The sequence below is a fragment of the Dermacentor variabilis genome, unplaced genomic scaffold, assembly GCF_050947875.1.
Source record: "Dermacentor variabilis isolate Ectoservices unplaced genomic scaffold, ASM5094787v1 scaffold_14, whole genome shotgun sequence".
Lineage (NCBI taxonomy): Eukaryota > Metazoa > Arthropoda > Arachnida > Ixodida > Ixodidae > Dermacentor > Dermacentor variabilis.
In genome coordinates, this window is record NW_027460302.1 from 6,719,210 (window position 1) to 6,791,298 (window position 72,089).

Here is a 72,089-nt window from a genome sequence, read left to right on the forward strand (position 1 = left end):
TGTGTGTTTGTGTGTGTGTGTGTGTGTGTGTGTGTGTGTGTGTGTGCGTGTGCGTGTGTGTGTGTGTGTGTGTGTGTGTGTGTGTGTGTGTGTGTGTGTGTGTGTGTGTGTGTGTGTGTGTGTGTGTGTGTGTGTGTGTGTGTGTGTGTGTGTGTGTGTGTGGACGTTTTATTTGAAGGACGATGTGCACGCTTCTATTTGCATGTAAGAAGATCGGTGCGCTTGACGATTATTTTCATGGTTGCAATGCGGCGAAAGGACAGCATCTGCTTAGCCATGTAATTGTCCAAACCGTCCATTGGAAACGACATCGTATGTGCCGCTGGAAAAATTGTCGGCACATACGATGCGTGTTAAAGTCATTTGCAGTTTCCCACAATATGTTTGCTACAAATCCGTGTTGCCTCTGTTGGCAACAACGGACTTCCATCGACACTGTGCGGAAATATAGCACAAACATGACATGCGCACATAACTTTAACTAGTACGTCCCCTACAATATAGAATAGAGGCAACAGCGTAAATAGCTTGGCCATTTTTCAACAGTGGTCAAGAGACGGAAGTATTAGTAATCATATCTGCTTGAGCAATGCCGTCGCGACGAAGACGCGGGCGTGTATCGTCCAGTAACTCGATCGATCGGTGCAGTGGTGATGCAGGAATGGACTCCGGTCATTTCAATGCATCGCGCACACATTCGATTTCTCCGCACGCGTGAACTCCGGCCACTGCTAGCTCCAGCAACAGAAGCGGTTTTCATTCTTGGGCAGCGCACACACAAACGAAACATGAGAAAGAAGACAGGACAAGCGCCGGTCTAACAACTGAAAGTTTTTATTTGAATAAAAGGATTACATGCCCAGTAATCATGAAATCCATGTGGATTGCGTGTAAAAACCATCATACACTTGCAAGTGATCAATGAACAAGATCGCTTCGTTTGCTGGTTGCTTACTTTGATCGGCGCACCGCAGTAATCCATGTCTGTCGTGTGCATTTTTCGTAGCATTTTCTTGTAAATCGGCAGTATTTCACTGGTGACATCAACCCTTTTGTGTTTACATTGCTGTTGTGACAGTTAACAACACAATAATACATTCCAGTCATCCAAAGAGGCGCCGTCGCAAACAAGACGTTTCGCGCGCAGCGCGAGCTATGCGCGGGCGCGACCTTGAAAGGACGCGGCGGAACCGTGCACCTGTGGTAGGTGAAATCGTTCGCTGCAAGTCTCACTCGACTAGGCTATGAGCTTGAAGCTGTGGTCGGCAGATTCCTCGTTGGCGTTCCGTAATTTTCCTCCCACGGGCGGGGTATGTTGCAGAAGCCGCGGGGCGCTTTTTTCGTTGCGAGCTGCTCTTCTCTCATCGCGACGATAGCTTTTTTAATATTTTTTATACAAGTACTGATCCAGCAGGAGGGCACATGTAACCGACAAGCGGAGCTCTCAGGAGAGCACCTGAGATTTAATAAAGCAGGCAGCGCACAATCTCCGGGGCACCCAAGGGGCAGTGGGGCGGTGGGGGGATCAAAGCTCAAATCAAGGCAATCCGTAGGTTGGGGCCACCGAGGCAGGTGTGTGCCAGGGAGTGTTCACATGGACAGCTTCCCTGGCACGCGCAGCGGTGCCTCGCAAAGCAGAGATACCTTAAAAGGCACCTGTGCCCATGGTTTTTCTTTTGCGCCGGTGCAGTGAGCACGATTAACCAGGATAATATGGAGGGCATCCGGTGCAGACGCGAATGCGCGTCATGGCATGTGTAGCTCGAATCGCCGGGCGTATGTAGTAATATCAGAGTTACTTGTATGAACCTTATGCATAATATTTGTTTAATTTGTTACGGTACCTTAAAGGAATGGGTCTAAAGGACGGTGTTGGTACGTTTTCTCCTACCGCCCTAATCTTATGCCCCCCCTACAAACACACACACATACCCCCTTTTTTATATACATACAATTCCTTCCCATGACAGACTGCACAGTTCAAGTCGTCAACTTGTCAAGAACTGTCATGGGAGTTACTGTAATAAACACCATTCCACGTTGGGATTGTTTACTTTTATTTTTTATTGTAACACTGAGAACCGCACAGAATATTATTTCGTATATGTGAGAGAAGTATAGGCATTTTGAACACGTAGTTATCACAAGCTTAATCCAGTGTGCAATACACAGACAAAGCAGCTGCCACAACATGAACTGCAGCATTGAGGGCCAAGCGTGCACTAATATCCCCACCTGTTCTTTGTCATTTTGATGACAAGGCGCCCACATTAGTGCATACTGACGCTAGTGGTCAAGGAATTGGGGCCGTACTGCTGTAGCGTGACCATGACTTTTGCGAAAAGGTTGCTGCATATGCAAGCCACGTTCTGACTTTCGCGGAAAATAAGTACTTGATAACCGAACAAGAGTGTTTGGCATTTGTCTGGTTCATTCAGCAATGTGTTCGTACCTCCACGGTCGACATGGTTGTGACCAACCACCATGGTTTATGTTGGTTGTCGACAATCAAAAACTTGTCTGGACGCCTTGACCGCTGGATACTCTCATTACAAGCATATGATTTCGATGTAATATACAAGTCCGGAAGAAAGCACCAAGATGCCAGTGCTCTTTCCCGATGCCTATTACGACCATCATCGGAGCACACCACATCACTTGTCAAATTGGCCGCACGGAGGACGCATCGTCTATTACACCGAATTCCTCCTTGACTCCATCAAACAGACTTCAGTGCTTTCCACTCACCAGTGCGCCAATTCTTATTACCATGGTATCATCAATTGCCTTAGCAGTGTTTCATTTCCACCCAATTCCAGGCTACGGAGACAGCTCAAACTGTTCAAGTTCGAAGATGACGGGCTCTACCATAACATTTTTCACCCAGAAGGCCATCAACGATTTCCCGTTCTACTGCGCTCTCTTTGCGTTGCAGTGCTGCAAACCTCACACGATGACCCAAGGTCAGGCCACTTGGGTTACCACAAAACACACGAGCGCATACACAGCCAATTCTTTTGGCCAGTTCTTTCCACGAGCATAGCTAGATATGTTGCCTAGTGCACGCTTTGCCAACACCGTAAGTGACCTACTACTGCTACGGATGGGACGCTACAACCACTTCCTTTTCGAGCAGAACTCTTCTCTGTCGTTGCCACTGACCTTTTCGGGCCACTGCCACTTACTCCAGAGGCAACAGATGGATCGTTAGTGCTGTTGACCAATTGACCCGGTACGCTGAAACCGCCTCAGTACGTTTAGGAGCTGCCTCAGAAGTAACGGCCTTCTTCTTGCAGGCTATCTACTAACGTCACGGGGCGCCTCACATTCTTTTGAGCGACCGAGTCAAGGCATTTCTTTCAAGCACTCTTAATCAAGTTCTGCAAGCGTCCAACACCATGCACAAGACAACGTCTAGCTACCACCCTCAAACCAATAGCCTAACACAGCGTTTTCACCACACGCTGTGTGACATGCTATCTATGTATATTCAACCTGACCATCGTAACTGGGATGCGATTCTCTCATTTGTAACACTTGCATACTGTTCAATGGACCACCGGATACTCTCCGTTTTTCTTAGTATACGGCCGCCACCCAACATCATCACTCGACGTTTCTTTCTTCTCTGGCCCCGTCAATGCTTCACCATTTATTTGCAACCAGTTTGTGTCTCGTCTTGCCCAATGTCATCGTCGCACCCGTACGAACACTGAAGCAAGCCAAGACGATCGCAAACATCGGTACGATGCCTCTCACCACGTTGTTTCCTACCGCCCTGGTGATGATGTGCTATGGGCACCTGCACGAACACCCGGTTTATATGAGAAACTTGAGTATCGATATAGTGGCCCTTACAAAGTCATAAAGCAGACTTCGCCGGTGAACTATTATGTTACGCCTGCTGATGCCCCAACTGACCGATGGTGCCGTGGAACAGGGATTGTGCACATTTCCTGCCTGAAGCCCTTTCATATCCGTTCCACTGTCTAATGTGCAGCCAGGCTGGCCGCTTCCATCCATGGGGGAAATTAGTGTAAGCATTTATGCGGACTTCACCTTCATCTGTATAAAGTCATCAATCATCGGCTTGTGTTCGTTTTTGCGTCAGCGCCATTTTTCCTTCTTGGAATAAAGCGTCATAAATTTCAACAGCAACCTTGAAGGTGGTAGGGTCTTTGACTGCAGAGACGGAGGCGGGAAAGTTGTTCCAGTCACTGCTTGTTTGCAGCAAGAAATGTTAGTGCAGCATAACGAAATTTCAACCTTGAGTTTAAGAACCATCCGTGAGGACACGTAATCTGGGGGGAAGACAAGATAGTTTTTAAGTCTTGAGTTAGTGTAAAAAAATGTTGTGATAGGAGGTTAAGCGGAAGCACTTGTGGCATGACACAAGTGTCGGTAGACTTAAATTAGCCTTCACTGAAGAAATGCTGGCGTAGCAAGAGTAATTAGAGAGCACATATCGGGCAGTGCGGTTCTGAATAGATTCAAGGGTGGTGATAGCTAGATAGATCCTAAATAAGCAAGCATACTCTAATTTTGATCTAACTAGAGTTGTGTACAATTTAATGTTTAAATAGCAGGGAACGGATGAAAAATTTCGGCGTAGAAATCCAAGCATGCATTTAGCATTGTTAATTTTTCCTTTGTTAATTACATGTGCAACATGTATATTCCATGAGAACTTGCGAGTTACATGTAAGCCAAGATAGTGGTAACTAGTAACAGGGGTTAAAGGGCCCCTGAAACGGTTCGGACAAATTTTGTAGACGCGTAGGGTACAGCTTAAGTAGAACATTCGCACCACAATTTGAGTGAAGCGTTACGTATTAATGGAGCTACAAGCGATTAGAAGGTACCCTCCTCCCCATCCACGCTTTTCCTCCTCAACTCGTTCGCCGAGCGAGCGGGGCTACGCTCCGCCTTCACTGGTCCTGCGTCACGATGCGACGTTACATCGTCCACTTCCGGTTGTTTTGGAGCCCGCCCCCGCCCGCGCGAGACCTCTCCGCTAGCCGCTTGGCTGTCGACCCCAAGCGAGAGCTATCGAAGCAGCGTGCGTTGCGGGCATTCTGTCGTAGCGCCGAACGTGTCTGGTATTCCGTTAACCACAGGCAAGCTGGTCATTTCGGCAAATCACTGGAGGCATAAACTCAAGCTGATGAAGGAACTTTGGCGTAGACGTACGTGAGCGGCCTTAACCAGCCAAACAAAGCGCTAATATTGCTCTAACCAAGTGTAAAACATTTTAAACATTTATAAAAACAACGTGTCGATGATTACACTCCTGCGAAAAATACGCACCAGCAGCAAAGAAGAATACGCTTCGTTGCTGCTACTGTGTATGGTTGCGCTCTATGCCACCAGGTGGCTGCACCATGCAGACCATTCACATTTGCCCTTCTGCTCATCTCGGCTCATCCCGTTACGGCACAGTCAAGCGGCCAGACCCTGTCCCCTTGCGCTTACGTATGCCCTAATACGGGACTCGCGAAACGCTGTTGCGTTAGTAATCTTCCGGTGTAAAGTGACGGCCACAAACGTGCAAATCCTGGCGCCGATCGGATAGCGGTAGTCCGATGCGCAGCAGCCAGTTCGCTCGTACGCTGCCTTGCAGAGGGACACGATGTCGCAGCTTGACATATTGCCAGTCGCTACGTTTGCAGTCCACAAGGCAACAAAGTCGAATCATAGTGCTCGCGAAAAGACTGAGACCAACTGTGACCGCGGAGCTCTCGTCAAAATGGAGTACGTTGTAACACAAGCAGACGATACTTGCTGTGTGCCGGAAGTGCTTAATGTACTGAAAAATTGTTCTTGTGCATTCTCTTTATGTTACTTTCTTTTCATAAAAACAAATTAACTAACATTCCAACTATTACGAAGATCATTTGTTTACCATAAAGTTGGAAAAATTATCGATCACGCGCCCTGGTCAGCCAATCGGATAGCTCGCCCCACTGACGTCATATGGGTGATTTTGGTCATATGTATAGTGAACTAGAATATATTCTAGTGGCGCGAACGGCGACGCCCAGGCACGCCGTTTCGCACTGACGCCGCGAGGTGGCGCCACTGCAACCTTTTCTAGCAAAGGTTTCAATGCATTCCGGCTATTATCTGGCATATACCGATGTTTCTGTGCGCTTATTTAGTACGAAACGGCGATTCCTTCCTTATGGAGATTTATTTGGAGCTGCACCTACGTTAGAACGCGTTAAATTCGAAATTGAGCTTGCCTTCACGGCTGCACTAGCTGCGGAAGTGCTCACCCCTTGTAATTTACTGGCGTTAGCTGCGGCTGATATCGGACGAGTGATCGCACACTACAAAGCATCCTGGCCACGGCAGGTGCTACAGGCAGTGCATTCTGTCCAGCCGTGCAGGACCCGCTTTCTTAGAGGGCAAACTCAAGTATCAGCGAGAAACTGGCGGCGCGCGGTTCCTTAGAGTGGCCGGCTGACAGGCGCGCGGGTTTTCGCTTTTCTCGTTAGCCGCGCGCGTCGGTTCAAGTACCACTTTTTTCTCCTTTCTTGGAAATAAAGCCTATTATTGTAGTATGAAATTCGGCATTTTCAGACCAGCATCCGCGAATTCTTCATTAAGCAGGATACCTGCATATTGTTAGACAGCTTCGCAATTGCAAAGCTGCTCTTGAGAGCAGCTTTGAGATGTTACGTTTTTTTTTAGACAGGTAGTGATCACAAACAAAACGTACGTTTTCGGACCTAGCCACCCGGGGATTTTTAGTGGTGTCATATCAGTGCTCTCTTTTCAAGGAACATCTGTTATAGACCATTTCTACAAGCTACGCACCAACATTATTTTCATTTGTGATGATCATGCACAACATGCAAAAAATACGAGGAGGGCAATAAAGTTGTGTTTAAGCACACGGCAAGGTTTCACGCCGGCAAATTTTATTAGCATCGCACAAAAGGCAAGAACAACAAGGCAAGACCCAACGTTATCAGTTAACAATGCTTCAATTTCTTTTTCTAGAGTGAAACTAAAGATCGCATCATCTAAGAGCATCTACTCAACTTCAGGTGCTTTGAAGCCTGACGCCTCTTGTCATTGCTTTGATTAATACTCTTTGTGAAAAAGTGCATGCGAGTGGTTACGTAGAAAGCAGTCATTTCTGCTGCAACATTTTGACAGTGGTCCGCGCACCCAAGGCTGTAATTTCGCTTAGCTGTTAATGTACTCAGCACATCCAAAATGCTGTCTGAATGCAGCTCATTTAAGCTGAAACATGCTGTAAAGGCATTCTCAAGGTCAGCCACAAACTGATACAGCACACTTGCAGGGTACAAAAGGCCCCCGTTGTCCTTAAGGAGAGTGAATTGAGCTAAATTTAATACCTCCGACTTTTCTTTGCTAATCAATAGGAGATTGAGGCATTCCTCACATTTAGTCCTGAGGATACATTTTCTGGCTACATAGCCAGCCATATAAAATATAAGTCTGCTGTCGCTTGATGCCACAGCACACGATGTATGTCGGACTCTGCACTGAGCATTAAAGTATCTGCAGCATCAATATTGCCCACATCGTACATAAATCGGCACCAGTACTCAGCGGAAACTTCTAAACTACGAAGTGCACCAGTCGTGAACGCTTCAGTTCCCGATGAGTCCACAATTTCATTGTCGTCGTTCGCTGCGCTACTGACAGAATCCTGGCGCTTCTTCTTATTTGTTGACACGCTTGCTGGAGCTGGTCTTTTCCGCTGAGTCCTTGCTCTCACGGGCTTCACGGAAAGATAGGCCGGGCAACCAGGCAAGAGCGTAGGCACCGTGTCAGGTGCCAGCGATGGCTTACCGCGTGGAATCCGCACTTGGCTGCCGTTGATCACATGAACGTAGTCGCGCAAAATGAAATGCGGCTCAAAGTGGTGCTCACATACCGCAGCGGTTTCTGTGAGAGGCTTGTCCTGTCTTCGCAAACTCCGCTCCCACTTTTTTCGATGCTCCTCGTCCCTCGGAGCAGCAAACAAAGATGCTTTGGGAGCACCCGGATAGCCGCTTCGGCATCCCGGAGCAAAACAGTGAGAGTCCGTCTTTCTCTTTGCCATTGCGTACTTCAACATGGTGCTTTCGAAGAGATATAAGACGTCTTCGTTGGTGCTACGCGAAACACACGTGAAATTTCAAGGCCACAAGCAGAAAAACGTGCGCAACGTACCGAACGCAAAGCCGCAAAGACTTCGACCGACGCGCGCGCGGTCCTAGGATGGATGGATGGATGGATGATTGTGGCTCAACCCTTTGAATCGGGCGGCGGCGGCGCGCGCCACCTAGCCTTTAATGGTTCTATATGCATGCATACCTATGTATTTACTCCTTTACTTTTGCGTTGGTATTTCCACCAATCAGATAGCCTCCGTTTAGTTATTTCTACCTGTTCAAAGTCTATTCTACTTTCACTGTCTTTAAAACCCAAGGCTTTGAATAGTTCCCCGTTAGATTCAACTGCAGGGTGAAGTTGTTTACAAGCAAGTATCAGGTGTTCCGCCGTTTCCTCCTCCTCTCTACACGCCTCGCACACCAAATCTATCTCCTGGTATCTGGCTCGGTACGTTTTAGTCCTCAGTACACCTGTCCTGGCTTCGAACAACAATGAGCTTCCCTTAGAGTTATCGTAAATATTTTCTTTGGCTATTTCTTGCTTAAACGTCCTGTATGTCTCCAATGCCGATTTGCTTTGCATCTCTGTACTCCACATACCCCTCTCTGCCTCCTTAACCTTTTTCTTGACAGATGATTTCTTACTTGTTCCCCCGCTACTGCCCAAGTATTTGCTTGTCAATTTTCTAGTTCGCTTCCTCCACCTCGTGTCAACATTCCTCGTGTATAAGTAACTGAAAACCTTCCTAGCCCACCGAATTTCCCCTATTTTTCTTAATCACTCCTCAAATGCTATCTTGCTACTAGCCTCTCTGCCCTCGAAAGAAGACCATCCCAGATCCCCCTGCACTCCAAGATTTGGTGTCTTGCCATGTGCTCCCAGAGCGAGCCTACCCACACCACGTTGCCTAGTTTCCAACTGTTGCCGGGTCTCTGTTCTAATACATAGAACTGCATTGGCAAAAGTCAGGCCTGGTACCATTACCCCCTTCCATATCCCTCGTACTACCTCGTACCTATTGTAGTTCCACAGTGCCCTACTCTTCATAATCGCTGCATTTTTGTTACCTTTAGTCGTTAGATATTTTTCGTACTCTGTCAGATACTCAATGCCATTATTTATCCACACCCCAAGGTACTTGTATTTATCGACTATCTCCAGCGTGGCCTCCTGTATCTTATGCTCGCCGCAACTGTTATCATTAAAAATCATGACTGCTGATTTTTCTTTGCTAAACTTCAAGCCTAACCTGTCTCCTTCTGTACCACATATGTCCATTAATTCCTGCAGATCTTCTGCATTGTCGGCCATTAATACAATATCATCCGCGTACATCAGTCCTGGTAATGACTGTTCAATCAATTTTCCTTGCTTGAGAAATGATAGGTTGAAGCCGAGTCCGCTTTGCTGTATTTTGGCCTCTAGACCTTGTAGGTACAGCATAAACATCAGAGGTGACAATGGGCACCCCTGCCTAAGCCCCCGCCGAATCATCACAGGCTCCGAAACCTGCTTTTCCCATTGTATAATCACCCGGTTACCTTTATAGATATCTTTTAAGAAATTGGTTACTCCATCTAGCACTCCTAAAGTTTCCAGAATGCCCCACAAGCCCTCTTGAAGTACACTGTCATAGGCTCCCTTGATGTCCAAAAAAGCCAGCCATAGGGGTCTGTGTTCCTTTTCAGCTATTTCAATGCACTGTGTTAGCGAGAACAGATTGTCTTCTAGCCTCCTATGCTTCCGGAACCCATTTTGTAGCTCTCCAAGTACCCCCTCGTTCTCTACCCATGCCTGCAGTCTGTCCTTTATAATCTGCATAACCACCCTGTAAACCACTGACGTCACTGTTATAGGCCGGTAGTTATTTATGTCAGCTTTGTCCCCCTTTCCCTTATATATCATTCTCATCCTACTTAGCCTCCATTCGTCAGGTACTTTACCATCCACTAGCATTTTGCTCACCACCTCCCTCAATGCTTTCTTAGATTTCGGGCCCAATTTCTTTATTAACATAATTGGAATACCATCGGGGCCTGCCGATGTGCTACTTGGTACCCTCTTCTCCGCCCTTTCCCACTCTTTTTGTCCAAGCGAAAGCAGTGGGTTGACCGGGCTATCCCTCTCCGAGGTACTGCATGTACCATTTGTCTGTTTTGTAAATTTTTCCCTCATCATGGTTCCTATATGCTCCATTGCCGCCTCTCCTTCTAACCGAGTACCTTGAGCTGTTACTATATACATCTGCTCTAGGCTTGTCCTATCACCCAAGGAGTTCAGATGTTGCCAGAATTTTCTAGCTGCCTGTTTATCTTTTTTATTGCTTATTTTTGACAGCCATTGGGACCCTTTTGTCTTGATTTTCTCGTTGACCAAATAAGATGCTTCCCATTTGCATTTTATGTAGTTTACCCATTTCCTCTCTACTTCTGCTTCAGGTTCTCCCTTACTTTTGGAATACCTGTGTTCCCTGGAGGCTTCCTGACGTAGAAAAGAGACCTGCAGCGCCACCAGCGGCCGTCAATGGCGTCCGGCGTGTCAAGAGCGCCCATTTCCCTTCCGTTCGCGCCACTAGAAAGTATTCTAGTTCACTATAGTCATATGGGTAGGGGCGGCTTAAAATTCCGCCGAGCAGTTCGCTGCGATCGGCAGCGATGTGCATTTTTAAAACCTTATAATAAATTACACGCTTTACGCAGAGCACTTAGATGTGCCAATTAATTCCAATGCCAATGTGCCAAGATGTGCCAGTTTCTACAAACGACTCAGTACGTTTGTAGAAAATCGTCAAAAGCGTTTCAGGGTCCCTTTAATTAGACAGTTTTAGTATAGCGTACGCTATACCATTGCGTACGCTAAAAAATAGCGGATCATCACTGCGCATGCGCTGAACGCTAAGCGAAATAGCGGGTATAGCGGGCGTACGCAACGCAAACGACTTAGCTTTAGCGTTTTTGCGGGGTTTGCGGAGCTTGCAGGAAACATGGCGGCGGTCCCGGCTGCCCGCTTCTAATTGAATTTGGCGTTGCTTTTGTAAAATGCACTTCGTTCGTAGCAAATGACTGTGTAAACGGCTTTCGCTTAGTCTCAGGCCGCTTCGACGACAGAGTATTATGGATAACCTCGTGGTGTTTTCGAGATCGCTTCTCGTTTCGAACAAATCGAAGCCTAACGAAACAGTTGAGATGTCAGCGCCACCTGTCGCTAAAGGCGCGAAATAGCCACAACGACGGTATATGGCCTCTGAGATCCGAAGATATTGCCGGTCAACTAAAATTGTAGAAAACGTGCGCTGCTTAGCGTACGCTATAATTTTAATAGAGAGTTTTAGAATAGGGGCCCCAATAGTTTGGGGCCCCAAAGAGCTTTGCGGGTGTTAGCGATGGGGCACGAAGGAGTGAAGAGTTTTAGAATAGGGTTTTACGTTTGCGGATAGCGTCTTGCGCTGACAGCGCCACTACGGCGTCAAATAAAAGCTATTAGAAATGATTAAATAAAATATACAATTTTATGTTAGGAATAGTAATTTTGACTTGCGTGTATTCGCGTTTAATTACAATTTGGAGGTTATTCTGTAAGCAGCAAACAATTAGTTGCGCTTAGTTTTGAGCAAACCAATTTTACGTGCCTTCACCAGCTAAGCTTCGCCGGTTTAGGCCTACGAGCCATAAAATCCACAAGCGAATTCGGAATCAGCGGCGTTTAATGAATCAATCTTCATAACACACGCTAGTTGAGAGAAAGCGACAACCGCATTCACTTCTTTTAGCTTGCAAACTTCACGCGTTACCACGAATCGAACCCAGTTTAGTGCTAGGTTAGAGGCGTCGCTTCGATGGGTGCCGCCATGTTTGCTGACGCAAAGTTTTTGGGGCCGCTATTTGGGCTCCCGCTAAATCGGTGAAATAGCGTTCCCAACGCAAAACCCAAACGCAGTTTGCGTCTCGCGCATGCGCAGTGGCGTCGACGCTATTTCTTTGGGGCCCCAAAACGTTTGGGGCCCCTATTCTAAAACTCTCTAATAATATAGCGTATAGCGTACGCTATAGTTGCGGACGCTAAACTAAAACTGTCTATTAAGGGTATCAGCAAAGTTGTCATTAGCTTTATTGTGATGGACTACTCTCATAACCTTACATTATGAAGTACTTATTTGCATAAGCCACATGTCACTCCAGTTAGAAACAGCGTCAGTGTTTGATTGTGAAATAGAACGGTCCTGCGGATTACTAACTACACAATAAAGCACGCAATCATCTGCATAGGGTTTAATGCTATAGTTAATAGCAACAGGTAAGTCATTAATTTTGTTACAATGAGGCAAAGAAGTGAATGACAATGGTCCTTCGCTCGGCCGTTTCCACGAGCTTCACGATGAACCAGTTGTTGGCCATCTCGGTGTAACTCGCACCTACGACCGTGCCCGCCGTCACTTCTGCTGGGCCGGCCTCGCTTGCTCTGTATGGCAATATGTTGCGGCATGCGAGCCCAGTCAGCATCGAAAAAAACCCGAGATGCTTCCTGTCGGGTATCTTCACCAACTCGACAGCCCAACTGAGCCATTCTTTCAAGTGGACTTAGACCTTTTTGGTCCTTTTCCCAAGTCAAACTCTGGCAACAGTTGGATCGCTGTGGCTACAGGTTACACAATCCACTACGCTATAATTCGAGCACTTCCAACCAGCTGTGCAAGTGACGTCGCAGATTTCAACCCCCGCAACATCATTTTAGTGCATATTGCCCCACAACAGCTACTCATGGACCGCGGTCATACCTTCCTTTCCCAAGGCATTGCTAACATTTTGCAGTCTTGCTCAACGAAGCACAAGCTCACTATGTAGTACCATCCTCAGAGCGATGGCCTGACTGAGCGACTGAAGCCGACCATCATCGACATGCTAAGTACATTTCGCCCGACTGTGACTGGGACATTGCGGTACTCTATGTCACGTTCACTTACAATTCTTCAGGCCACAAAACTGCCAGTTAATCACCATTTTACCTATTGTTTAGTCGCGACCCTGCATTGCCCTTGGGCGCTTCGCTCTGCTAATGCCTCGAGAAGCGAGAATCGACCAACGAGGAATAGAGGCAGCTCTCAGAACATTGAATGCGTCTAAAGCAACTGGGCCTGATGCTTTGTCACCAGCACTGCTTTCTTTGTGCCCACGGGAGGTGTCCAAATATCTGTGTGTAATCTTTACTAAATCTTTATTAAAAATGTCTTTACCAGATGACTGGAAACTTGCCAATGTCGTCCCTGTGCATAAAGGTGGACCGCGAAGTAGTGTTTTGAATTACCGGCCTATCTCGGTTACTAGCGTTGCATGTAAGATACTTGAGCATGTGCTTAACAGTAATGTTATGAGCCACATGAACGTGCACGCTTTGCTCAGCTCCCAGCAGCATGGATTTCGCAGTGGATTTTCCTGTACAACACAGTTGCTTGAGCTGGCGCATGATTTAGCAGGAGCTTTGGATAAGGGTTTTTCTGTTGACCGTTTGTTTCTAGATTTTAAAAAGGCGTTCGACGTTGTCCCTCACTCTTTACTTATAGAAAAATTGGAAATATATAATATAAACAGTACGGTTGTTAGCTGGATAAAAGAATACTTAAATTTAAGAAAACAAAAAGTTGTGCTTAATGGCAAAACATCCCGTGAAGTTGATGTGTCCTCTGGAGTGCCCCAAGGATCAGTCATAGGACCACTTTTATTTCTTATCTATATAAATGATATTTGCTCCGGTATTTCATTGCAAATCAGGCTATTTGCCGATGATTGTGTTTTGTACAGGACTATTCATACTACCCATGACTGCAATGTTTTACAAAACGACCTGTACAAGGTAAATGAGTGGTGCAACAAGTGGCACATGAACATTAACATGAAAAAAACCGTTCATATTCTCGAGGAAAAGAACCCCTCATGACTTCTGTTACTCTTTAAATTCAACCATGATAATATCGGTTCATGAGCACAAACATCTCGGCGTTTATTTCACACCTGTTCTTTCTTGGAGCAGTCACATTGATCACATCACATCTAAAGCATGCCGCATTCTAGGTTTCCTGCGCAGAAGTGCAAAAAAGTTGCCACTGGAGACAAAGGTATCATTGTACAAATCAAATGTCCGATCTGTTCTGGATTATGCGTGTACAGTGTGGGATCCGTGGACGGCACGTGACGTGCACAGTTTAGAAAGAATTCAAAGCATAGCCGTTCGTTTTGTTTATTCAAATTACACTAGGAATTTCAGTGTTTCAAGAGCAAAAGAAAGCCTCAGTTGGGAGCCACTGCAGCAACACAGGAAATATCTCAGACTGAAACTCTTTCACAACATATTCCCCTCTCGAACAGGTATAAATCCCGGAAAATATTTTTCCAAGCCTGATTACGTTTCTCAACGGCTGGACCATGAAAATAAGATTAAAGAAATAGCCTGCAAACAGAAGCGTTTAAAATGTCATTATTCCCCAGAACCATAAGCCAATGGAACAAGCTACCATCCGATGTCGCAATGATTCTATCAAATGATGTCTTGAAACTCTATACGTCCACTGAAGTAAGATAGTGTTCTTGTGTTTTGGTGTGTATATGCGAGTATGAAAGCATTCCAAGTGTATGTTTTGTTTTGCCCGTTTTATTTATTGCTTCTTTGTTTCCTTCTCCCCCCCCCCCGCTGTAATGCCTACGGGCGCTGTGGGTATTGTGATAAATAAATAAATAAATAGGCCCGCGACGCCATTGCCCATGCTGACCACGTGAGGCAGCTTGCCTGTACACGTCAGTTGGCATCACAAGAAAACCAAAAGGGCATTTACAATCAGCAGCACCATGATGCACACTTTTCACCAGGTTCCCTTGTTGTGAAGAAGTACTCACAAAGTACCGAGCGCAAGAGCAGACGACATTGCAGCCGTCCTCAACAAGAGGAAAGGAAAGAGAAGGGAGGCTCGTGCAGCGCATGAGAAGGGGCTCGCGCAACGGAGATCGTTGGAACGCCGGCGCGACTAGGGCCGCCGGGCCTACGGAACCCACATCTACCGGTGAGGTTCACCTGACCGAGCGTCTGTCTTCGGGACAAGGAACACCTCGGGTCGTTGTACGGCACGAGACCTCGGAACGGCCTGCTGCAGCCTCGAACCCGCATCTACGCGCGAGGTTAGGGAGAGCAAACGTCCGTCATCGAGACGAGGAGCGCCTCGGGTCGTCGCCTTGCTCGAGGTCCCAGGTCGGCCTACTGACATCTTGGAACCCGCTTCTACGCGCGAGGTTCGGGTGACCGGGCGTCCGTCATCGAAACGAGCGCCTGGGGCCGTCTTCCTGCTCGAGACTTCAGAGTGGCCTGTTCGCGTCTACGGAGCTGTGGGCCGTCCACCTTTTCCTGCCCCGTGCTGCTGCGTCTGCTCTTCCACGCCGGTCATCACTCTACGAGCGAGTGTTCCACCTCAAGGACTCTGCGTCTCACCACACTCCGGACTTAACCGCAAGCTCGTGAGACTACATTTTTCCTATTTACGAACAACCTTGTATGTGTGGGGCTAGTTTAAGATATTATTCGTGTTTACGTGCCGTCCAATATAATTGTCGTGTGTTTGCTCACCATGCACCGTCTCCTCCATCTTCCTCGCGTCACACGCTTTGCAACGTGACGGTCCTAACAACATCACACTTGTGCTCCTTTGGTCCCCTTCCTGTCGAGTGGGGCTCCGGAAAAACTCCTTCCTTGCTACAAGGGCCCTTACCGCATCTTATATCAAGTGACCGGTGTCACCTACAAGATCATCCCCGTCAGCTCTACCATGTCGTCTGGCCTCAACTCACCTGATGTTGTTCATGTCGCACGACTAAAACCTTACCACTCTGACAGTCCTGTTTGATGCACCAGGATGGTGCATTTTCCGCCGGGGGCCATGTTACGATGAGGCGAAGAAGAGAATGATGGTGCTGAAGACGACAAAAAATAGACACAGCCTGGCTGGGCTCTCTTTTGTTTCCGCAAATGTTCCCTCTTTGTAAATATATTGTAAACAGTTTCATATGTGTAACACTATAAATAAGAAATCGTCCCTCCGCCCTCCCTCCCTGGGAAAAGTGACACTCGGTCACGTCAAAAAGTTCGTTAAGCAGAATTAACGGCACAAAATGGAGCTCCTGAGGTGTCGTCTGGATGTTCACGTACATGCATAGTACGGATTTATGCGGACTACAATTTGAGCACGAGGATGATGTTGGAGCAACCGGGGTCAGAACTATCGCGGACGACTTCGTACGTTTCGTTACTGAGGCGGCGCATAACCTTGTAGGGACCACAACACCAGTGCCACAACACAACTTTTCCAAGAGTCCGCAGTGACGGACAGGCGTCCAGACACACACGCAGCCTCCGAGATTGTAATGGACACATCGACCCTGGTTGTACCGAAGGTTGGTGGTATGCTGTGGCTCCAGAAACAATGCCGAACAAGTTGGTATGCTTCTTCCTAGAGTCAGAAAAGCAAAATATCCACAACTCAGTCATCGATTAACAGTAATTTTAAAGTGATAGCGTTAAGGGCCCTGTGTCGCAGAATATCCAGTGTCAGCGCCGGCATCTCCAGCGAAAAAAATCATCTCGAACCATGCATCCCGATCCATGCAGACCCTCTGCGTGGGGCATAAGCATTACTGAACTAATTGAATTTCTCAAAGTAAAATGCGACAGAAAATTCTTAAAGTACGGCTTACACACAACCAACACACATGGTAGCGTCGGACTGTAATTTTAATATATGAGAACTGTAATACATAATTCTGTTACGCGGAAACTCAAACACAAGCCCCTTTAAATGCTATAGTGCTTCCCAGCTGCTGTTTGAGGACTGTCTTAGTAGGAGCAGCGCAGCCCTCTCAGTTCCTTGCAACACCATCAAAAAGAGAACCACAAAGCTCACCTCCAAGCATAGCATTCACTGCCAGCGTTTTCCGGTAAACATTACGGTTACATGAGAAGCAGTCAGGGATCTTTGAGTGCTACTGCATTTCAGGCGAAGCTTAAGTGTCCTCTAAAATTTTTTCAAAGTACTCAACTTCTGAGAAAACTGACAATGACAAGACAGCCCATTTCCTTTATTTTATTGCAAAAAGAGAGCACATGGAAAAATGCATACAATCCTCTTTGCGCAATTGATCTTATAGTCAGGGTCAAGCAAATGCAAAACAAAATGCACAAATAGAGCCACAGAGTTATTTGCCAAAGCAAAGTCACTTCTCATTCAGGTGAGTAACCTATGTAGACTTCTAAATGTGAAGCTAAGGTACAACTGTTCACTAATTACATAGTTAAGATCCCCCTCGCATAACACGCATATCATTCCATACTAAGAATGACATAGCCAGAGACAGACCAGAATGCAGCAGTAAGTGTCCTTCAAAGGCAACTTGTGCACAAGAACCAGTGAAGCAGATTGTCTTAGCCTCATATTCTCAAATGATCAAGTCAAAGCTCTCCATTGAGTTGATACAGTGCCAGCCCATAAGTGAAGAAGGCGCTACAGTACACTTTTCGTAATGTGGAGCATGAAGCGCAGCGACCAGTTCTGTCGAGAGGCAGCATTCCCATCAACTTTCTTGAGTCAAGATGGTGTGATGAGTGAAGGGAGTCTAGAATACAAGGGTTAGCCTCTGTATCCAAGTCCACACCTTTGCATCGCTGAAGAGCTCCCTCAAAGTGAAACTTCTCAGCCTGCTGGGCCTCTTTCTCTTATCAAATGCAAGGAATTGATAAAACCACGCAGTCTTCCCTTTGATGGTGTATGTTCTATAGTAAACTTGCACAGTGGGGCGAGGGGGCAATGGCAAGGAATTACATTTTACTGGAAATCACTAAGGCAGATCTCTTAATTTTTTTTAATCATGCATTTGTGCTGTTAGCAGCCTTCTTTGTTCTCACACCTGTCAATTTAGGCTCTTCATGCATGTATTTTATGCTCATGAATCGTCTTCACACCAGTGGCATCTGTAAGTGCAGATAGACTATAGGCGGGTGCACCATAATGGGGGGGTGTAGGTAGGAACCTCTCATGTATCCTTAACTTCCCACAGTATGGCTACTCATCCAGAATGGAAATGATGGTAAATACGAATTTGCTTTAACGTCATTCTAAACTTCATTCTTATGTCAACCTTCCCAAAGCCAATTTACTGCTTCAAATTTGTTGCATGACAATAATTTGTCTCATCCAGCAGACAATATTTACTGCCATGTGGACTTTCATTCGTTACAAACAGAAATGTTGCTTAGAATATAGGACACCATCACCGATGACAAGTGCTCATTACAAAAAATTTAGGTCCAGCAATGTGCATACTTGAAGGCTTCCGAGATTTATTTTGCGAGGTTTAGTTCATATTTCTCTGAAGAAATATTGCATACTTAGTGTACACAAAAATCAAGCTACAAACTATAATGAAGCCACAATTCCCTATTAAATGAAACCATGTCGAATAAAGAAAATAGGTGGGTGCAATTATTAAAAATTTTGAATACGAACTGAATAGTCTGCTATGTATTTGATTTGTGTTCAATTCAAGAATTTTCTGTTAAAAATTGCTTAATATTCTTTTCTGTTTGGATAAGAAATAACACTCATTTGAGCACTTACTACAGGGAGAAAGACCAGTGCAAGTTGAGACTGTTCTGAATTATTCTGCTGCAGGAGAGGAGCAGTTTCCACACAGATGCACCATTTGCCAAGTGAATGCATGAAAGCAAACTTCTGCACAATAAATTTTGGTCAATCAATAAGGGTGCCTCCCCTTTTTTTTAGGCATCCCAAGAATTCATTGTGTTGATTTTGGCAAAATTTTATTTCGCTGATTTCAGCATGTTTTGCATTCTTTTAAACCGATGTGCAAGCCTGTCATCTCATATTGAGCTCTTCAATGAACACGATACTCTCCGTACACCTTGCAATGCACTATTCTTTTCTTTCATTACTGTCATTATCATGGTGCACCACATATGATCAACTTCCAGTTGTTTCTCATATTCAAGCTGCTCACTTGACCAAATGTCTAGTTGTGAATAGCATTATTCTAGTTCTCAAATAACTTGCTCAAGATTTATTTTTCTTCATCAAATAGACTCAACTTTTCCACTTCACTTTGTTCAGAAATGAGAAAATATTGGGAAATAGATTATAGTCTAAGGTTTTCCCTAATATATTCAATCTGGAAATTGAAAATTTGCTACTTGAACATCTATAAGAAAAATCCATGTATCCTAGCCATCATTCCTGTGATCAGCAGCAGAATGCCATGGTCACAGCGGCTGGTAGTAGTAGTTTCCTAAAGCGGACACTTATAAATAAATCTCATTAACATAACATGTTATACCTTATCGCACCATGCAGCCCTGAATTGAGTGCTGAAAGGCATCACTTGCAAGGGGAGATGAGGTTCCTGCTTTGGCACTTAACGCAACCACGAATATAACGATATGTGGGACTTTTGGCCTCTCGGAAAAAAAAAAGTATGTGTTACGATTATAATGCAAAGTGATGCTGAAAAAAAAAATTCACAATAGCGGACAACCGCACGGTGCTTTATTTATTGTTATTGTGAAGTGCTGTTGCAAAATGTAGTGAAAGAACGGATGCATGCACAATTTACTCGTCACCAATGGCGAGAATGACGTCGTCCTCCATGGACCCAAGGTTACTGGGCAGCCAGCACTTCAGAAGTGCTTACAGCACAATCGAACACAGCGAAGACATGTTCAATTATGCGTGTTCAAATATGGATCCATCATCACCAGGACGAAGGCCTCTCCCTGCTATCTCCAATTACCCCTGTCCTGTGCCAACAGATTTCAACTTGCACCTGCAAATTTCTTAATTTCATCACTCCACCTAGTCTTCTGCCATCCTTGATTGCGCTTCCCTTCTCTTGGCACCCATTCTGTAACCCTAACGGTCCACCAGTTATCTAACCTACTCATTACATGACGTCAGTGGTAGCAATCGCTGTGGTGCCTAGTGGTTAACTCACTACAGCTGGAAGCCCCAGAAAATTTAGTTTTGATTAAAAATAATTGTATTCATGTCACGAACCCAAATATAATGCAAAGCACATTCTAAATCTGTAAATTTCGAAAAAAGAACTTTGCATTATATTCATGCAATAACGGCATTCTAAGTGACAGCTTCCACAAGCTCAGCTGCTAGCTCCCACCGATGCAGCTTACTCGCAACGAACAGTGGCATGGTTTAAAAATTTTCACGAAGCACATCCCAAAAGCTATGGATTTATGTGAGAGTAGGCTTCCAGGCTTTGAACACAACTTTTGCACGACCAACGCAGACTTTTACTGCTAGAAAGCAGTCACCAGAACTAGAGCTCAAGCTGCTTGTGATCTTTCTGCATCTACCTGCTGCATTGTGCTGTGCTGGGGAGGTATTCTGTAAGAGTTCACCTAGTCATCATTATCATCATCATCAGCCTATTTTATGTCCACTGCAGGACGAAGGCCTCTTCCTGTGATCTCCAATTACCCCTGTCCTATGCCAACCAATTCTAGCTAGTGCTTGAAAATTTCTTAATTTTATCACCCCGTCTAGTCTTCTGCCATCCTTGACTGCACTTCCGTGCTCTTGGCACCCATTCGGTAACCCTAATGGTCCACTGGTTATCTATTTAACCTACGCATTACGTGACCTGCCCAGCTCCATTTCTTTCTCTTGATGTCAATTAGGATACTGGCTATCCCTGTGTGCTCTCTGATCCACACCGCTCTCTTCCCTTCTCTTAATGTTACGCCTAGCATTCTTCATTCCATTGCTCTTTGTGCGGTCCTTAACTTTTTTTCGAGCTTCTTTGTCAGTCTCCAAGTTTCTGCCCCATATACCAGCTGCCACCTAGTGGACATGTCCATTTCGTCTGCTGCTGAAGTGCTGACTGGCTGTGGCACCTGGCTGCTGCGGATGCGCAGCCAAGCCCAGCCAATCAGATGTTCAACAGCAGACGAAATGGTCATGTCCACCAAGTGGGCACCTACAGAATACCTCCCCAGGTTTGACATGTGCGCTCAGGCTTGTCATTCCGATGAATCTTCTTTGGCTGTTATCGAACTAAAGCGCAATTTCACTGGGATTCAGTGCTAGGTTTTTATGGATTTTTCATGAAGGTCCAATTAGTCTAGCGCATTTTTAAAGTTTGCCAGCAGTGCGGTAGTCATAGATACCCACTTCTTTCAGTAAAAGCTGCCCTCTAAGGATTATGCCGTCTATAACAGGTAGGCTCTTCACTCAATGGATCGGGCAAGAAATTATATACGCACGCTAAATGCACACAAACAGAAACAAGTACCTTTGCATGTTTGATGTGTGGGCAAGGGAACTTGTGCCCAGTCTACTGTGATACCAAAGCAGCAGCTGGTCAGAAAAGTTTTCCTACACTGGCTTTCACCTCACAGACATGAAAACCACTATCCACTGCATGAGCAGGTCATGCATGTTAAGATATCAATTCTGATCCTAGCCATACTTTTAAATGCCTACTTTGAAGTACAGAACACTTTCACAAGTGAAAAGCATTACAGGAACCCGGAGCTGGCTAGATGGTTCACAATTCTACTAGAGAAAAAAAGCCCTTTTGCAATTTGTGCAATTAGGAGAGAGAGCCTTCATGCAGGCAAGGCAGACAGCTAAGCTGGGCATTTCTTCAATATAAGAGGGCAGACCAGCGACGTGTAGGGAAACAAGTACTGACTCTTACCTACGAAGACAAGCAATGATTTTGATAAGTGCACATTCATGCACTTCGCTGGTCTGCAACTCTGTTTTTGACTGGCAGCCCTCTTCGCAGCAGCAACCTGTTTGTATCTCGCCGTCACTCCAATCGCTTTCAGTGCAGCGACATCATTCATGGTATGCTGGTACCAGTCTTCGTGGTTTCCTTTCTTTGCTGATCACATCCATGGTCAGCGTACATGAAGACAGCAGCTACAAAGAAAAGCACATGTTTACACGCTCTGCTGACATGTCAGCTAAAACATTTAGGTCACCTGGATCACAATAATGCAAAACTGTTGACCTCTCAGTTTATTCGAAATGTACCATTAGCACTCAGTGATTGGTAAAACATTTTTGAGCCGCACCCTGCCTGTTGTTCCTCGAGATTCTGTTGTACAGCGTGAGGCAGGGACAAGAGACACAAGAAAAACGAGGACAAGCGCCTTTGTCCCTTTCTGTTTCTTGCGCCCCTTGTCCCTGCTTCGCACTGTACCACACAATCTAAAATGGAAAACCAACTAGCCCAAACCGAGTCTAAGTTACTTATACGAGTCTAAGTTACTTGAGAGACAGGCAAACTGGCCGTGGCCTGAAAAATTTATACCAATCACAAAGGGCTAACAGTGGATTTCGAATAAACTCAGAGTGGAATAGATTTTAAAGTTATGGTGACTCTGGCCTGTACAATCAATTGATTCAGTTTATTGATCAGGCAGAGGCTGGATGATCAGCGGGCTAAAAGCTGCGATTGCAGCTTGAGTGAGCCCAAACAACCACTACGAACATTTAAGGCAACAGTAACGCATAGAACCACTGCCACAGAACATGGTTACATGTGACACTGGTAACCCATAGCAGTTAACAAACATGAGAGATTTAACAGTGATTAGACGGTGAAAAGCAGTCACTGAAGAAAGATAACCATTGTACATCTATCAATATTTATACAGGGTGTTCAAAGTTAGACTTTCCGGGGTTTTAAAAAAAGATGCGAAGAGGAGTACAGAGAAGCCATTTGTCTACCCAGGTTATGCGGCTAAGCAGTCGCAAACTGTACGGATAAGTGTCATCGTAATGTCAGTATTTAATTAAATTCGATAATTACCTTTTTATTTACAGCAGTTAGCATGTATGTTTACATTGAAAATTCAGAGGCGGTGCGATTTGGTGACGATTCCATTTTGTACAATTTTAGTAACGCACCTGTGTTCCGAGATATGCACGTCTGAAATTTCAGCCCAAGCTGCCTAATTAGGCACGCGAAGCCCCTCCCTAGTGTGACGCAGCTGTTGCGTACGGCGCTCCTTCCAACAAGAATGTGGGGTGATTGGCGACGGTGATTACTTTTTGCTCTGTCAGCATTTCCGTTCTTGGCCAGCGAAATCAAAAAATGACTGTGCGGGCGACGTTGGACGAGCCCTGTTTCTTTGACCAATTGCTAGTAGAGTGGGTGACAAGATGCCATGCCGCTTAAGACTTCTTATACACTGAGGTGCAGCAATACCGCTCTGCCCTTTTTTATAGTAATGGAAGCGTTGTTTGCAGAATGATTGAAATTAATGCCATCTCACAACATAAAGCGACAGCGTCAGCTACCATACAGTACATTATTAACCACTAAAGTATCCAGCGCACCTCGCACATGCGTAAAGAAAATTTACGACCCTGCGTTGTCAGTGCTTAGGAAATGCGGGTTAATTATTCTCTATGTCACCTTTTTAAAATTAGAACGCAATTACCAGTCCACATGACAGAGCATGAAATTGTGTCAACATAGTCAAATTCATATTTATTTATTTACGCACAGCTCTGATTCCGACATTACTTTGGAAGAAGTGGGAATAAAATAACAAAAAGAAAACAAGTACAGTGCAAATTCATGGCCTACATACAAACAAAACATGCAAACATTTTAGAAATGTGCTTCAAATATACCATTGCTTACACAATATTACATAACTGAGGTTTTTTAGCGCACGAAAAGGGACAAAAGACAGTGGCAGGACACGGACACAGCGCTAACTTCCAACAATTGTTTTATTCCACAAAGCGGTACACACATATATAGGTAACACACACCACCGTACGCATGCACATATGTACTGATTTCTAGTCAAATGAGACAGCAACGAGACACGTGTAATAGAAAGTTAAGATGATAGCAAAGATGAAAGAACGACCATGCATAGCCAAAAAAATTTTTTGTAATTGCAAGATTAAAATGTAATCTCCATCAGGCCACCCTCTGTGTCACGTTTAAAAAATAAAAAAAAAGTTTTATGGCGCAAGTGGATCGCCTGAAACAGGCCGGTTTCCCGCAGCATATCATCACAGCTGTGGCCGAAGGTCTCCTTAAGACCGCAAAACGCGGGCGACAGGATGAGCAGTCTACTTCACCGGAAAACACGAGAGTGAAGCAGAAACGCGTAATCATACCGTACATCCACGATATATTGCACAGACTGAAGAAGATTGGCAATAACGCAAATGTAAGCGTCATCTTTTCAGCGCCAATCAAGCTGTCCAACTTGTGCAAGGCCAGCTACTGTGGTTCTGAGAAGCCCAGTTGCCGGACAAATCACAAGGAACGCTACATTCATTGTGAGAACAATATCGTGTATGAACTGCCCCTGTCGTGCGGCAAAAAATACATCAACCAAACGGGAAGGTGCGTAAGTGACAGATTGCGTGAATACGCAAATAATGTGCGAACTGGAGGAGTGGCGCATCTGGCTTTTCACTGCAGAAAGCATGGGTGCAATCCCATTTATAAACAGTGCACGATGATAGGAAGAAGCCCAGCGCAAACAACACGTGAGATTATTGAAGCGGCAAAGATCGCTAGTTTAGGGAGCGCTTGTGTTAGCGCGCCTTCAATAGATCTTTCAAGAAAAGAATTCGATTTTTGAAACGTGACACAGAGGGTGGCCTGATGGAGATTACATTTTAATGTTGCAATTACAAACAAAAAATTTTTTTGGCTATGCATGGTCGTTCTTTCATCTTTGATATCGTCTTAACTTTCTATTACACATGTCTCGTTGCTGTCTCATTTGACTAGAAATCAGTACATATGCACATGCGTACGGTGGTGTGTGTTACCTATATATATGTGTACCGCTTCGTGGAATAAAACAATTGTTGGAAGTTAGCGCTGTGTCCGCGTCCTGCCATTGTCTTGCGTCCCTTTTCGTGCGCTAAAAAACCTCAGTTATGGAATACCAATACGCCCTAACCTACGCTCTTTCAAGTTACACAATATTAGTTTCAAGTGATATGAAATCTTACTCAACTTAGAATTATGACAATCGCCAAGACACCAACTGTTTAAAAATGTTCCGAAATGCTTGCCTTCCTCCGCAACACACCACATGAACCGCTCTGGCGTCGAGTCAACAACTCTTCGCAGCACTTCAGGGTCGATGCTTCTACAGGCGCTAACTATTCTCATCTTCTAGTCGTTGACATTCGTGGGCTCAACTACGTAAATGCGATCTTTCGTGTAGCCCCACAAAAAGAAGTCCAGTGCAGAGAGATCAGGGGATCTCAGCAGCCAAAACATCTCTCCTTCGCGTCCAATCTACTGCCGTGAAAAGTTAGTTTAACCAGTTCTTTGCAGTGGAGGAGAAATGCGATGGGGCCCCATCTTGCTGACACCAAACTCGCCGCAGTTCATTGAGAGGGAGACTCGAGGCAAATTTATTGATGACACCAGCAAGAATTTCCTGTGCATAATTCTTTCCATCAAGGTTCCCTTCGAAGAAGTGAGGGCCAATGAATCTGTCCCCAAGTATGCCACACCATAATACATGTAGACCCCAGTGAACTTGGTGGTTGTGTTGCCGCAGCCAGTGAGGATTTCCTTCCGACCAGTAGTCCGCATTGTGAATGTTCACTCTGCCATTCCTGCAGAAACGAGCCTGATCAGTTCAAATCACTCTTTGTACAAAATCCTTATCTTGGTCGATTTTTATTGGGGCCCAATTACAAAAGTCTGCCCATTCTCCAAAGTCGGCTTTACTTAGGTCCTGATAAAGACTCACATGGTATGGATGAAATTTGCGCGTTTTTAGAATGCTGTGCACTGTTCCCCTGCTTTTCCCACATTGTACAGAAATCTCTCTGATGCTTGCATTTGGCATTGCATGCACGCAGGCAAGGATGTCAATTTCAAAGTCCGCATCAATGATCCTTTTCTTGGGTTTTCTTTTTTGGTGAACTAAGCCTGTTGTGGGGGGGGGAGTGAAAACGTCTGAAAATGCTAACAAATGTTGCTTTGGTTGGAACTCACTGATACGGATGGCGAGACGCATAAAGATTCATTGCTAATGAGGCATTGCCATTCATCTCCACTATTGATAGCACTACATCAGTTTTTACTGCCACAGAATAGTACTGTTACGGGGATGTTGGGAGTATAAGACTGTATTCACAATATATATACAAGCAGAGTCAGTGGGGTTAAAATGGCTGACTAGTAACAACACGCAGCAGCCAGCTTCTTGCGATCTTCTTATTCCTCTCTCTCTTCTTTCAACCTACCGTAACAGGACCCCCAGGCGGTGAAGCACTGTCTCGGCACATGGTAGGCAAAGAACTGCGAGCGAAGTATGGCTTCAGCCGCGAAACGGGCACGACGTCAACAGGCAGCGGACTTGAGGATGGATGAAACTGTAACGGCGTGATCTCGTAACTGACGTCGTTAACTTGACGTAGGACTTCATAAGGCCCTGTACAGCGAGAGAGTAGCTTCTGGGAGAGGTCGACTCGACGACATGGTGACCAAAGCATCACCCAAGCACCTGGGGTGAACTGAACATCGCGATGGCACCGGTCGTAATGCTCTTTTTGCAGATACTGCGAGGCTAATAAGCGAGATCAGGCAACTTGAAGCGCCATGTGAGCGCGATCGATGACTTCACAAGCGTAATCAGTGGCACACTGAGGCACAGAAGGTAGGATGGCGTCAAAGGGCAAAGTGGGGTCGTGACCATACAAAAGATAAAAGGGTGAATATCCTGCGGTGTCAAGTCAGGACGAGTTATATGCGAATGTCACGTAGGCCAGCGTGGCGTCCCAGTCGCTGTGATCGTTGCAAACGTACGTCAACAGCATCTCTGTGAGTGTTCAGTTGAGACGTTCCGAAAGACCATTCGTTTGTAGGTGGTAAGCGGTGGACAGCGTGTGCTCAGTGGCACAAGAGTGGAGGAGGTTGTCCACAACTTGAAACAAGAATGAGCGGAGCTTGTCTAAATGGCGATAATCGACGCAAGAACGCCAGGTACCATCTTTTTTTTTCACAAGGACGACACGCAAAGCCCAAGGGCTGGCTGATGGTTTGATGACCCCTTTAAGGAGCATTTTGTCCACTTCTGATTGGATGACTCGGCGTTCAGCATGTGATACACGATAGGGACGCCGACAAATAGGATTCGTGTCTCCAGTGTTGATACGGTGGTGAACAACAGATGTTTGTTCTAAAGGTTTGTCGCCGAAATCAAAGATGTCAAGGTACAATTCGAGGAGGAGACGTATGTCGGTGGCCTGTGCAGAGGTGAGGTCAGGTGCAATCATCTTCGCCAAGTCATATGTTAGGGAACGAGAGCTGTGAGATGCAATTGGTGCTAAGAAACCGCTCTCGGCATTCAGACTTTCAACGTCAAATTTGGAAGTATTAGAAACATTGGCCAAGAACATGCCGGCTGGAAGCACTTCAGGGCACAGGCTGAAATTCAGAAGTGGAAGAACGACATTGGTACTAGTAATCGTCACATGCGTATGCAGAAGAGCAACGTTCCGGTTCAAAAGCACATTTATGATGGAACGAAGGACATATTCACCGTCGGGAATCTGTGGCTGTGCGGTCAAAGAAATGTAAGTGACTGCCTCAGGTGAGAGGCGCACATCTTGAAGCCAACACAAGTGCGGTGGAGTGGTGCCTGGAACATCGGCTACTTGAGGCAGTTCTAACTGAAGAACGCCGGTTGCTCAGTCGATGAGAGCGGAATGATGGGACAAAAAGTCCAATCCAAGGATAATGTCATGAGGGCAGTTGTCGATCACAGCAAAGAGAACAGAAGCAGGGCGGCCGGCTATACTTATACGCGCAGTACACATTGCAAGTACAACCAGCACGCCACCGTCGGCCACACGAAGCACTCGGGCAGCTGCTGGGGTGAGGACCTTCTTTAAACATCTACGTAGGCTAGCACTCATCACAGATATGTGGGCTCCAGTGTCGATGATTGCTTAGACAGGTAAGCCGTCTATTTTAATGTCAATTACACTTCTCTTTGTAGGCACAGACAGAGGATTTGCTGCAGTAGTGGGCAATGCAGCACCACCTCCGAGGGCTGCATTTCTTAGTATTCCGAAAGGGTGCGGCCAAAAGCCACAGGGGACGAAAGGTTGCGGCGAACGGGAAGATGAGCGACGTGTTTGGAGTGAACGAAACGGGTGGCTGCGCAGCGGCTGTCCGCGCAGTGATGGTGAGCGGCTGAACCACGTGTTCCGAGCAGAGCTGGCGGTGCTGTTAGACTCGGCAGTGGGCGAAACATTGCGGGCGTTTCCGTTAAAACGGCTCACGTTGGTCAGCGTGCAAGGTGTTGATGGCCACGAGCTGCGACAGTATCGGGCGACATGACAAATGCGGCTGGTCGTCCACAGTTCTCCACTCAGTCAGGTTGCGATAACGTGGAGAGAAGTGTCGGGGTGGAGCGAAAATAGTAGAAGGGCGTTCGTTGGCTCTGGGTTTGGTGACAGCACCGACAGAATGTAGGCCAAAGTTTTCAAGTTCCTGTCAAACGATGGCTTGCACGAGGGGAACTGAAAAAGCATCAGGGCTACACAAACAGAAAGCTGCGGGCGCCATCTCGTCCAGTTCATGTCGAACAATTCGCACCATGTCCTCTGATGGTGACGCATGCTGCTGTACGGGCTGATCTTCACACGTCGACGTTGCAGCAGTATTAGGAAGTCTGGTGGTATTAGGAAGCCTGGTGGTATTAGGACGCGTCAGCTTTAGGCCTGCGCGAATTGTCGGCACTCTTTGATGATAGCATCAACTGTAGAGCAGCTTTTGCACATGAGCAGATTAAAGGCGCCGTCAGCAATTCCCTTGAGCACATGCCCTACCTTCTCAGCTTCTGTCATGTCGTGATCAGCTTTACGACAAAGTGCCAGCACATCCTGGATAAACGAAACATAGGATTCTGTGGGGGATTGGGCACGAGAGGCCAGTTCCTGCTTTGCAGCAATTTTACGGCCAGCTGGTTTGCCAAACAACTCTGTTAACTTCTCTTTGCATTGGTCCCAGCTGGTCAGCTCTTCATGGTTTTAGAACCACACCTTTGCCTTGCCTCTCAGGTAGAACAGGTTAACTAGCATAAGCGTAAGGTCCCATCTGTTGATTCCACTCACGCGTTCGTACATAGCCACCCACTCTTCAACGTCAGCACCATCAGTCCCGCAGAAAATTCCGGGATCCTTGGGTTGCACAGCCACAACCGAAGGGGACAGCGACGTAGCGGGTGATGGTGATGTTGGAGGCAGCAACGACGTTGATCCCGAGTGCTCAATGTCATTCATGGTGAGTGAGGATGGTGATGCGGAGGTCCTTTTCCAGCCGTGGAACCCCGCACCTCCCACCAATATGTTACGGGATGTTGGGAGTATAAGATTGTTTTTACAATGTATATACAAGCAGTCAATGGGGTTAAAATGACGGACTAGTAAGAACACGCAGCAAGCAGCCATCTCGAGATCTTCTCCTTCCTCTCTTCCTTCTTTCATCCTTTTGTAACAGTACCTCGACCAAGACGAAGCAGCCATTTTTCAATGCAGAAGGTACAAATGCAGGGCTTGCTTCTTCCAACGGCCCAGGTTAGTAGAGGCAATCAGTGGCAAAGGCTAAGGCACATAACAGAAGCTCAGGGGTTCACTTGATACGCTTGCAAGGTGATGCTGGATCTGCTTGGCGCTTTTGCAAAACCACGAAGAATAAAAAAATATCAGGCATGCAGCAATGAAGTGCACTACTCACGCCAGTTCACAGTCGTCCTATTTCACAGCAGTTTTCCAGGCGTAGGCAATGCAGGGCCCTCAAATCACACACTTTGGACAGGTACAGCATCCCTGGAACACCACTGGCAACTAAGGTGCTGCTCCCAAAGCTGTCGCCTTAGCAGCATGCTTAGTGGCTCCGAAATGCAAAAAATAAATATAAAACCAAAGCCAGTATCGTAATCCAGCACTTGATTGCTTCGCCAGTACCTGTACGATGGCACTGCACTTTGTCACCAACTCTGCAAGTCATTGCTTCAAAAGATATCTTGGCCAAGCTGCCACGCAAAGTCATCCTTTGGTTTCGCTGGCCACGAACGAAAACGGTGGCCAAGAACAAAAAGTAATCACTGTCGCCTGTCAGCCTGCATTCTTGTCAGACGGAGCGTCATACACAACAGCTGCATCACACCAGGAAGGGGCCCCACGGCGGGTGCCGCCGTCTCGCATGCGTGATTAGATGGTGGGGCTGAAATTTCAGACGTGCATATCTCGGGACACAGGCGCGTTACTAAAATTGTACAAAATAAAATATTCACCAAAATAGCACCGCCTCTGAGTTTTCAATATAAACATGCATGCTAAGTGCAGTAAATAAAAAGTTCATTATCGAATTTAATTAAATACTGACATTCTGATGACAATTATCCTCACAGTTTGCAACCGCCTGGCCGCATAACCTAGGTAGAAAGATGGCTTCTGTGCACTCCTCTGCGCATTCTTTTTTAAACCCGGAAAGTCAAACTTTAAACACCCTGTATATATACAGCCGGCATTCATTACAACAGAACCTGATAATATGACAATAAATTTCCATTTTATACGAAGTCCGTAATATCCGGAACACCAAACTTTCGAAGCTTTCGTCGCAATGTCTAACAACTTTACTGCAAAGAGTGAGCGACGAAAATTTAAAGTAAAAACCAAACAGAAAAGCTGCAGTTTCGCCCGAAAGGAGAAGCATCAATTGCGATAGCAAATTAAGCAAAATAAGCATGGTCGCAGCAGTGAGCGAATTGACCTTCCTGCTGTCTCTCGCTTCAACGCGAACTAAACGTCAAGGCACAGCGCATATGAAGGTACCGGCACTGGGAGCACTTCGTCCACATCGCAGATCACTTTCGAGATATGGCAGCCGCGCCGTAAAGCAGCCGTCGGAGTATAACCTGCGCTCTGTCACCTCTGGCTGCGCTCTGGCTGACCCTTGCAAGTCAGTTGTCAGCCCATGTCGGCACAGCCAAAGTCCGTTTTATATGCCCGATTATGAAAAAAATTGCTGCTAATTTCGTCCACTGTAGCAGACAGTCCGTTGTAGCATGGTCCGTTAAAAGTGAACTTCATTGCATTAGTAAAAATAGAACAAACTAATGCTGAAATATGGTCTGTTATATCTGAAAGTCTGTTGTACGCGGGTCCGTTGTAGTGAGCATAGACTGTATATATATAGTCATACCTAGTTATAATGAAATGGGATATAATGAAGTAAGAGAAATTCCCCTTGAAAACCACGTAGAGGTTCATAGTGCAGTACATGCAGTAATGGATATAACAAAGTAGTGGGTAAAACGAAGTAATTTTGGCTTCGCCTTTAAAAAGTTTATTGCAAGTACAATATCAAAGTATCTTCAATTACTGCAAAAGTATCACTCACATTACAATGAAAGAAGTTTCAGTAAGTCATTACAATAAATGCACATGACATCATTATCAATACATAAACATAAAAGATGACCAGAGGTGAATGCAACACAAGCAGAAGAAATGGATTAAATGTGAACAAGAAGTGATGTGGCACGCCTAGTCCAGTAGGAGCATGGCAACCAGGCATGAGGCATATATTAATGCAATTAGTAATTGTCGTGTCGCTAGCCCAGCGACAGGGAGGCTACACCACTGCCGGTTCCATGCCGATAACAACCTTTATTCCGGTGAATGCAACTTATATACAAGAGTGCTGTGGCGCCATCAGTTGCATGTGACCTGCGTCACGTAGACAGTGCCATCTGTTGCGAAGGCACGACACTACATTTAGCCCTCCCTCAACAAGAGAACGCAGGTTATATGCACACAACCAAAAAACCATCACTGCCTGTGGCGGCCAACTAAATAATTGTGCTAACAAATTGATAGTAAAGTCACTGGAGGCGATTGCCTAATAAAGTCACATCAATCAGTAAGTTCATTGCACATAATCCCTGAACTTTGCTGGCGGTCTTCGCTCCCGTGTAGAACGGCGCAGCCCTGACTCTACTGGCCGATGAGGGTTTCCCAATTCACCACCACGATCAGCACACTGTCCAGAGGTTCCAGGTAGTGGGCTCCCTGACGATGTAGGTGGGCTTGGCGTGCAAGGAGGCAGTGGCGACACCAGTGTTTCTGGAGACTGTGCGTCATCAGTCAGTGTTCTTTGGGATGTGGTGCTCTGTGTTCCTAAGGACGATGTCCAAGTTCTGGCGTTGCCTGCCGGCATGTCTATGTCCATATTCCTCCGCAGAGATTCTTGTCTCATCGTTGCTTCTTGTACAGCTTCGTGGGGCACAGTGGACAATTGAGAGACGTTCCATGTCCGGCCGTCCTCGAGGTGGAATGACCAACGACCTATGCGTTTAAGGTTTCTGAATGGAGCACCAAAACTGGGGGTGCCTTTCATTCCAGGTAGAGGACGTTTGACACGCACGTAGGCACCCACTTTGAATTTGCAGAGAGTAGCTTTGAAAGCAGAGAGCAGCTCCCTGGCTGCTCTCTGCTTGTCTGAATACGCCTTGTTTCTTTGTTGGCAATCGCATACATGGTGCCAAAGTCCGCGGTTGGCTTGTCGATGACATCTAACGATGTCCTCATGTGACGTCCATGGAGCAACAATGCTAGGGACAGACCAGTGGCGCTGTGGGGGGTTGGCACGGTAAATACCCAGGTATTCCTAACTGTGGCCTTGATGGGTCACTGCTCCAGTGGAGGGAGTTGTATATATGATTTAAGGACCCTGTTGAACCTTTCCACCACCCCATTGGCTTGAGGGTGGTAAACTGCAGAGAAGAAATGTTTAATACCCCTGTCCTCTATGAAACACTCAAATTCACTTGACGTAAACTGTCGGCCGTGATCCGAGACTAGTTCTGTAGGGTAACCCTCTCGTGCAAAGACACCAAGGAGGAAGTTTATCACCGTGCGGGAAGTGATGTCACTGCAGAACGCAATCTCTGGCCATCTGGAGAAGTAGTCCACCACCACAATGACAAACCGAGTCAGTTGGTGCACGTTCAAAGGGCCCCATGATGTCTATTGACACTTTGTCCCAGGGCCTGTCAGGCAGTGGGACAGGCTGAAGTGGTGCCTGTAAGTTCTTTGTGCACTTGTCTGAGACTTGGCAAACAGTGCAACTTCGGATGGCGGTCTCCACTTGCTTGTCAAGACACGGCCACCAGTACTTTTCCCTGATTCATTGCTTGGTCTTGACTATTCCCGGGTGGGACTCATGGGCTAAATGGATGAAGGTACCAGTCAGCTTGGCAGGTACCACAACATGTTCTGTGCATAAAAGAAGCCCATCCACTACAGAAAGCTCCTCTCGTAAATCATGGTAGGGTGTCAGTTCTGTCAGAAGTGTTTTCCGGTTTGGCCATGATGACTGGATGTATTGCGTGACCTGCTGTAGTATGCCATCCTCAGTGGTAGCAAACCAAAGATCCTCTAGATGTACAGGCGATGTAACTGAAGACACAACCTCTTTATCGACTTGGAAGCCACCCTATGTTTCTGGAACAGGCATTCGGGACAAGACATCTGCTACTTGGTTGTGGGCTCTGCTGCGGTACTGGACTTTCAAGTTGTAGCGCAGGAGTCGTGCAGACCACTTTGCGATACAAAGGGGCCGCTATCCTGTACTCCCAGACGAGAGCAAGGCAACCAGAGCCTGGTGATCTGTCAATAGGGTGAACAGTCGGGCCCAGAGATAAACGTGCCACGTCTCACAGGCCCATAGACAGGCCAGGGCTTCATGCTCTCCAGCTGAGTACTTTCATTCTGTCTCTGTTAATATTTGCAATGCAAATGCCACAGTTCGCATGTGGGACCCCGCCACTTGTTGCAATACGGTGGCCGGACCATATGCAGATGCATCTGTTCAGACAATGACGGGCAACGTTGGGTCAAACATTCGTAGGACCTTGAGGGATGCTAGGAGTCTTTTTATCCTCGTGAAACTTTCTGTAGCGGCATTGTCCCAGTCGAAGGTTGCGTCTTTGCATAGTAGACAGCGCATTGGCTCTACCTCATCTGCCACTCGTGGAACAAACTTGGCATAGTATTCAACTAGCCCTAAAAGAGAGCGTAGTGTGGCTGCATCTGTAGGCGCAGGAGCCTTAAGTATCGCATCAACCTTGTTCTGGAGTGGTGCTATACCCTCTGCGCTGACCCAATGTCCTAAGAAAGACAGCTCCGATGTTTTAAATACGCATTTCTCAGTGAGCTTGAGCCCAGCTTCCGCTATTCATTCAAGGACTTGCTTCAGGTTCTGTGTGTGTTCGCTCTCAGTCTTCCCAAAAATTATGTCGTCCAAGTAGCACAAGACCCCTTCGCAGCCTTCAAGAATCTTTGTCATGGTCTGCTGGAACGCAGCTGGTGCTGACGCCAACCCGAAGCCGACCCTCTTGAACCTGAAAAGGCCCTCATGCGTAATGAATGCAGTTAGGTCTCCACTTTCTGGGCGGAGCACAACTTGACAGTAGGCCGATGCCAGGTCCACCATGGAGAAGCAGCGAGCTCCGTTGAGGGCATGGAGCAGTTCCTCCATCTGAGGCAAGGGAAAGCTGTCTGCTACTACAGCTTTGTTAGGCTCTCGTAGATCGACGCACAGTCGAATGCTACTGTCTGCCTTGCGAGCTGCTACAACTGGAGAGACCCACTCGGAGGCTTTAATTCTCTCTAACATCTGCTGCAAGTAGCTTCTTGATTTCGTCGGAGACCGACTGCCGGACAAAGAATGGCAGGGGCCTTAGCTTCCATGAGAATGGCGTGACCGAGTTTTTCATCGTGACCTTATGTTGCACGCCTTTGACAAGTCCCAAGCCAGGCAAAAACAAATGTCCAAACATGATCCATAGTATTGGCAGCATACCAAATTTAGGAGGGCCTAGCGCTGATTTTGATGTGGCGTTTCACGGTTGCAAACCGGGGCTCATGGCGGGAACTTCTGCATGTCCCTCCGTGGACAGCTGCAGGCAGCGCAATTCTTCTCCCATAATGCGAAGGTTGAGGGCTTGAACCGCATTCAGGCCGAGGAGAGGTGTCCCACATGGCGTAACATGAAATGTTATCATGGCTGCTTTCCCTCTGTACCAGACTTGAGTGTGAACTACAGTGGCTGACCGTTTATTCAGACCTCACAGGGACTACGGAAATGTCCGAATAAACAGGTGTCCGAAAAAGCAGATTGGAGAAAAAAAAAAAAAGAAGTCCTTTATTTCCATGCACTTATTCGGGCTCGGCAGTAGGCTTGAAGAAATCATGAATGCGCCGTTGCACACTGTTCCGTGATCTTTTTGGGTCACGTACTCGTGACGCCTGCGGCAAAAAGGACGTTCCACGTCTGCCGCCAAGGTCTGTGAGTGGTGGCACTGGCTAACATTCCCAGGGTTCTACTAGGACACATAAATACCCAAGAAAGTGGATGGGAAAACGGCACCGCAGTAGCTCAATTGGTAGAGCATCGCAAGTGAAATGCGAAGGTTGTGGGTTCGGTTCCCACCTGCGGCAAGTTGTTTTTTTCATACATTCTAATTTCCATTAATTTATCATTTCTTTACTTCATTTATTAAGCACAAGTTATTTCCCCTATGTTGTCCTTGATGTCAGTGTTTGTTGGCTTCTTATGATATCTCTGAGAAGTGTGTGTCAATTTCGAAGGCCATGCTTGCATATGCTGAAGTGCCGGAAAGGCGCCACATTATTTATCACTAGAGAGAAACCTGTGCCTGTTGAAAAACATGGCGGCTATGGAGTATTTCTGGCTTTGCAATCGCTTTTGACACTGGGCACTAGCTGCACATCACCCACTGTGGTTGCTTAGTGGCTATGGTGTTGGGCTGCTAAGCATGAGGCTGCGGGATCGAATCCCGGCCACGGCAGCTGCATTTCGATGGGGGAGAAATGCGAAAACACCTGTTTACTTAGATTTAGGTGCACATTAAAGAACCCCAGGTGGTCCAAATTTCCGCAGTCCCCCACTACGGCATGCCTCATAATCAGAAAGTGGTTTTGGCATGTAAAACAATTTTTTTTACCTGCACATCGCTGTGGCTATCACTACGGTGGTTATCAGCCTACTGCAGTGCACAAATGCAGTTCACATTTCTTTTTATCTTTTCATTACCATTGGTCATGTTTTAGCGTGCCTTTTGCTTTGTGGTTGTTGTCACGGTGAACAAACAGTTTTTTGTTGTTTTTATCACTTTATGTCGGGTGTGTGTAGGAGGATTGCAGAACTTCTTTTCAAGGTGGAATTCTGCGCGTGCTTTGTTTTCTTGTTTACTGTGTTCTTTGTAGATGTTGTGTGTGTACCCATCGCGTGGCTGCTGCGCGGACCGCACCACCATGTGCTCTTAAGAGCCCCCGAAGCAAGTAAAGTATGAGGCAAAGAATTTAGCAGAGAAGGTCGGCATATTGAAAGCCATGAAGGCAGAAGTTCCTCAGCTAATGAACGAATTCGACGTGAAGAGGAGCAGGCTGAGCACACACATAGAAAATGAAGCACAGCTTCTCAAGGCATATGACAACAGAAATAGGATGAGAATGGCAGGGCACCTGAAACTTGAAGCATATTCATGAATGATTGCTGGCTCAGAGAACATGCACAGCCACTTTTGAGTGGCGCCCTAATCTGTGCATAGGGAGCCACTCTAAACATGACTGGCACAGAGCAGCGGGAAGCAAGCCAAAGCGAAGATCCTTCATGATGTTGTGGGAGGCAGCATAAAGAGGTAGCCACCGTGGCCACAACTTATTTAGGCCAGCCAGCCACGGTGCCACGGGATCTCAGGAGCGGCAACTGTCGCAGCCACTCAGGTCGAGCACGCTAGTGTGTTATATTCTCGCGTTACATGCATGTGAGCCGTCTTCTTCTTCACTGGCTCTGGAGGCAATAGCTGCGCTGCTACAGGGCTCCCCATCCTAGTATGAAATGCAATAGAAATATGTGCAAAAGGTGCACCTATAGAAATAAGAAAGACTGCAAGCCTATATATTTGAGTGGCAATTCTAACGTCAGATAAGAAGTCCGGGTAAAGCCTGTGTTGAAATGAAGGGCACAAATAGCTCTCTGGTGGTCACGGCTGAGTGTGTCTGGACACAAGGCACATTGTCTTGTACGTTGAGGATGTCGTCTCGCACCAACACTGGGCACACACACATCAGCACACGCGCACACAGCACATGCCGACAGTTCAGGCTGTTGAGGGAAACAATGCAGAAGATGGTGTCATCGAACGACATGCAACGGTGGCAGTGGTGGAGAACTCCGAGTGGCACTGTGCTTGTTGCTCTTGCCGATTCATGCTCCACCACCATTTCAAGTGTGGGTACGGTTGTGCAGGGTGGCATATTGTGACGACCAGCAAGACCTTGGCCGAGATAGTGTGGTCAAGCCTCTGCTCGTTTGGTGCACAATTTGCCAGGGCTTTCGTCATAAGGGTATGACAAGCAGATGCTGTTGTCATTGGTAGTGTCAGGTTCATGCAATTTGACAGAGATGTACCAGGAAGCACCGGCAGCATAGGTTGTGAGTGAGGCACAGTAGCAGTGATGGCCTAGCGCAAAATCACAACCTGCCTAAGGTTGTCGTAGATGCCCGGGCCTGCAGAAGTCGGAGCAGCTGTATCCTAGAACGCAGCCGGAGCCTGGAACCTTGTTGATACGGAAGTGGCTGTCCAGATGGATGAACTATATGTCCGGCATGTCAATGTAGAATTCCCGGACACTCTACAACCATGGGACGTCTGCCAGACGGCATGAGGCCACGCCATTGTCGCCTTGGTAAAGTCGGTATGTTTGCACTGGCATGGCTGGGCTCGATCATCCGGTGTCACCAATCTGCGGGAGGCGGTGCGAAGAGGTAGCTGTCGAGGCCACAGTTTATTTAGGTCGGCCAGTCATGGTGCCACGGTACCTCGGGAGTGGCAGCTACCACAGCCGCTCAAGTCGAGCACCGTTAGCATCTTCTATTCTCGCGCTACATACCAAGCCTGGCTGCACGAATAGGACCACTGCAAGGCGAGCAAATTGCTAATTGTTTTAGATAATTGTACTACACACAACGATGGGTCGGGACTCACAAACATAGAGCTACTTTTCTTGCGTCCGAACATTACAGCTTCCCTGCAGCCACTAGAACACGGAATTATTCAATACATGAGAAGCTGATACAAAAGACAACTACTTGAGCGCATGTTGCTTTGTAAGGAAGACGGGAGAAAATACAAAGTGACTCTCCTCAGTGCAACGCATGTCCTAGTGCATGTGTGGAGCAGTGCACTGCCTGCAGTGATTGCAAACTGCTTCAGGCACAGCGGTTTTGTCCGTGATGCTGATGCCTTGGAAGCCAGGGGTGCTGCTGTTGATGAAAACGACAAGGAATGCGAGTTCCAGACGTTCCACTGGACAAATACATGCAGATCAACAGTGACACTGCTGTCACCAGTTGCATCAATAATGACAAAATAACTTATGATGTACTTGGACATGACATGTACTTAGACACTTCACTGCTGCCACAGTGAAGCGTCTATTAGAGCATTCTTGGTGATCTCGGATATGGAAGAAAAAGAGTGTTTGACATGTCATAGTGCGTTGCCTGAAGATGGCATGTATATGTAAGCACTCGCACCATCTAGGGAAATGCTCGGGGGTGAAAACATCCAATTTCCGTGCCAAGGGTGACTCACTGAAATCTAGCTGGAACTGTGCAACATGTGAACTTGGAAAAAAAAGATGTGGCAACACCGTAGCACCAACAGAAGACTTAAACGTTCAGAAGAGATTGAATGAGCTAGATGAAAAGATAACCCTCCATGCTTCCCCTCGTAACTTAAGTTGACAATTTGACACAACTATTGAAAACAGTCCGTGACATTGAAACATCGATACAGCACCTTTCTGACAAATATGACACAATATTAAGTCAGTTAGGCAAGCAAAACTCTGACATTTCAGTCTTGGAAACTAGGGTCGAGGCCATAGAGTCGGGAACGGCCACAAGCACGAAGGAAGTCAAACTGCAGCTAAATGAGCTGGAACAGTACAGTCGCAGGCAAAACATGGAAGTACATGGCCTCGCAGTGGAGGCACACGAAGACCTACTCGCGAAAATGAATGATCTTGCATGCAAACTTCAGCTACCGCTGCTTGAGAACAGTAACCTTGATGTGCTTCATAGGCTACCTGCACGAAAGGGAAAGAAGTCTATCCTTTTCGCTCGGTTTTCATCCGTCCTACATAAGGAAGAGTGGATGTGCAATCGCTCGCGCCTTGAGAGTGAAGCACCAAACGGGAAATTTTTGGACAACCTGACACCTTTCAACAAACGCCTTCTTTGGCTAGCAAGTGGAAAAGGCAGGGAAAAGGACTATGTGGCAAAACTATGGTCACATATTTGCACGAAAAACTGAAGGCGCCGACAAGATACGCATCCACGATGAAAGTGACATTGATAACATGATATAATGTGCTATTTAGATAGTGTATATCTTCTGTGAATGACAGTTCAAATGGATAACAGTCCTTATCACGATGTTAACTCTTTTAAATGTATGAAGGTTTCAAAATCCGCATGCTTTTCCTTTTATCATCTGAATGCATGCAGTTTAAGAAACAAAGAAGAAGAAATTGATTTTTTTTGTCGCAACTGAACCATGAATTTGATGCGCTGGCTTTCACTGAAACCTGGTATACTGAATTGAATGATGTTGTTAGCTTTCCTGGTTACAGGTGTGAAGCGCTGTTTACGAAAACTAAAAAAAGGGGGTGGTGTAGCTTTGTACATGAAAAACAGTTTTTCTTACGAAATAATTCCACAGTGCACAGTTTTGACCCCTTCCTATGAATCACTTTTTATTCAGACAAATGCATTCATCTTTGGCGTAATTTATCGGCCACCTTCTGCGTCTCTTCAAGAGTTCTTCAACTTTTTATAAATAGTATTGGGCGACCTCTCCTTACAAAGTATACCTGCGGTAATTATGGGTGATCTTAATATTAACCTACTAGAACAGTCAAATTCTGTGAACGAATTTGTTGATATGATGTTGGCCTACAGCTTTTCCAATATAATCACAACGCCTACTCGTATCACAGGCTCCAGCGAAACACTTATTGATCTATGCCTAACAAACAGTGATAATCGTGGTACCATGGCAGGAGTACTCCTGAGTGGCATCAGTGATTACCTGTCAACCTTCTGCTTTATGGAAAGGTCAACTAAACAAATATTCGAACATACTTACCCACCAAATAGTTACCGCGTTATAAACCAAAGCGTCTTATCTGTCAAATGGAGCCAATTGCAGTGTGACGAAGATCCTAATATTTTATACGACAAATTCTTGCGCAAAATAACAGAGTTGTATGAATGCGCTTTCCCAGTTGTAACAATGGCAAAGTGCAGGAAAGGAAGGAAGCCTTGGATTACACGTGACCTACTCAGGCGAATCAAGGCCCGAAATAGGCTTTTCTCCAAGTTTATAAAACCTAAAGACTTGACAGTTTTGAAAGAGTATAAAAAAGTTAGAAATCAATTAGGTGCAGATATAAAAAAATCAAGAATTCAATACTACGCTCACAAATTTTCAGATATCTCCTTTGACCCTCAAAAAACGTGGTGTACAGTCAAAGATCTTCTAGAGAAACCAGAAAAAAATATACCTACACAAATGACAATTGAAGGAACGGTTCTGAGTGGTAAAGCTCCTGCCAATGAGTTCAACAGACATTTTTTGGCATTTGGAGACTTTCCTGCAGGAACACCCAGTAATATTGAAAAATACATGGAATATAATCTTCAGCACAGCCTTTTCTTATATCAAGCTACTCCTGCAGAGATTAATGATATTATATTAGGTTTCAAAAATAACTGTTCTTGCGGTTTTGATGGCATTAAGGTAGCACCAATTAAAGCAATTGCTGACCTAATAGTTAATCTACTTTGTCATATAACAAATCTAATCTTGACAACAGGTATTTTCCCCGAAAAAATGAAGATGGCAAGAGTTGCTGTTTTGTTTAAAGGCGGTGCTGCAAATATAATTAGTAATTATAGACCTATATCAGTTCTACCATTGTTTTCCAAAATAGTAGAAAAAGTGATTAATACACGGATTACTACCTATCTTAACATACACCAGTTAATTTCTCCCAGCCAGTACGGATTTCAGAGGAAGAAATCAACTGAATCTGCCTTGCTCAGTATTAAGGATAAACTTATTAACAACATAGAAAATCAATTGTAAACATTAGGTGTTTTTCTAGACTTCAGCAAAGCGTTTGATTCTATTAAACATAATACAGTTCTTAGCAAACTACCGTATTATGGAATACGAGGCACTTCACTTAAATTATTGCAGAACTACCTTTCCGGTCGTTCCCAGTATGTTATTAATAATGCCGCGTCTAATTCTGAGCTAATAAAATTCGGGGTTCCTCAGGGGTCAACCCTAGGACCTACTCTGTTTCTTTTATACATCAATGACATGGTATCTATCCCACAAACCCCCTCTATTATCCTTTACGCTGACGACACAAGTGTATTTTTTTCTGGTAACAAGTTAGGTTCCTTGATTCCGCATGTAAACTTATGGCTTAAGAATCTATCTGACTGGCTTGTTACAAATGAACTCTCATTAAATGTTGACAAAACTAAGTACATTGTTTTTACCCCTGTTAACAGACCTGTTTATATTAATAATGATGTGGCATTCGAGTCGCGACCGCTAATAAAGGTAACACAAATTAAATTTTTAGGTGTTCAGTTTCATGAAAACCTTCGTTGGTCTTGCCATGTTAACTATATTAAGCGCAATATTGCACACTGTATTGGTACGCTTAGTAAGTTTCGCTTATTGTTGCCTCGTTATATGCGACGTCAACTGTATTTTAATACTGTTCATTCGCGACTGCATTACTGCCTGCTTGTTTGGGGCACCACTACTAGGTCTAACATGGAAAGCCTCCATCGATCACAGAAAAAAGGCGTGCGCTTTATTGAAAATCTACCACAACGTGAATCAACATCTGTATATTTTTCGCAGAATCGCATCCTGGACATTGAATCCCTATATAAACTGCGATTATCAGAGCTTGCATATTCAGATTTCAAAATTGATCCACATCTCTTCTCTTTGACGTATACCAAACATGAATCCCATTACAAGTTTAGGAGAACCAACTTCGTCAAGTTTAAATGTAGGACGAATTACGGGACACAGCTGTTAAGTTAGCCAATTCCTAATCTGTTAAACCTTTATCCTGCTCTGATTGACATTATGGGAAACTGTTCCTTTTTGCCTGCTTTCCAAAACCAGGCGAAGGGGTTTTTCCTAAATCGTGTATAAACCAGTTAGAATTTTTTTTCCTTTGTTTTTTTTTTTTTTGTCAAGTGAACATATTTGTCATGTGAACATTTTTATATTTTTTTTATTGTCGTATAGGAGATCCAGTTGGATTCCTTTCTTTGTTTCATTTTGGTCAATTGAACATGTTTGTAGTTAATATATATTCTTAATTAGTTTCATTTGAATGTACAATGTATGTATATTGCTGTATATGAATTGTTGTAGTCATCCTGTAAAAAAATATTGTTTGTACTTCGTAACTTACCACGTCGAAACTGTGCCTGCGTGAATTCAGGGTGTCTAGGGCCTAGTCAGGTGACCACGTGTGTTACCTTTAGCCCCCTTCACCCGGACAACTGTACATTGTCTAAATTTCGATAAAGTCAAAGACCCCAACTCTGATTATGAAAAACATAGTTTATGGATGTGCGTGATGAACCATGCTGCATTGCTACAGAGGCGATGACGCACTTAAAATTTCAGAGGAGTTGTTTCTCTTGACAGTTTCCAAAGGCTACACCATCTACAAGTGCTCAGGAAAATTGCTTTTTCTACGCACATTTCTCGCATGAAAAAAGCAACCATAAGCAGTTATTTCAAGAAGTAAAGAAATGCTGATGTTTGAGGCATTTGTTGGTACTACCATAATTACTCGCATAATGATAGCACTTTGTTGTAAAAAAAATTTATGCAAATTCAGGGGTGCAATCATTACGTGGGTTAAATTTTCCATGAAAAGAACAAAAAGTTTTTTCCATCCCGCATTTGCTGCAGGATGACGACAGGTCAACAAACAGGCGGCTGCCGCTGTAACAGTGCAGGACACCAAAACCAAAACGGCAGCCGGCAGAACAAGCCGAACGCAATTTTTTTCTTCTTGTGAGTACATCGCCTGCACTAAAACAGTTTCTTCAGTATCAGTAATGAATAATATCATTAATATTGGCAAGTCTGCAGCACTAACGAAGCCACGCCAAATTGGAGGGAACAGAAACAGAAACAGTTGCTTAGCTGCCAGTGACATAGAAACACATGGCGGATATGCTGCGGAAACTGTAGCATTTGTCTTCACTGCTATCCTAATACGGCACGTTTCCGCTAAGGGTGGGCAAATATTTTAGCTGTGTTACAAGCGTCAGTGTATAAATAGGGTACACTTCTAACGTATTAGTGTAAACGTGGCTACTATCATTGCTGCTCATGATTTGTTGCATGCCCACGAGTGCAGATTCGAAGAATCGAAAGGCACCTTTTTTGTTGTTGTCGACCACAACCATTATAACTCCTACAAATAATAAAGCCAAGGCAAGTTTGGTTGTAGCTTTTATTTTTATGGAAGTGTGGAAAGTGATGAAAGGAATAAAATGGGGCATCTGCTTAAGAACGTTTGGAGCATGCAGACCGCTTGGTATGTTTTGAACAGTCGTTCGCGTAGCATTCGACAGCATTCGACAGATGGCAAGCGCGATCATCATTAGCTAGACTTGGCAGACGACATATCGCTGCGGCAAGTTCGGGGTGCGATCATTACACAGGAAAGAAAAAAATCAAATTTTGACGTCAAAATTCAGGGGTGCGATCCTTACACAAGTACAATCATTATGCAAGTAAATACGGTATCATCACCTTGTTATTTAGACATTTGATTAATTTGGGCATATTCTCTGGTCCCATGAAATCTGAATTAACAAGGTATTTATTGCAGTTGTAGGTAACAATAAGCAGCCCTGGTACCATGAACATTTCTGTTTGTTTTACGGTAAAATAAACTGCTTACAAGAATGTTCCCATGCTGCATATTGGCTATAACAATTACATCCTGCCGCTGGGTTTCTGCGCCAAAAGAAAGAGGATGGCGAAATCCTTAAAGAGAAAAATGAAAAAAAAAGTGTGCCGCGCACAGCATGACTTTGCCACATCACCGGCCTCCTTCCTTGCATTCCTTGCAATGTATGAAACATGGCACAATGGATTATTAGGTCACCCGATGTACATGGGTGACCTAATGGGTGTCTACCAAGTTGACATTTCTAAATTCCCTGAGTTTTCCAGGTTTTCCCACAGTGCCTTTGCAAAATTCCCTGAGTGATGCAGAACTATGTTTTATTTCAAGACGGGCTGAAACCATACCGCCTGATGCTAATTAAAATTAAATTATGGGGTTTCACGTGCCAAAGCCACTTTATGATTATAAGGCACGCCGTAGTGGAGGACTCCGGCAATTTCGACCACCTGGGGTTCCTTAACGTGCACCTAAATCTAAATACACGGGTGTTTTCGCATTTCGCCCCCATTGGAATGCGGCTGCCGTGGCCGGGATCGCCTGATGCTGTGACTCTCTAGAAAGCATATGAAAATTTTTTAAAATATAAGTACTTCGCCCAATTCCAATACTAAGGAGTAGTGTTTATGTTATTCAAAAAGAAAATAGAAGGGAGGGGTTAGTAAAATGCACAGTAAATAAAATGTCTTCGACAAAAATTGCAAATGGAATCGGCCATTCTCAAATACAAATAAAAAGGAGATGCGTACAGAAGCAAATATTTTCGAATATGAGCTATTTCTATCAACTGGTAGCAAGCTCAGTGGCATGAAGCCCGAAATTTGTCACAATTGAGATTCTCTCTCAGCAGCTCGTAATCAACCTCAACTGTCCTGAAATACAGTCGAACCCGGCTATATCGAACTCGCAAAAAAACGCCTATCAGTTCGATATAGAGCATAATTCGATATAAGCCTGCTAAATAATTGGATGTCATAAAAGCACATACCATTTATAAAATCACTTTATTGATTAAACTAGCTTAGTTTCGCACGAAATAGTCCTGCATTTTCTCCTGCTTTGGCAATTTCGCTGCCTGCGACACACGCACTTTTCCACATTAAGGAGTCTGAGCAGCTGAGGTCGCAACTTTCCGCATTCGCGCAGAAGCACCGGACTATTGCGAGCGCACCAATCATTTCGGAGGATGTGGGACCGTCGTTGCTTTCCTCATTGTGCCCACTTTCGCTTGTGCTCGGTACAATGTTGGCAATGTAGTCTTCATTTTCGGGCTCTCCCGTGGTCGCGACACATCATTTGCGCTCACAAACTCATCCACCGTTGATTCGTCAACAGCTTCCGCACATTCTGACAGTTCGCTCCAAACTTCGGCAACACTGGCAACGGCTTCGTCGCATTCATCAAAATTTACAGTCATCACCGAGCACGCGGAAGTCGGCACGGCTGAAGCAATTTCAGATTAACCACACGTACACGGCCGTGCGTACGGGTCGGGCGCCACGGGCACCGGGTCGTGAGTTTGGACGCTTTAGCCCTAATCTCCCCCTTATTCTTCTTCAAGATCGTGCCGAGAGTGCTCCTCGGAATCTTGTGCTCTGTGGGGACATCCGACTTCTCACCGCGTTCGACACGATTTATGATTGCGAGCTTCACGACGAAAGGCAAATTCTGCCGCTTCATCACGGCAACACTGCGGGAGAAGGCCCACAAGGCGCACACAAAAACAGCGAGACAACTCGCACTTTCGCCATCTTGCACAACGAGCGCACAAGAGCATCTGATTGGCTGTCTGAGCAAGCGCTGTGGGCCGGCCAGGATCATTTTTTGCAGGGGGGGTGCCGACGGCTCGTCTGAGGCAGCGCGGTCGGGCGCGGTCACGGTAGGGAGAGCGGTTGGATGGAGCCGCGCAGCCGGTTTTCCCCGCCACCGCGAGGGAAAGCCAACTTCCGGGGGCACTTTCCGCCGCTTGACGTTCGATATATCGGGTGTCGCTGCTATTTTTGTTCGATGTAAGCGTAATTTTTGTGATATATACTCATTGTAACTATACCGTGTCCAGAAATTGTTCGATATATAGAATAATTCGATGTAAACGGGTTCGATATAGTCGGGTTCGACTGTACTCTCAGCCAGCACAAGATGCCTCACTGTTGTGTTTCACTGCTTTAAAGAGTTTATATTGGTTTGGATGAGGGACACCTGCATCTCTACATCAGCCAACACTTTGTTTTTTGAGTTCAAGCTTCTTCAAAATGGCGGCAGCACACTTCCTTTCCCGTCCATTCCTCAATGCGTAGGTCCTTTCTGTCCTTGTCCTCCTTCCACCACTTGTTCGCCCCACAGCAGCGAATTCTTTCAATAAAAACACAGCACTCAATGACAAGAAGCTTCATAGCAAGCATCGCCGCAGAGGTGGCTACGGCTGTAGGAGATCTGCGTGCGAGAGCGCCGGTTCGAGGCAGGGAGGTAATCAAAATGGCAGCGGTGGTGGCTTTGATTAATGCCGTTTCGGACCTGCGGTCACGGCAAAACGTCCAGAAAATCGGACGGCTAAAAGTTCTTGTGTCCGAAATTTCAGACTTTCTGATACATTGACTCTATGGGGTACGTGGTGGTGCCACGAAGCCATCCAAATTATCAGGAATGCGGAAAGTCGGTCATTGACTGTACACTGGCAACTCTGCCAGCCGACGACAGGGCGTCAAAGACGACTCATTATGATTCCTGTCTGTTACTCAAGTCAGCATTACCATGACTTTCGACCCTTTCAATAAAATTACATCTAATTTGCCCTGACATGCTCCCGCGTCCCTTTTCATATTGCTCACAATGGTACCCGTCATTCCCACAATGCGGCAGCAGTGTGCCAGATTTACATTTTGTATATCTATATGAAACGTATGCCAAGGCCAGCATCAAATATGTCAGCATGTTTACTATACTCTTTTCCAATGCAGTTACAGATGTCTGCATCTGTTTCCCTGTCTCTGTGTTGTTGTGCACTGGTTCATTGCAAAGGAACTCCCACACACTAAAACCTTTTATTCTTTCATGTTATACCTCAGTCAGACAGGCTAATATGGTGACACTTTGAGCAAGTGAGCTTTATTTAGAACCGGAATTTATGACAATATCGATCAGAAATCACATATTTGATCATTTAAGCAATGTTTGCCAAATAACAGTAATGTGATAAATCATCGTAAGACAAAACGGTATCACATGTAAAGCTCGGGTGACGCACTGTGCATTTGGAAGTGCTGAGAGTGCGACTACAAAATTGAGACGCCAGAGGTAGAATGGTGATTTCCATACACAGGGGCACTTAAAAACTGGTTTCGGAATTAGCTTCAACACAGTAGTGAGTATTATTTTATTAATGCTTGAAACACTGCTATCAATGCTTGACACTTTGATGCAGTAGAATGGTGATTTCCATACACAGGGGCACTTAAAAACTGGTTTCGGAATTAGCTTCAACACAGTAGTGAGTATTATTTTATTAATGCTTGAAACACTGCTATCAATGCTTGACACTTTGATGCAGTAGAATGGTGATTTCCATACACAGGGGCACTTAAAAACTGGTTTCGGAATTAGCTCCAACACAGTAGTGAGTATTATTTTATTAATGCTAGAAACACTGCTATCAATGCTTGACACTTTGATGCAGTGATGCGAGTTTGACAAGTGCACTCGCAGGCAAGTACATTTTGCGGCTAATGTCACAAATTCTTTTTGTGTAACAGCCTGCAAATAACACCAACGACAGTGTGGCACAAAATTTTCCCGCCTAACAACGGCATTAGAGAGCCAGCCAGTGTTCCCCATGTGCAGACTGTAATACTGACCTCCTCGTCCAAGGGTTAGCAGTGGCCACAAATCAGCGCCTCTTCTTGCGATCTTGACGGCTGCGGCGTCCGCCTCCAGCTGTGTGTTGGGGTGGCCGATGGGGCACCACGGTTCCTTCTCCCACTGGGCCGTCCTCATCACTTGAGTCACCTACATCCTGCAGTCCACAATCACAAGAATTGCTGAGCCTTTGACATTGCCCAAGTTGGGAAGCTTGTTGATAGGACATTCTTTGAGCTGTAGTACAGAACAGATAATCAAACCAGAAAACGGGCAGCACACCAAAAAAATGTTTACCCCCTCGGAGGTCCCCATCTTGCCACTTAAGAATAATCATCACCAGTCTTGCATTTTCATTCTTTAAAATCCTGCACTCGCTCCTTTCCTGTCAAGAATCATGTGTCATGTGTATAAGCACATCATATGCAACCTCAAAGTACTGGGCATGCAACATTAAAGAAAGATAAGGTATACAGGATAGATGACTATCACTGTTTTGAGACGAGATGAACCCCAAAGGATCCAAATTTTTCTTAGAGTGTTTTTTGTTCCTGTGTCATTGTTTTGCACTGCAGCCCAAAGAATATACTGTTGTGTCCAAGTGTGAAAAAAATATGTGGAGAATTGAAAGAAAGGAAGAGCAGAATGACGAATCTGCAGTGGCCGTCTCTGCTGTTCGTAGCCGACTTCAAGGCCTCAATAAACCTTGTCCCTGTGCTCGTAACAATACTATGAAGGCTTAGGGTTGAACGAATAGAAACATTGCGGTAAGTAGTGCCGCTGGTACGAGAAGGCTTAGAAGGATTTGGGCATGAGCTAGTTGGTATGGATCATTCATTTTAAACAGCACCAAAAAACACACGAGCAATATATTGTAACGAAGAAGAGCAGCCTGCCTGCGCCACAGCACCATCGCTACCGGCATGAGCTCGTGGTTGCTGTCCTTTGCCGAACGCTTGTGACTGCTACCCGTTCGCGCCCATTGCCAATAAATCTCTTAGCAAGTGGTGGCAGTGTGGGGTACCACGAGAAGTTACTTGCGACCGTCAGAGAGGTAATTACGACGATAAAGGAGGCCGTCGCGAATGCAAAAGTGGGTAGCCTGGCGGCAAAGAGCGCGAGATGAAGAGGTGGATGGATCAGAAAGGATGCTGATGAGAGCACTGATCCAGGGATCCTTGCGGTGCTCCGACGGCATGTTGCGCAGTGCACAAGATGTGAGTGTGGGTTGAAGGGCGGATAGGCAAGTGCAGTCAGCGGAGACCGGCGAGCGAGAAAGGGCGTCAGCATCCGTGTGTTTGCGACTGGAATGGTAGAGAACGCGGATGTCGTACCGCTGTAGCTTAAGGGCCCAGCAAGCAAGTCGGCCAGATGGGTCCTTAAGTATAGACAGCCAACAAAGGGCATGATGGTCAGTGACGACATCGAAAGGGTGACCATACAAATAAGGACAGAATTTTCCAAGGGCCCAAATAATGGCTAAACACTCTTTCTCTGTAACAGAGTAATTAGCCTCGGCCGTTGTCAGAGTTCGGCTCGTGTAGGCAACGACATATTCATCAAATTCATCCCATGAATATATTAGGCTGGGACTTCCTTGCAAATAATAATGCCGTTATTGACTGTTGTCACGCCGAACTCGAACTTTCTGCTCTTCCCGACCTTGGGGCTATCGAAAACAGCCCTCCTAGTGTTAAACTGTTTGTGTCTGAAGACAATGCTGTCCCTCCACGCTCTTCCCTGCTTGTGCCTGTGCCGTGCGCCGCTGTTTCTGATGGCATTGTTCTCTTTACGCCCTCTGAGGTGTTCATTCGCCGCCGATGTTCTCCACTGCCCTTTGCTCTCCTTACTCTTCGCAGTGGCGTCACGAAAATGGTCGACAATCTCATGGCCTGCCCTTTAGCTTTATTTCATGGTGAATGCCTAGGCCTTGTTCAACCGGTCGACACCTTTTGCATCTTTGACGCTCCTGCTGTTTCTACTTCTGCGGACCTTGGCGCACTTACTTGTGACCCTGCGGTTGATCAGTCACTCCTCGACGCTTTCCACTGCTCCATCGACGATGGCACATCATCTTCAGAACGAAGCCAGCTTATTGCTCTCCTGCAGAGGTTCAGCGCTTCTTTCAACAGCCATGCTTCCGGTTTGGGCCGCACATTAACCATTTTTCACCAAATAGATACCGGCAGTCATGCAACTTTACGGCAGCGCCCTTACCGAGTATCTGCCTCTGAGCGCCGTGTCATTGACCACCAGGTTGCTGACATGCTCAAGCGTGGCGTTGTGCAGCCTTCCAACAGTTCCTGGGCATCACCGGTAGTCCTTGTTAAGAAAAAAGATGGTTCTATTCGATTCTGCATCGACTACCGACGTCTGAATAAGATAACGCACAAGGACGTTTACCCATTACCATGCATCGACGATGCCCTCGAGTGTTTGCTGGGAGCCGAGCTCTTTTTTTCGCTGGACTTACGTTCCGGATACTGGCAAGTCCCTTTGGCACCATCTGATCGACTTAAAACAGCATTTGTAACACCCGAGGGATTATACAAATTCATCGTAATGCCTTTCGGCCTGTGAAACGCTCCAGCCACTTTTGAGAGAATGATGGATAATATTTTACGCGGCCTCAAATGGAACACATGTTTATGCTACCTGGATGATGTAGTTGTCTTTTCTGCTGATTTCCGAACACATCTCAGCCATCTCGAGCAAGTCCTGAAATGTCTTACTGACACGGGACTTCAACTTAACTTTAAAAAATGTCGTTTCAGCGCTCGAAAGCTCATTATTCTTGGCCATGTTGTATCGCGAGACGGTGTCCTTCCAGATCCAGCCAAGCTCTGCGCTGTCACCGACTTTCCGCAACCAAAGAAGTTAAAGGAGCTTCAAAGTTTCGTTGGTTTATGCTCTTACTTTCGACGTTTCATTCGAAATTTCGCTCCCATAAGTGCACCCCTGACAGCCCTTCTAAGTGGCGACAAAGAACTTTCCGCTTGGTCGCCCGCCTGTGATGACGCCTTCACGAAATTACGCCGCCTGCTAACCTCGCCACCTATCCTCCGCCACTTCGATCCTGCAACCCCCACAGAGGTCCGATGCCGCTGGCATCGGACTTGGCACCGTACTCACGCAACGAAAAGCGGGGTTTTATGAACATGTCGTTGCCTATGCGAGCCGAACTGTGACAAAGGCTGAAGCTAATTACTCTGTTACAGAGGAAGAGTGTGTAGTCATTATTTGGGCCCTTGGAAAATTCCGTCCTTATTTGTATGGTCACCCTTTCAATGTCGTCACTGACCATCCCGCCCTTTGTTGGCTGTCTACCCTTAAGGACACATCTGGCCGACTTGCTCCCAGGGCCCTTAAGCTACAGGAGTAAAACATCTGCGTTCTCTACCGTTCCGGCCGCAAACACACGGACGCTGACGCCCTTTCTCGCTCACCAGTCTCCGCTGACTGCACTTGCCTATCCGCCCTTCAACCCACACTCACATCTCATGCATTGCACAACATGCCGTTGGAGCAGCGCAAGGTTCCCTAGATCAGTGCTCTCATCAGCATCCTTTCTGATCCATCCACCTCTTCACCATCTCGTGCTCTTCGCCGCCAGGCTACCCACTTCTGCATTCGCGATGGCCTTCTTTATTGTCGTAATTACCTAACTGACGGTTGCAAGTGGCTTCTTGTGATACCCTGCACCTCCACCATTTGCTAAGAGATTTATTAGCAACGGGTGCGAACGGGTAGCAGTCACAAGCGTTCGGCGAAGGACAGCAACCACGAGCTCATGCCGGTAGCGATGGTGCTGTGGCGCAGGCAGGCTACTCTTCTTCGTTATAATCTATATATATATATATATATATATATTATTCCCAATGGGCTGAAAGAGAGAAAGGAAGAATGGGAAGGTGAGTCATCGTCAATCAACTGTTGCTGTGTGTGTGTCACAAACATAAAACTGTACACAATATTGACACAATCAAAATTGATGAACTTTCAAGGAACTTAAATTCCTTGTCACAAGGAGCTATATAAGGGGCCCTTACACAAGTGGCTCCTAACTGACAAATTGAAAAGGCCTCAAGGTTTCCCTGGCCATCTGATCGCTGCACCTGCTCAGCAAATGTGTGTCTTCTAGGCAGGGTGAACAGCCACACTTTGCACAATGAACAGCTAGCTTACTACCATTCTTAATCTTGACACTGTGCGCACGCAAACGTAAACGCTCATGAAGGCAGCGTCCCGTTTGCCCTATGTAAGTGCAGCTGCAAGAGGTGGAAATGGCATAAACTACGTTGTTTTGCTACAAGCTTGGTGGGCCAGGTTGGTGTTAAGGTGGTGTTTACCGCACCGAACAAGTCGGGAAGACTGTACAAGGAAGTCAATGATAGCCGGCAAACGCCTTGATTGTGTAGAAAGTGACATACCGCCAAGCCTTATAGTAGAGTAAAAGTAGACGCAGTGGTTTGAATACGTACCCACTGATTAAGCATGAGCAACCGCTGTCACACATGTTCAGAGCGAAAATAAACGTAGACGTAAACATAACAACAAACATCGTATCAATAGAGCGATTGCAAATACAAGCGCGAGACTAACGCGACGTTAGCGAGCACAACGAACACCGGCGGTTTTTCTGCATGGCCTTAATTGCGCGCAAGCACACCTCAACAGCAAACCCCAGCATGCTAAGGAATGCGGCTTTCGCTCAACAAACATGCACGTAGACGAACCTTGCCTTCTTCTTTCGGTGGTACAAACACAACAGCGGCGATGCACACAAGCTGAAAGATTGCTCCCAGGAAAAGGCCGTAGCGAAGCAGCTCGTCCACCAACTCGGCCATAACTATCGGGTCGTACCAGTTAGTACATGAACTTCAGCTCGTAGAAACAAAAGCAATTACGGCAAATGATGCGTTAGCAGCGGTAAAGGCACGGACAGAACAGCACCGGACAACAACGCACAGGCGCCATAGAGTAACATCATAGAATAAAGAACGACTTTAGAGAAGGGGAACTGCACTTTCCGCAGTGGTTCGAAAATAAGCAGCGGCAGCGCATGGAACTTACCTAGGTGGACGCCAGATAGCGCTGCTGAAATAGGAAGTCTGTGCCTGTGCCTGCTTTGCTCGATAGGTAGGCAATAGGCGTGCGTCTATTTGTCGTACAAAAAATCCCTCACGTGACCTGATCCTAGGTACCTAGGGACAGCATCGTTTAAGGATTTTTGGAAGGCACAATGCTGGCGCCGGGCGACGCCGTGGCGTGTTCGTCCTCAGCGTGGTCGGCCCCGCACCACGACCTACGCGTATATAAGGGGCGACCTGCGCGTGCGGCTATAGATGGATGGATGGATGGAAGGTAGGAGCGTCCCCTTTGAAACGGGGCGATGGCAGTTGCCACCATGCTCAGATTTTTATTTTGCCTTTTATTTTTATCTGTGTTGCGTGTTATTGAATTTCTCGATTTTCTTTAAATACGTCTTCCTACCCTTTTAACCTTATGTCACCTCTCTGCTTTTGAGCCACCAATCCTCCAATCGCCTTTTGCTAATTTCCACCGCATATTTATTTACATGACTATCATCTCTGAACCCTAGGGCCTCAGGAAGGGTGACTGTGGCCGCATCGACATCGGGACTGATACCATCACATTCTAGCACAGAACACCTATACAAACTTAGAGAAGGGAAACTGTACCTTCCACAGTGCTACGGAAATAAGCGTAGCGGTGGCGTCGTGAACTAAAGTATGTGACCACGGGTGGCGCTGTACAACAGGAAACGGAAACGGGGTTTTGCACAGTATGGTCGCTTCACCTACTGGCATAGAGTTTCTCACTACATTACCTAGAGGGAAATCTGGCGCTGCTGCGCTGTGGTATGCATGGGAATGCCGGTATATTGTGACTTCGGATTGGCATCGTTCTTGGAGAGACAGGACACCTTGAAGACGCGCTTGGCTAGCACCGTTCCGTCTGTCACAACGATTCATTTTCTACTAAAACAGCACGTGAAAAGCTGTTTTGGTTTTATTATTACGCAAATACATGTTTTGTTTAACTATAAGAACTTGTTATTGCTCGTACGCTTATATGATACGTAAAAAGTATCAGCGGGCCGCTAAAGTTGGAGAACAGACGACAAGGTTTGCGCTCACTTTGAAACAGTTTGTCGTCTGTTCTTGCTTTTCTTCCCGTCTTCATGCATTGTAGGTGAGTAAAGATGTAATATGCGTGAATGGAAACATTTTATGAAGATTTTACTTTGAGAACGCGTTATTTGTGTAGCCATATCCACGTTTTAGACGAAGCCTCTTACAACACTAGCCAACACGAGCCTCGCAGACACATATACCGTCATTCCCATGACGGCACGGTGTCCCCTTAAGAAACCCCCATAGACGGTGGAGCCAGATTTCCCTCTAGGTGTTATAGTGAGAAACTCTATGCCTACTGGGTTCTGGCTGATGCGCATCGATCGTGCTCCCGCCAGTTAGGTTGCTGTGTGGCAAACGTAGCGCCTACATACATATGTAGGCGCTACGTTTGCCACACAGCAACCAAACTGGCGGGAGCACGATCAAGGCGCAGCAGAATATATGTAGCGCTGAGTCATATCGAGTTAAGGCACACTCTGAACTGACTTTTAAGGGCATCCCGAGCGGTTTTTCGTTTATTACGCCGCCGTTACCCCGAGTTGTGCCGCCGCGCTCCAGCTGTTGCATTTCGTGTAGGGCTACTGACAGAGTGCGGTTTCCAGGTGGCACGATGGCCTCGACTGGAATAAACGCACACACCAAAGATTGAGTAAGCTTGAAAATATTTTATTTGCATTTTACAAGTACAACAAAAAGCACACGTCTACGGATCCACACATACGCGGTTACATAGTCAAGAACATAGTCAAGAAATGGCTCATTAATAAGGGTAGCACAGACGCACAAGAAAGAAGACCTAAGCTACAAAACGTACAGTCGGCTGCTAAACATAACTTCCCTGTCACCGCGTGTCACTTTTATACAACATCTTTAGAGCACTACCAGGTCGGGTAATTTGGCGAAAAGAACGCAACAGCTTACGGCCGTCAGCTGCCTCTTCCTTACGGGTGTCATAATTATCCTAATCTCCGCATCAACGTCGTGCAAGTCCGCATACAGGTATCTGTATCTGAACCACATGTGCCAGCTTAATACATGTGTAGTGAAATTATGATAACCACTGCGTCTTATCAAACGTATTGGTTTTGCAAATGCGCATTACAGCTGACGGAACGACATACTGTAAGTGAAGCACAAGAGAACAAGGACAAAAGGAGGATGCAACACTTGAAGAAGTGAAGAATTAGTAGGCGTACAGCAAACAAGCGATGACGGAGAACACACAATGATGCATCGGGTGTTCTGTGACATCGGTTTGCGTACTTACGGTGTTATGGAGATCAACGGCATAAAAACGTACCTTCAAGCGTATTCCGTCAACCTCCGCCGCGTTCATTATGATAATCAACGCCTAAACAAAATGAGGCACTATTTTTTGCCAAGAGTAGACCTCTTTACAGCAAGTCTGTGTAATGACTCGCAGACGAAACCAGCATGCTTTCGAAAATGTTTTACCGCCGTAGTATTCGAACGCCAACGGCCAGGAAACACATCGATACCAATAGGCTGTCGGCTGTCGGTGGTTAATCAAGTACAAGAACCTTGACCCTATGACTAAAAAGCAGCTTCAACAATCAACTTTAAAAAAAAATCAACTGCCTATTTGCCCGAGGTAAAAAAACATCCTTAGACACCTCGATTGTTCATGTCAACGGTTTGTGTAAATTAAAAAAATCAGCATGTTCAGCGCCCCTAGCAGAGAAAGCACCAACTAAAGTATTCGACCAAATTACAGTAGCTCCACTTGCGCGCTTACGCTGAAACGCGCCTCGATTGATTTTTCGCCCTCTGTGGCCATTTGTTGAACTTGAGAGTGTGCGGGGCCTGATTCTAGTATGAGGTGTTCCATCGTTTCTACATATTTACCACACACAGTACATGTGTCTTCTTCTTCGTTAAATTTCTTTTTATAGCTCCGCGTTCTAAGACATCCTGATCTAGCTTCAAAGAGTAGGGCACTGCCTCTTGAGTTATCATAAAACGCTTCCTTCCTGATCTGCTGTTTCCAGTATCGATATTGTTCTACACTATGCTTCTTTTCCATTGAATTTATCCAATTTTTACCTTCCGCATTTTTAACCTGTCGTTTAATGCTCTGTCCTTTTTCGTCCTCGTGTCTGGCATACTTACTGGTTAGCTTCCTAGTTCTTTTCCGCCATTGTGAGTCAACGCTCTTTCTGTATAGGTATTTAAACACCTTAGCTGCCCGCCTGTTATCATCCAATTTCCTCAGACGTTTTTCGTATAGGATTTTACTCTGAGCTTCCCGTGCTTCAAATGATGCCCATCCCATATCTCCCTGTACTGCTTCGTTTGTGGTTTGCCCGTGGGCACCTAGTGCTAACCTTCCCACAGCTCTCTGATTTACTTCTAGTCTCGACTGAACCTCTTCCCTTAAACACAGGACCGCATTCCCGAAAGTAAGCCCCGGCACCATTACTCCCTTCCAAATGCCTCTCAGTACCTCATACCTGTTGTAACCCCACAATGCCTTATGTTTCATTATCCCGGCATCTCTTCGCCCTTTTGCTATTAGAGACTGTTCGTGCTTTTCCGTGTACATCTGCCCTTTGTTTATCCATACCCCGAGATATTTGTATTCGGCCGCTCGGGGTATTTCGTGGCCTTGTATGGTAAGCTCCTGATCAGTTGTATCGTTGAAAAACATCCCACCGGACTTAGCTGCACTATAAAACTGAAACCTAAACTGTCTCCTTCGTCCCCACAGTAATTAACGAGAGTTTGCAAATCTTCCTGGCTATCTGCTAACAGTACAATATCGTCCGCATACATTAAACCCGGTAGTCGTTGCTCAACAACCTTTTCGCCTAATCTGTACGACAGATTATACCCTAGATTGCTTCGTTGTAACCTTCTTTCCATGCTTATCATATAAAGCATGAACAGCAGCGGTGATAGAGGACAACCTTGCCTTAATCCTTTGTGAACCTCGACAGTTGTCGTACTCTTGATTCCTTCCCATGTTATTTGAACATTATTTTCTCGATATAGTTCCTGTAGAAAATCAATTACCTCATTACCGATACCTTCAGCTTTTAATATGTTCCACAGGAGTTCACATAGTTCACTGTTCACATTGTCGTATGCACCACTTATGTCCAGGAAGGCTAAATACAGAGGTCTATTTTCCGCCTTAGCTATTTCTATGCACTGGGTAAGCACGAACAGGCTATCATCTAAGCGCCTACCACTTTTGAACCCGTTCTGAAGTTCTCCAAGTATTCTATTACTTTCTACCCATGACTGCATTTTTAATTTCACCGCCTGCATCGCCAGCCTATATATAACTGATGTTATCGTAATTGGTCGGAAAGATTTTATGTTCTTCTTATCACCTTTCCCTTTATAAATCAAATTCATTTTACTCTGTTTCCAGCTGTGCGGAATTTGCTTATTTGTTATGACTGCCTCCAATGCTTTTATCAGCGTTTCCTTGCTTCTTGGGCCAAGTTCATTAATTAACTTGATTGGAATTTCGTCTATGCCCGCGGACGTGCATTTTGGAACATTTGCTTCCGCCTTTTTCCAGTTAAGATTGGTCAATTCTAAGCTGTTTTCTATTATGCTGTTCTGTGTTGCTCCCTCACTTGGGGCGATTACCCTATCGTATTTCCTAAATGACTCTGCTATAACTGAACCAATGTAGTTCACAGCGTCATCTCCCTCTAAACAATTTCCTTCGGCATCGTGAATCTGTTCCTCTTTTCTGTGATTAGCTTTACCCAGCCAGCTTATATGGTTCCAGAATTTTCTTGACCCCCCTTTAGTTGCATCGCGAACTTCAGCCAGCCAGCGATCAGAGGACTGCTTTATTTTAGCCTGGACGAGGACCTGCACTTGTTGTTTCTTTTGTCCATAATATTCCCATTTTTGGCCTATTTCCTCTTCAGATAACTGCGCCCTCTTTGCTTCTCTGTGTTCCCGAGATGCCCACCGTCGTTGTTCGATGGCCTCTCTAATTTCCTTATTCCACCAACTTCGTGGCTTCCCCTTTCCTCTCCAGCGGTTTACTCCTGTTACCTCTTTTATTTTTGTACTAATGAGTAGTTCTAACTGATTATAATCCCATCTTTCCATGGGATGTTTCTTTATTGCTTCCTCTATGCCAGCCGCTATTTGCGCTATTTGTGCGTCATGTAATTTTGAGTACTCTTTTTGGCTTCCCTGCATTTCTCTTTTGAGTAGGGCTCCCAACTGTAGACTAATACGCTTATGATCACTTCCGAGGCTGTACTTCCCCTCTTCGTCTATTTCCATTATTGCTAGCTTGCTATGCAATCCCTGCGACATTAAGCAGTAGTCAATGGTCGTTTGTCTGTTACGGGACTCCCACGTGATTTGTCCCTCACACTTAGTTTCTCTATATACTATAACTAGGTTGTGTCGTTCACAGAAGTCTAGCATCAACGTCCCATTACAATCTGTGTATCCATCCAGATCCTCGATGTGGCCATTCATGTCACCCAGCAGACAAATATCGGCACCTTCTCCAAACTGCTTTATATCGTCATCGAGACACTTCACTAGATCTTTGTTCTCTTGCCTGTATTTGTCCCCTGTCCCTAAATAAACTACTCCTAGCCATGCCTTTTTACCGGCAATTGTACCTGATACCCAGACATGTTCTTTGCAAGTTAATTTTATTCTTTGCCAATTTGTTCCTTGGTGTATGAGCATACCTACTCCTCCTTCCTTCCTCTCCGTTGTTGTTCTATTGCTCCCTTCCCAGACGTAGCCTTCAATAAGCGGTGGGTCTTCTAGATCCCTGAGGTGTGTTTCGCATAGCGCGTATACACCTACTTCTTCGTCCTTTAACTGCTGTTCTATTTCTAACCACCTCGCTCCCTTTCTACCGCCTTGCATGTTTATGTACCTGATCCTGGTGTTAAATTTATTTGTAGTTTTCTTCCTGGACCTCCTAGTGGCCATTTTATTGGCGTCAGCCTCTAGTGTTGCACTTTCTACACTGTTTCTACCTACCCCTACGCCCTGAGGCGCAGTGGACCCCCTAAAAAAGCTACTGCCCGACCTGCCAGGCGCCAGCCGATCTCGGCTCCTAGCCTTCCATTAAAGTGGATGCCATCTCGTGTAAAGCCTCCGCCAAAGCCTGCTCTATGCACTTCTCTGTTTATGTCTGCCACTTCAAATCCCTTCTCCTGGCTTAGCTTTCTTATTTCACAATTTACAGCTACAACGTCCTTGGCAATTGCTCCGTTCCTTCCTTGCACCTCCGGCACTGTGCATACCACGATCTGGACTTGCTGTGCTATCGCCCTTAAATCGTCAACTCCCTCCGCTAATCTTTCCACTACTTTTGCAGCTTCACCATTCAACACATCATTTAGCCCCGCCGCTACCACTACCAAATTGCGCTCTGCAACATTCTCAGAAAGCTCGCTTTTTGTTTCTCTCAGTACTGCGTCCATTGTCCTGTCTGGGAACGTCCCGACTGCTACCCGCTTATCACCCTTTGCACGCTCCATTATAGCTCTTTTGCACCTCCTCATATTTGAATCACCACCGATAAGTACTAGGGCATTCCTTCCCTCCCTCCTAACTTCCAGGTTGTGCTTATCATTGACTATGAGCTCATTCCTTGGGGTTAGCTTGTTCCCCTCCTGTCCTCGCGCTCGCTGGCGCCCCTGTGGCTGCAGCGTCGCCTCCCGCGGGGCGTGTTGCACTGCTTCGCTATAACTACGCCGATTCACCGGCGGCGAGCTGACTACCGCTTGCTCTGCCACCCTGCCCCCGACTTCGCATGTAGGGCCTACCCTACTTTCTGTGCTTTTGCCACCGGCTTGGTGTCCCGATCCATCATTCTCCGCTGCGCTCGTCTCAAGCGCATCGAGACGCCTATGCAGTTCTGCTCTCTTTTCCCTCTCTTCTCCAAGCTCGGCCACGGTCCTTACTAATTGCGCGGCCTGCACCGCTTCCACCTTGACCAACTCGGCGACTTTCGCCTGCAAAGCTAACCGCCTCTCCCGCTCCTCCCTCAGGTCTGCTTTCAGCTCCTCGAACTTGGCTGTCCAATTTCCTTCCAGTTTTTGGACTGCTTCCCTGACCCCTTCGCACAGCCTGCACGTAAAGCTAGACTCCTCCGCGTCTGCTAAGCTCTGGAAACTGGTCTCGTCGAGGGAGCACCAGCGCAGGCACTCGTCGCACTGCACTTGCTCCGCGTCCCCCGCGGCCTTCTCTTTCTTTGGTTTCATCGCTAGGCCTACGTCCTTAGGCTCAACGAGCACGTCCGCCAAATCACTTCGAAGAGCTAGCTGAGATAGTTAAATAGGCCTATCAAATAGGTCCCGCCTAGCACCTAGGCCTAACGAGGGAAACCGCCAAACCTAGACAAAGCCGGTACGTTTACCACGCTCACCACGAATTCAAAATTTGCGCTCCTGCTCCATGCAAAATAAAACACTTCAAAAACATCAGCTAATAAGAAGGAAAAAGAGTACTTAGCTACGAACGAAGTCGCTGAAGCCTCGACACAGGAGCGTCCGCACGCCCAATTACTATTTTAGGGTGCCTCGATGCCAGCGCCGCCGTTCAGGGTGGTGCCATTCTTTGACCACCCCCACGCCGCCTCTTTCTCGCTGCGACGCCATATTAAATCACGGCGGGCGGTCAGAGTGGTCGCAGTTGATCGGTGCTAACAGCTGAGCTTGCGTTGTTCGAGGCACTCGCTGGTGGTTCAACTTGTTTAACAGTGTTCGACTGTATGACTGACAAGCTTGTCAAGTCCACTGAGCCATCATGACGGGCTGTTGTGTGCCAATGTGCTCCGGGTCAACACGTAAAGGCCTGCGTTGTTTTCGCTTCCCCCGGGACTCGGAGCGAAGAAAGAAATGGGAAGCTCAAGTAAAGCGGGATCGGTGGAACGCAACTGACAGCTCATATATCTGCGAGGTGAGTTGCAAAACAGTTAAGTCTTATTGATCCGTACTTTGCAATTAAAGCAGACTCGTGTGCGCCGCTGTTGCATAGGCAGCGTATAGCTACGCGCATACGTACGGGCGCGAGCGTGTTTTTCGTTTTGAACTTAGCTTTTCTACGCGAGTAGTGCCCTGATGACAGAGTCGGACGAGGGTGATTTTGATTCGCGGAATATTTAACACTAGCAAAAAATCATAACGTCGCACACCTGTTTTATATTTTCACAGAAAGCACTGGCGTCTCCTTTGCAAATTTCGCGTCGCTATTGTTTAGACAGCAGAGTTACTTTTACGTTAAGCGAAAATAGACGAACCAAAAGTTAAGTGCTCGTTATTTGCTACTGAAGGCACACACTGCTTCATCTGGAGAGTGCGGCTGTTGTGCTGGTGCCACTCGAAGCCCTGCGGTTTTCTTTGAGATCTCAATAGATAATTGCGGCTCTCATGTCAAAGTGCATACAAGATTTTTTATTGCTATATAATTGCATCGGGTGCTATTCGAAAGCGACGTAGCCGATGTTATGATCGCGGGCATATTTGCACTACGCTGTTCGTAAGCAGACCTTATCGCTGCATGTTCGTTCCCGATCGTGGTTGCTATTCCGTGACGAAGCTAAATACTTAAGCAAGATGTACTCATGTAAACGTGCAGCTAACGCACATTATGGGTCAAATTTTTCCTGAGCTTTCTGGCTCGGCGTCAGTCGTAGCCTGCGCGTTGTTTGGAAACGTGCGAGGTTCGGTAATACAGCAACATTTTTTATGAACATTTTCTGTTAAGCACCTTAAATAACTGGTTATTTTTTACAAGTATTTTTGTATCAGCTCAAACAAACGTGAATAATCACATTTGGTGTTTTATTTATTTTTTTAGCTCCACTTTGAAGAGGACCAGTTTGAGAAAAATCGGCACGATGGACGCCGCCTGTTAAAAGTCTACAGCTCTGCCCACGCTGTTCGACTTTAGACGTGAGTAATAATTGTAGTGGAGCGTATTATTTCCGCGATTTTCAGTTGTTTCAATAAGCATTGAGGCATGTCTTTTTTTATTTTTATTATTCAGCTCAACCTAAACGAAGGAAACTACCTATGAAGACGGACTGCCGAATGTGGACCTGCTGGCGAGGAAGGCACCAAGTCCTCCTCAACAGTTGCTACAGACGCTGACCAAGAAGACTCCGCAGAAATGAGTCGAGATAGTACCGCTTCTTTCGAAGAAAATGCAGTCGAACATGAGAGCAATGAAGATATTTCCTCGCTCTCTGTATGTGAGCTACGAAAGGCTCTGCAAGATGCGAAAAAGAAAAACACTGATTTGCAAGAAAACTTGTCGACATCAAAAAAGGAGTTAAAGACTGCTTCCAGGAAAACAAAGCGGTTAGAAAAAGACCTCTCAACGCTGACCAAAAATCTGGATTTCTTGAACGAGGAGCAGAAGGCTGCCTTGAAGAGAAAGAGCCGGAAAGGCAGTGCATGGAGTGCAGAAACCATAAAGAAAGCGCTGCAGCTCAAATTTGCTTGAGGCTCTGCAGGCTATGACTTACTTTTAGAACAGGGCAATCCTCTTCCCTCACGAAGAACACTTTGCAGACGACTGCAGCACCTGTCATTTAAGCCCGGCGTTTTGATTGATATAGTAAATATGATGAAATTGAAAGTGGCCGCAATGTCAAACATTGAAAAAGACTGCGTCATATTTCTCGATGAAATGGAGATTCGCAAGGGTGTCGAGCTAGACCGCAGTGGTGACGGCTTCCTTGGCAAGGTGACACTCCCTGAAACCGACCGAGCAGCAAACCGTGTACTCGTCTTTATGGTTGGGGGCCTAAACACCCGCTGGAAGCAGGTGATTGCTTATCACTACACAGGTGCTTTTGTCACTGGAGAGAAGCTGAGAGACTTTGTCGTCCATTTAATCAATCTTTGTGCAGACATTTCTTTGCGTGTGCTGTGCGTGACATGCGACATGGGGAGCTCCAACCGTGCTATGTGGCGGAGCTTAAACCTGTCAAGCTCCCGCTACTCTGTCACTAGATGCACTGTTCCCCACCCATGTGACAATTCTATGTCATTGTTTTTTATGCCGGATCCTTCACATGTACTAAAAAATATTAGAGGGCACCTCGTGCGAAAAGATCCCATGAAACTTAGTAAAGAAATAGTGGCAAAGTACAATTTACGCAGCAGTGACGTGTCGATTGAGTACATAGAAGCAGTCCTAAAGATGGACTCAGAACAATTGAAGGTGGCACCTAACCTGAGTACCGTGCACATTTCCAACGGCCACTTCACAAAGATGAAGGTAGGGGTAGCTGTTCAGTTATTCCGGGAAGCACCTGCAGCTATAAGGTACTTTGTAGAGCGTATGAAGCTGCCGCCCGAGGCTGAAACAACAGCCTGGTTTTGTGAAGTAATTTTCAAGTGGTACACAATCATGACTGCACGGCACCCTGTTGTTGCTCTGAGCTTATCAAATGAAAGCAAATATGAAGAGGCTATTGCAATGCTGAAACTCGCTGTTGAAGTCATTGAGAGCTTAGGCATTGGCATCAAAAAGGTCTGGAAGCCATGCCAGGCAGGGGTGCTAATGTCCACTGCTGTAGTGCTTCAACTGCATGAATTTCTGCTAAAGAAATGTGGCTATGCATTCTTGACAGGACGATTGGCCCAAGATTGCCTGGAGAACTTGTTTTCGGTCATCAGGATGATTTCTCCTGTGCCCATAGCATATGAGGTCAAAAATGCGCTCAGAATTGTGTCAGTTAGCCGGTTCCTCAAGGTACCTAAGAACTCTGGTTATGAAGCTGACGACAGCAACTACTTAGTGGATTTCTTCTCTGCAGAGATTCAAGAAGTGCAGAAAGAATTTCAAGAACCCTCGTACGATGATGAATGCACAGAGGACGAGCCATTGTATCTTGTAGAAAATGACATCATTGCTCACTTGGCAGGGTATTTGGTGAAGTCTTTTATATCTACTAACAAACCATGCTCCACCTGTACTGAGACCCTGATTGCTGATGAGGCGTCCGATGAGCATGCTCTTGTGCAGCTCAAGGAGTACAATCAAGGTTCTAGAAATTTGGTTTATGTAAGCCATACGGTACTGCGCTTTGTTTCTTCCTGTGAATGTGTCTCAGAAATTTTCACAGTAAAATGATGTTTGTCATTTGGATCACCCAATCAATACAATGACGAGCCTCATTGAGCGATCAGTTATCTGCCACCTAGTGAATGCGCTGACCACCCAAGCGCTATGAGAAAACTGATGTGCCATTTTGTTGTCATGCGACTGCGTATCTACCTCCGCTGGCTGAACGAGCCTGATGATTCAGACGACGGTTATGGCAGCAAGACTGTGGCTGGCGTGAACTTGTCGTAGAGTACCTTGCTTTAAATCTTACACCACTTCGTAAATAGCTGCTTTTTTAACACTGACTTGCTGGCTTATTTTGTAGTTTGCATCTTTCTTCATGCTTTGTTTTCATGTTTGTTGCAAAGGTAACACCACAGTGCACGTAGCAACTTTTTGCCCCTATGTCTTGCTCGCTTATGTGGAGATTTGCATATTTTTCCATGCTTTGTTTTTATGCTTTCCTTTTAAGGTTAAACCCCCCTGTACATACCCAACTTATCTGTCCCTCTGTCATGCTTACTTGTATTGTAGTTTGCGTTTTTTCATGGTCGACTGCACTTGACATTAAATAAATAATTTGCACTGTTTTTTTGTTTTGTTTTGTTGCCTTTGCTGTCTGTAAGGGTCTGTAGGTTGACAAGCTAGGTTACATATTGTTCTGCAGCACTAGAAGCTCAACCTTTAGGGAGCAGTTATTTTCAACATCCTAGCCCATCACCACCCAATTTTGCAGGCAAAATAGGAATTGCATGCACAGGCATCGTCAAAACTACAGCTTTTTACTAAACCTTTTCTGGTCGATTGTTTTTCACAAAGCATAAATTTGCAGTCTGTTACTTTTATTTCGGATTTAAAATTGTTAGGAAAGAATTACTGCAGTTATTTAATGACCTCAAATTCACCATTTTTGTGTACGTGTACAAGCATGATTTATTATGAGTACAGATGGGCATGAATAAAATAAATACAATGAAAAATATATGCAGAAATGCGCTTCACAAACGGAGGAATCGTAGCAGAACAACCGGTGTCCATGTCCAGAGCGCAAGCGAAGCCTGCATATGACCGCACGCAAGAACGCTCGGTGGTTGTGCGCCTGTCAGAAAAATAAAACGAGTGGAAAACTTGCAGTAGTGCTTAATCCTACCGCCAATGAGGTGCAATCAGTTTTCATTGGCCTCGTGAAAGAAAACGCAGGCGCAGTGGCAACGTTGGTATACGCGGCATCGTTTGTATGTACCAGCGCCAGCCTGTAAACAGATGTGATTGCACCCCTGTGGGCAATAAACAGGCGAGGAACTCGCAGTTACACTTTGAAAGATTAAAAAGCAGACAGGTTGTCTTTGCGAGCAAAACAAACGGAAACAGCTCGCGCGACCGAAGCGAAACCAACCGCCGCGCGCGAGCCGCTGATGACGCGCGGCTGTTATCATAGCGCAGGAATTGAAAAACCAAAGACCACGTAGAAAAAAAAACAATTTCTTCCACTCGCACGGAGCGGTAGCACCTGCTGGGCAACGGATCTTTAAAATGATAACCTGTTTAAAATGATAGCCAACTGACGGCACACTAATTGTTCAACCTCGACCACTCGGGGCCCTAAAATTAATTCGTACAATTACGTCTTTGACCCTCGGATGTTAAAACGGCTATTATGAGTAAAAAGATGCGCAGTGCAATATTGATAAAAAGATTGTTCAAATCAAAGCACTCGGAGCGCGCCGAGAGCATGAACGGCGCCGTTACGAACGCTAGCGCAGCCGATCCTGTGTGCTTCAATATGGCGGCGCCGTTGAGGTTGTCTCCACCCTGAACGGCGGCGCTGGAATCGAGGCACCCTACGTGCGGCGCTGCGCCAGCGCTGCTGATTTGCTTTTGCTTGTGTGGCTTTCTTTAGTTTTCCAAACCGCCGCCGCGAACAGTGGCGCTAGTGCTCACCCCCTTGCTTAAATGATATTGCGCGACATATAAACGACACGGACCTGAAAGAAGACGACACACCAAGCGCAAACTTTCAACTAAGTTTATTGTGCCACTGCGTCATTTTATACATGGCAGGCAACGTAGATCGCGCATGCGCTTACAAGGAAATGAAGTGCGAAGTCATGTAACATGGTTACGTGTCATGTGACGCCGCGTCCAAGTAACGTAATTCTTTTTCTGTGAGAGCCAGAGACGGGAAGCTAACACACGCATCACCCAATTTCGAGATCATTTGCGCTTCAGATATCTCACGGATGAGCTGCGTTCTGCCACGGGAAACAATCGTGCATTGATCCTCATGAGGCTTGCACCCATGATCGCGACAGTGGATCGCCAAGAAACCACCTGAGCCGTTTTTTACATTGTTGCTGTGTTCGCGGAGCCGATCATTGAGGCAACGCCCAGTTTGTCCGATATATTTCTTCCCACGTGAAAGCGGGAGGTTGTACACCACCCGGTGTACACGCTCGACAAACTTTTTTCGGTGATGCTTTCTGCACTTATCGGAAGGGACGGCATTTGGATCAGTCAGCCTGCAAAGCTTGCCGAGCTTGTCGGGAGCAGAAAAAACAACTCAACGTTCGCCCTTTGGGCAATCTTTTTCAAGTTGTGGGATATCCCGTGCATGTATGGTATGACACTTACTTTAGGGCGTAGCCAGGAGGGGCATCGGCAACTGACTTCTGCGTGCTGTATAAAATGACGCAGTGGCACAATAAACTTAGTTGAAAGTTTGCGCTTGGTGTGTCGTCTTCTTTCACGTCCGTGTCGTTTTTGTGTCGCGCAATATCATTTAAGCAATGGATTACCAACTTGCCCGGAATGCTGCTCTCATGCTCACCCCCACCTAAAGCCCCTCAATTTTTCAAAAGTAGCGCCATTCTTAGATCTTTCTGCCACCCCGCTCACCCTGGCGCGTCCTCCTCCACGCCTCCTGTCGCGCCAGCCTCCTCCGCTCCCCCATTGGCCAATTTGTGTCACGTGGAAGAAGGCGCCGCGCTTTTGTATATTTTTTTCTTTCCAGCGCGCGCCGACCTCCTTGTTGGGCCTGCGCGACGAAAGTACGGCAGGCGGACTGGCGGAGTGCGTTAGCGTAATAGAATGTGTCGGGCCGAGAACTTAATTGCGATGCTATGCTGCTGCGCCTTCGGTTGCCGCAACAGACACAGCGAGGGCAAAAAGCTTTTTGCTTTGCCGTCCGGCGGGCGCAACGCAAGAAGTGTGGATTCGCAGGATCGGGCGGGCTGACTTCGAGGAGGTGGCAAAGAACGCACGGCTTAGTGAAGAGCCACGGCTACTCACAACCTCTTATTTCGAGCCTAGTTCACGCCTTCCGCTTCGAAAAAGTGTGTTCATGCTCTGCGTGGTTTTTAGCGCGTTGTTTGACTTTTTTTTTTTTTTCGAATGTGCTCTCTTTGTTTCATGTAATTTCGTCTTGCGGTGAAATGCACGCATCTGCAGCTGGCCTGTGACATAAAAGCGACTTTACTCAGGGTGTGTTTTAGGCTCCACCAGAAGTTAGCACATTCTCAACGCCTTTGCAAGGCTCAATATGACTTACGATGCAGTCTTTTAGCTTCGAATGTACGCCCGCATGTATTGATTTGGTTTGTGGTGATTAACGTTTTTAACGTTCCGAACCGACTAAAGCGAGGATGCAGGTCGTAGTGGATGGCTCCGGATAACATTATCTGGCTCACCTGGGGATGTTTAACGTGCACTTTGATCGTAGAATCGTACGTGGGCCGGTAAATTCCTCGTTGGCGTTTCGGAATATTCGCGCAGGCGCGCTAGCGCAGCTTCAGAAGTTGGCGCCTCGGCGCGATTGTATTTCTTCAATAAATTTTATTTGCTAGTTGTAACTCCTTGTCATTCTTTCGTATTATTGACGGCGCCTCCAGGGCATCAAAGCGGCAACGGGAACACCAAAGCTAGAACCAGGGCTGGATGGGGCTCGCCGAAGCCTGTACATGCCAAGGGGGTAGAAGATCGCGGACAGCCAATTTTGTATGCGAACACTCCTTGCGACGCCTGCATTATTGTAATGTCACGTGCTCTTCAGAGGCCTCCGTTAGCCATTACATGTGCCCTCCTGGAGCAGTACTTGTAAAAAAAAAAACAATATATCGTCACGATTACCAAAGCACCCTGCAATGAAAGAAACGGCCTTGTTGCCAGGCATTGCTGACCGCACACAGCCATTCCGGCTGTGTGCGGTCAGCAATCTCTCACGCGCCGGCCGAACAAAAGTATCCTGCAGGTACGTAAATGAACCTACGAAACCACGTACACATACTTTCACGCCGTCAACACCTGAAACTTTGGTAATTACGCGCGTATTTGAGTACACCGCGTGCTTGCGTCGTGTTTCAGCAACACGAACTCTCAACGTCGCGCGCTTTACGCCTTAAATACGCCTTGAATAATGGTCCTTTTCGCTATTTCTTCCGCAATTCCAACACGAAATTCTAAAGGCCAGTTACCGACTGACGAAGAAAGATCTCGAGTGAAAAAACTGCTCCGCAGGGCTCGAACGAACTTTTCTGCGGATTTCCTCCCGTAGCGTGTTAGCCATCGTCTGCTACGGTAGGTCCACCACCGGCGGCGCCACCGTCGAGGCCGCGCCGACCGGAGGAGGAGGGAAGTGAATGGCGCTACTTTGGGAAATTGAGGGGCCCAACTCCGTGGCCGGCCGCACGCACGAGCAGCAAAGCACAGAAGGACGCAAACGCACGCGCGCGAAACAATCGATTAGCTGAGTGCTTGGTGATCTGTTGGTGTCGCTAGATCTTGATTACCAGATTCTATTTCAGTGACACTGTGATTCTCAGCCCCGTGGGAGCCGGCTTTCGCGTTTGCGGCTTCTTCATGCACGATGGTTTACTTCTGCATACCGTTGTGAAAGTCAAGCGGCCGAGCATCAAGAGGAATTTAATTTCATGAGTTCCCCATGACCGATATTAGAAACCAATGATTGAAACCTGAACAAAAAAAAAATGGCTCGGGCTTAGCTAAGGTTAAGCCTGGATATCTCGAAGCGAAAAGGTTCGGTGATGCTTATTTATGGCTTAGCTTATAGTTATGCTTTATGATTTAGCCTATGATTATTCTTACGGTTTAGCTTATGGTTATGCTTTATGATTTATCCTATGGATATGCTTACGGTTTAACTTATGGATATGCTTATGGTTTAAGTTATGGATATGGCTTACGGTTTAGCTTATGCATTATGATTTAGCCTATGGTTATATATGCTTATAGTTTCACTTATGGATATGATTTAGCCTATGGTTATATATGTTTATGGTTTCACTTATGGATATGCTTTGGTAAGCTTATGGTTATGCTATACGTGTGCCTTGTGTAGTGATGCAAATTCCTTATGAATGACATATACCATAAGTTATGCAGGATTATTAATCTTCTTTATTCATCGTTCTTGGGCACATTGTCTTGCGATTGCTGTACAGCCATAAACACAGTTCTCTGTATCGGTAGTGTCACTCTCTTCTCCTTCCATGTTGAATGCGCATGCCTGTTCTCTGGCAAGCGGTTATATAGTCGGCCTCCGCGATAAACACGCGCTTGCTGCGAACGTCAAACGACGACGCATAGCGCGCGGCGGTGGCCACCTGCGCCGACTCCGAACACGCTTACGGAGCCAATTCCGACATACGCCGGCTCGCGCGAAGCGTGGTGTCGACTAACGTAGCGAAGCTTTTCGTTTCAAAAGCCTAACTCCAGAACAGTGCTTAAAGTGTAGTGACTATCTGTGTGATGGCACAATAAAGCGCCCTTGGAATTTTTCAAGCTAGACTTTCGTTATCATTTGGTAAAGTGGCGTAAATAAATACGTCAATAACAGCACTATTTAACGATTGTGGCATGCACTGCAATTAAAACCACTCACGTTCTGCTGCGCTCTCAACGGCACGTCACTTCAGTGAAAGTGCCGAATGCAGCAAAGGAACGCGTGGGCCCTGCAAAGCGGTACGTAGTGCGCTCATTGCGTCCGGCTCGGGACTAGCGAAACCTACGGGAGAATGAAGTGCTGGCGCGCTCAAACCTCGGCTAGCGCGGAAAGTGCGCACCAGACCTTATTAGCACCACAGCACTAATCAACATTTTAGCAGAAAATGAGGGGGGAAAAAAAGCTCTAAGGGATTACACTATTTCAATCCTAGCAGCCGCGCGGCCACGCCTTCAAAGTTGTTTAAAATTTAATTGCACTGCCCAGCGAAGATACCAAATATCTGGGGCATGTATCGCATGTATCGACGTGGATTTTTCTAGCCGCACCCTGTCAATAATGTGAAATGCCGAGTTTACTGCAGCTCCTCTGCGAATTTTTACCGTCATCGCCGTACTAGGGTGGCTAGAAGTACGGAGTACGGCTAGGGTGGCTAGCCGTACTCCTAAAGGCAGGGCCGGAGTATGGTGGCTAGAGGCCACCATACTCTACCCTCTAGCCACCAACGTTACTTTAAGAGCGTTGCTAGCCACCATAGCCGGAGCGTTTCGGGCGTTGCTGTATGGATGGATGGATGGATGATTGAGGCTCAACCCTTTGAATCGGGCAGCGGCGGCGCGCGCCACCTAGCCTTTAATGGTTGTATATGCATGCATACCTATGTATTTACTCCTTTACTTTTGCGTATTATCCACCAATCAGATAGTCTCCGTTTAGTTATTTCTACCTCTTCAAAGTCTATTCTACTTTCACTGTCTTTAAAACCCAAAGCTTTGAATAGTTCCCCGTTAGATTCAACTGCAGGGTGAAGTTGTTTACAAGCAAGTATCAGGTGTTCAGCCGTTTCCTCCTCCTCTCCACACGCCTCGCACACCAAATCTATCTCCTGGTATCTGGCTCGGTACGTTTTAGTTCGCAGTACACCTGTCCTGGCTTCAAACAACAATGAGCTTCCCTTAGAGTTATCGTAAATATTTTCTTTGGCTATTTCTTGCTTAAACGTCCTGTATGTCTCCAATGCCGATTTGGTTTGCATCTCTGTACTCCACATACCCCTCTCTGTCTCCTTAACCTTTTTCTTGACAGATGATTCCTTACTTGTCCCCCCGCTACTGCCCAAGTATTTGCTTGTCAATTTTCTAGTTCGCTTCCTCCACCTCGTGTCAACATTCCTCGTGTATAAGTAACTGAAAACCTTCCTAGCCCACCGAATTTCCCCCATTTTTCTCAATCGCTCCTCAAATGCTATCTTGCTACTAGCCTCTCTGCCCTCGAAAGAAGACCATCCCAGATCCCCCTGCACTCCAATATTTGGTGTCTTGCCATGAGCTCCCAGAGCGAGCCTACCCACACCACGTTGCCTAATTTCCAACTGTTGCCGGGTCTCTGTTCTAATACATAGAACTGCATTGGCAAAAGTCAGGCCTGGTACCATTACACCCCTCCATATCCCTCGTACTACCTCGTACCTATTGTAGTTCCACAGTGCCCTACTCTTCATAATCGCTGCACTTCTGTTACCTTTAGTCGTTAGATATTTTCTGTACTCTGCCAGGTACTCAATGCCATTATTTATCCCCACCCCAAGGTACTTGTATTTATCGAATATCTCCAGCGTGGCCTCCTGTATCTTATGCTCGCCGCAAATGTTATAATTAAAAATCATGACTGCTGATTTTTCTTTGCT

At 46.1% G+C, this 72,089-nt stretch overlaps 1 protein-coding gene, 1 long non-coding RNA gene and 1 other non-coding gene across 7 annotated transcripts; 2 read left to right on the forward strand and 1 right to left on the reverse strand.

The window, feature by feature from the left end:
- Nucleotides 1–17,232: 17,232 nt before the first annotated feature.
- Nucleotides 17,233–53,247, reverse strand: LOC142567661 (uncharacterized). 5 transcript variants are annotated; one of them, XM_075677840.1, is made up of 3 exons: nt 52,936–53,245; nt 48,199–48,356; nt 17,233–22,117 (listed from the first exon to the last, which is right to left on the reverse strand). In XM_075677840.1, exons 1-2 carry the CDS (start codon nt 53,044–53,046, stop codon nt 48,231–48,233), a joined length of 237 nt encoding a protein of 78 aa, XP_075533955.1. In that variant the 5' UTR covers nt 53,047–53,245; the 3' UTR covers nt 17,233–22,117; nt 48,199–48,230. The 5 variants fall into 5 exon arrangements, with proteins under 5 accessions (XP_075533955.1, XP_075533957.1, XP_075533956.1 ...); XM_075677842.1 differs by lacking the exon at nt 17,233–22,117 and adding an exon at nt 25,570–25,813 and having other exon boundaries at nt 52,936–53,247; XM_075677841.1 differs by lacking the exon at nt 17,233–22,117 and adding an exon at nt 31,523–38,053 and having other exon boundaries at nt 52,936–53,247.
- On the forward strand, nt 35,650–35,722 carry TRNAS-UGA (transfer RNA serine (anticodon UGA)). The gene has a single exon. It is a non-coding gene; the product is annotated as a tRNA-Ser (tRNA).
- Nucleotides 53,248–60,999: 7,752 nt separating the features above from the next.
- LOC142567673 (uncharacterized) lies at nt 61,000–65,036 on the forward strand. The gene is made up of 3 exons (XR_012825209.1): nt 61,000–61,287; nt 62,188–62,282; nt 62,377–65,036. It is a non-coding gene; the product is annotated as an uncharacterized LOC142567673 (long non-coding RNA).
- Nucleotides 65,037–72,089: the final 7,053 nt, after the last annotated feature.

Coding starts and splice junctions, on each gene's coding strand:
- LOC142567661 (XM_075677840.1), bottom strand. CDS start 53,046: ATGGCCGAGTTGGTGGACGAGCTGCTTCGCTACGGCCTTTTCCTGGGA. Junction 48,357..52,935: donor CACCGAAAGAAGAAGGCAAG/GTTCGTCTACGT, acceptor TGTGGACTGCAG/GATGTAGGTGACTCAAGTGA.